The sequence below is a fragment of the Homo sapiens genome, chromosome 16, assembly GCF_000001405.40.
Source record: "Homo sapiens chromosome 16, GRCh38.p14 Primary Assembly".
Lineage (NCBI taxonomy): Eukaryota > Metazoa > Chordata > Mammalia > Primates > Hominidae > Homo > Homo sapiens.
In genome coordinates this window covers 83,826,816-83,891,138 of record NC_000016.10, presented here as the reverse complement: position 1 = coordinate 83,891,138, position 64,323 = coordinate 83,826,816, and the positions used below count along the sequence as shown (strand labels likewise).

The window sequence follows — 64,323 nt, the reverse complement described above, 5'->3', positions numbered from 1 at the left end:
AAGAGGGTGCCAGGAGGCAGAGGCTCCAACCTTGACCATAGGGAGTCAGGGTTGAGGTGGGGAGGCCTGAGTAAAGAGAAGCGGAATGGGGATCAGACTGACAAGGCTCCTAGTTACTGGTCTGTGGTTGGCAGAAAGATGTACCCCCAGATATGTCCACGTCCCCATCCCTGGAATCTATGAATATGTTACGTTGCATGGCAAAGGGAAATTAAGGCAGCAGATAGAATTAAGGTTGCTAATCAGCTGACGTGGAGATGGGGAGACTGTCTTGGATGATCTGGGTGTAACAAGGAGGTGGAAAAGTCAGATTCAGGGAAAAATGTGAGGATTATATGCTGCTAAGATGTGGGGGGTGGGTAGGTGCCGGAAGCCACTGCAGGTTGTCTCTAGAAGCTGGGAAAGGCAAGGAAACAGAGGCTCCCTCAGAGGCTCCGGAAGGAACGAAGCCCTGCTAACACCTAGATTTCAGCCCAGTGAGATCTGTGTTGGATTTCTGACATCCAGAACTGTAACAAAATAAATCTGTGTTGTTTGAAGCCGCTGAACTTGTGGTCATTTGTTACAGCAGCCACAGGAAACTCATACATCTTTCAAGGCTGGCTTTGTTTGCTCCAAAAGGAAATGCAAAGGGGAAAGTAATACTTTGTATCAAGCTCTGGACTCTATGAATAGTAATCATAACTAATGCTTGGTATTGCTCTTACTAAGTACTACGCGTCATCCTAAGTGCTTCACATAAACCCATTCATTGAACTTTCCCAACTCTGTAAGGTAGATACTATTTTTATCTGCATTTTTCACTGATAGGGTAACTGAGGCACAAAGAGGTTGTGTAACTTGTTCGAGGCTGCCCAGGCAGTCTGGCTGCAGCATCCCTGCAACACGCTGCCATGCTTGTGTTTGGTGACTCGAAAGATGGGTTTCTTTCAAGTAAGACATGCAGCCCTTCTAGATATGGTAGAGCAAAACTGTGGAGGCAAATCTGTTGGGAGAGCAAGCTCACAATTTCTGACTTAATAACTATAATAAATACAAGTCACTCTCTTCTTGGTAACTCAGTGTCCTCACCAAACCCAAACTGGCGTGAAATTATTGGAGATAAATCCATGTTGTATGGGATGCACTTTGTCATGCTCCTGGGGGCTCCCGCATTGACACAGAGGCTCACTTGTTACCGTGGAGCAAGTCAGCTTCTGCATCGGGCAGTGTGGGTTGAAATCCTGGCTTGTTGGTTTATTAGCTGTGAAACTCCAAGCAATCTACTTTACCTCTCTGAGCTTAAGTTTCCTCTTCAACAAAACAAAACAAAACAAAAAAACTCTTCCTTCAAGGGTTGGCACTTCAGTGACAGGAGGAAAAATATGAGTGTTACAGGAGGCAGAAAGAAATTATTTAGGTAGACAGGGTAAAGACAGTCCCCAGCAGAAAACTTTCCTTCTAACAAAAAGCAACTCAGAAATAGCTCCCTTTCAGGCCAGGTGCAGTGGCTCATGCCTGTAATCCCAGCACTTTGGGAAGCCGATGTGGGCGGATCACCTGAGGTCAGGAGTTCAAGACCAGCCTGGCCAACATGATGAAACCCTGTCTCTACAAAAAAACCCCATAAAAATTAGCTGGGCATGATGGCAGGTACCTGTAGTCCCAGCTACTTGGGAGGCTAAGGGAGGTGGATCACTTGAACCCAGGAGGTGGAGGTTGCAGTGAGCCAAAATCACACCATGGCCCTCCAGCCTGGGCGACAAAGCAAGACCCTGTCTCAGGAAAAAAAAAAAAAAAAAAGGGCTGGGCGCAGTGGCTCACGCCTGTAATCGCAGCACTCTGTGAGGCCGAGGCAGGTGGATCACTTGAGGTCAGGAGTTCGAGACCAGCCTGGCCAACATGGTGAAACCCTATCTCTACAAAAAATACAAAAATTAGCTGGCCGTGGTGTAGCTGTAATTCCAGCTACTCAGGAAGCTAAGGCACAAGAATTGCTTGAACCTAGCGGGGCGGAGGTTGCAGTGAACAGAGATCACGCCACTGTACTCCAGCCTGGGTGATAGAGTGAGACTCGGTCTCAAAAAAAAACAAAAAAAAAAAACAAAAAAAAAAACAAACGAAAAAAACAATTAGCTCTGTTTCTAACATCATGCAGTTCAAATAAATCACTTCTCTTCTAACAAGCAGGCTGAATGATCAAGCTGTAAAACACAGATAAGACAGCTCAAGCATAGAAGAGGGCAGAGTCTCCTGGGTAATCACCAAACTTCACACTCATACAATGGGCCTCAGTGAAACAGTGGGCCTTAATAAGCACATTCCTTTCCTTTAGGCACACTAAGTAAGATATGGAGCTAAAAGTGGATTGGGGTTGTGGGGGATGTCTACCGCCGCAAGATGCTGCCTGGGAACAGACACAGAAACTCTCCCTCGCAGATAAGCAACACAGACTAAGAGTTGGCCTAGGTGGTTAGGGAATGGGGTGAGAGCTGATAAAAAATCTCTGGTCTATACAGATAGCACACCTGGTCACAACTAAATCGTTGGGCTCTAGGAGTAGAAGACATCCCCTCCTCACTAGCCCGTTATAAAAACCCTGACATTTTTACTACCACCTGGCAACCCGCTCCGGACCCCTCTCCATGATACAGAGCTGTTCTTTCCTTTTGCCTGTTAAACTCCTGCTCCAAACTCACTGTATATGTGTGTGTGTGTGTGTGTGTGTGTGTGTGTGTGTGTGTGTGTCTGCAGCCTGGATCTCCTTGCCTGTGAGACCAAGAACATTGATACTTATCCCATACAACGAGGCTGCTTCTTAAGGAAACACTCACTAAATGTATTTCCACCTCTTGTCTGGTTCTGTAATTGAGGACAGTGGTTAAGTGGTCAGGGGAGAGACACTGAGTCTCCTTTCCTTCCTGTTCATTCTGTGTCCATTCCTAGATCCATCACTTGCTTGCTGTAACAGTAGGCAAGGTACTTAATCTCTCTAGTCTCAACTTCCTAATCTGTAAAATGGGCATGCTGGTGACAGCATCTCCCTCTAACTTCCTTAGAGCAGTTGTGGAAAATTAATTGGGATATTTTATGTAAACTTCTTGAAACAGTGCTGGGGACCCAGGGACCCAGTGGTGTTAGTCCTCCTGCTTATCAGAGATGAGAAGAAGGGAAGGGAGTCGAAGACCCTTCAGCTGAGGTGGGGAGAAGAGTATGTGATGCTGTGGTCAGGGATGACCAATAAGAGACCTTGTGGGAGACAATGGCTCATAGGACTGAGAGGGGAGAGCTGAGCTGGACAGGGACGGGCTTCCGGGTCAGAGATCCAAGCATGTCCAAGCATGGAGGGTGGGCGGCTGCAGCGTCAGCTAAGCCTGTAAGGACAGCCAGCAGCCCACACAATGGTGGTCATGCAAAGGACGAGAGAACAGCAGTGCAGTCTTTGTCTTCCTCCCTCCTTCTGAATTCCCCGCTGATGTCTGTGTCAGCTTTCACTCATCTGGTGGCCGTATGTTGCCACGTGAAAAATATTGAGTTACAAGACATTATACCATGATGCTATTTTAATTTTTTTAGAAAAGCACTCTGAAAGAAGGTTCACCAAAATGTGAACAGAAGTTATTTCTGGGCGATGGGTTTTTTAAAACTGTCTTTTAAACATATTTTTGAGTTGCCTGGGTTTTTTAAATTACAACGAGCATGCATAACTTTTAATAATAAGAACGAGTCATATTTTTTCCCATTTCCATTTTGGATAAGAAAAAGAACCTATATTTATCTAGCATCATAAGATGTTATGAATCGACGCATCTTCCAGCAAGCCAAGTTTTATCTTTATTAGATGCAATTCAATGCCATGAACATTTGGGGCGCAATGACTCCGTGCCAGCTGTTGGCCCTGGTGTTACAAGAACAAATAAAGCACAATTCCTGCTTTTAAAGAGCTCAGAGTGTCGAGCAATGACTTCTGTTCTGTGTTTATAAAAGCTCACAATTTCTGATTTAATATCTATAATAAATACAAGTCAATATCTTCTTGATAACTCAGTGTCCTCACCAAACCCGAGTTAGTGTGAAACTGTTTGTTGGGAATAAATCCGTATTGTACGGGATGCACTTCGTCATGCTCCTGGGGGCTCCTGCGTTGACACAGTGGGTCACTTATTGCTTAGACTAAGTGGTCTTGGACTGTTATGATTTTCTTGCTACTCAGTAAATAATAATGACGTACTTTCCCTCCTGAACACTGACTACATGTTAGGCACGGTGCTAAACTTTGACATGTATGATCACATTTTATTCTCAGAGTAACCCATGAAGGATGGGCTTTACTCTGTTGTCAGTCTTACAGATGAGAAAACTAAGGCTCAGATAGGTTAAGTAACTTGCCTAAGGTCACACAGCTAGTCAGTGGACATGCCAAGACTTGAACCAATTTCCGGCCGATTCCAAGGCCTAAGACGTTCATCTCCAACCTACGCACCGTTCTGTGCTCAAGCTATGTTTGCGTGTTATAGCACATTTTAGGTTCCAAAGAATTTGGAATTTTCCTAGAATCAATTCTTGTCCCACGTGTTCTTCTACAATCTCGCCAATTCCCCATCAGAGGGTGGAACCTAACTCTCTTCCCCTGAATCTGGGTGGGCTTGTTTGGTAGCTGAGGATTTCACCGCTCAGGTCTCCCTTCAAGAAAAGAGTTACTTTTCAGCTGTAAGTGTGGTCTGCACCTGTTAGCACCACCAGGGTGTGTCTTCGCCTTCAAGCCAAGGCCACTCTCTTTCTGGACAGTCTCAGCCAATGACTAAGCAGGGCAGGGGTCTAGGGCCTGGCTGTTTCTGTTCATCATGGGACTCTTTGTCCCAGAGCATGAAGTGGGTTGGCCAAGACCCTGTCTGATCTATGCTGCCACCTGAGACTCTCCTGCACCATCCCGTGTCCCCTCCTTTCCCTTTACAGCTGTTAGAGCCACACTGTGTCCTGAAGGCCTTTCCAGCCTCCTTCTGCTTCCTCCTCCCGTTCTCTGTCTCAGGTATGACTCCCAATCAACTTCTTGACTCCTAACTCCCATCTCGGTGTCTGCTTCCCAGGGGACGCATCTGACACAGCCTTTTGCTTGCTTGTGACAAACAGAACATTGCAGAAGTGATGCTGCGTGACCTCCAGGATAAAGCTATAAAAGGCAATGCAGCTTGCACATTGTTTGCTAGAACCCTCACTCTTGAAGCTTTCAGCTACCACTTAATAAGCAGTAAGCTCAGCTCCCCTGAGGATGCCACACTGTGAGGAAGCCGAAAGTAGCCCACATGAAGAGACCACGTGGAGAGGCCCTGAGAGAGAGAGAGAGAGAGAGAGACTGATCAGCCCTCATGAACTCCAATTCCTTGGGATTCTACTTCCAGCCATCATTGGACTAAGACCACACGAGAGACCCTAAGCCTAACTCATCCTGAATTCCTGATCCACTGAGACCCTGAGAGACAAAATATTGTTGTTTTAAGTCACTAAGTTTTGGGCTGATTGGTTACCGAGCAATAAATAGCTGGCACAAGTACCATGTGGGCTGTGGTATGTGAGCGTGGGGCCTGTCATTTTTCATAATCCTTCTGCAGCTTTACTATTCTGTGGGAGCTCAGCATAGTAGGTGTTCCATTCGCATTTGTTACCGTTTTGTATGCTCAGTGAGATTACAGATACGGGCCAGTTCCGAGCTGCCTGGAAATACATATGTAGCAATTTAAACATTTCCTTTCTAATTAAATTGTGATGAGAATCCATTCTAAGACGCCCTCCCAATATTTGTGGATAAGAAAAACAGAGGGTGCTTCTGAGGTTTAGGATTAATATTATGAGACTATGAAACTCAAAATTATGAGACCCCTCATGCTAAATAAGCAGAAATGACTGTGCATGAGATACTGGCTCCTGGCCAGTCTCAACATAGTTATAAAGACATATTCAATCAGTGCCAAGGAAAGAGAAGTCATCCTTGTATCTCCTTAGCCCATCCCAAATCTTTACACAGGCTATGACATTGATTCCGAGCTGGGCAGACTTGGGTTTGAATCCCATCTTTACCCATGTAAATGTAACTTGGTTTGTAAAACTGTTGGCAGAATCCACTAAAGCTGAACATATGCATTCCTATGTCCCAGCAGCTCCCTCCAAGGTATATACCAAACATGAATATATATGTATATTCACCAAAATACATGTTTTGCGGTGGGCAGGGCTGTGCAAACCTACCCCAAAGTGCAAGGAAGCCAAGAAGCCTAAGAAAAAGGCTGACAAATCCAGTGTCTTAGTAAGAAACATTTAATAGGGACTTAGGAACAGAAGACATGTCTGTGTCTTGGGTGGCAGTGGGACAAGATGGTGGATCCCTGTGCCACTGCTGCTGAGATCCAGGGCTTATACACCATAGGGGAGGGGTAGTTCTGAAGGGTTGTGTGGGACAATTGAAGTACTACAACATCAGCGTTGCCTGGCTAAGGGCAGGATTCATGGCAAGGACCTGGTCTCACACAAGGAACAATAGATACACTTGAAATCTTAAAGACCTTCCCAGAACAGGGGTTAATCACAAGCCAACGTGGTAGACTAGCATCCAAGATAGAGTCGGTTTGGCTTCCACAGACATGCACTAGAATGTTCATGGTAGCCCAGGGTTTAAAAGCCCAGATCTGGATACTATCCAAATGTCCGTTGTGTTAGTTTTATATTGCTACATAACAAATTGCCACAAAATTAACAGATTAAAACAACACATATTTTTGACCTCACGGTTTCTGTGAATCAGGAGTTAGGTCGTGGACTCTGCTTCCGAATCTCACAAAGCTGCAGTCCATGCAGGCTGCTGTACACAATACCACAGACTGGGTGGCTTATAAACAATAGAAATTTATTGCTCACAGTTATGGAGGCTGAGGAATCCAATATCGAGGCAGCTGCAGACTCGGTGTGTAATGAGGGTCCACTTTCTGGTTCATAGATGGCAACTACTAGCTGTGTCCCTACATGGTGGAAGGGATAAGGGGTCTCTTTCGGGCCTCTTTTATAAGGACGCTGATCCCATTCATGAAGGCTCCACCCTCATGACCTCATCACCTCCCAAAGACCCCATTTCCTAATACCATCACCTTGGGGGTTAGGATTTCATATGTTGGAATCCTATTGTAAACACAATTGCAAGGTGTCTGCTAGGCAGTAGTCTCATTTCCAGGTTCAGCAGGTGTAGGGTCCACTTCCAAGTTCACATGTGCTTGGCAGAATTCAGTTCCTTGTGGCTATAAAACTGACGGCCTCAGTTTCTTTCTGGATGTGAACTGGAGGCCGCCTTCACTTCCTTGCCACAGGGGCCTCCCCAACATGCCACTTGCTCTAACAAGGCCTGCAAGGGGGAAAGTGCTCTTGAAAGGTGGAGGTCACAGTCCTGTGTAATGTAACTGTGAGTGGATTCCATCATACCCACTGTATTCTATTGGTTAGAATCACATCACACACTCCGCCTACTCTCACATCCATCAATGGCAAAATGCATAAATAAAGCATGGCACGTTCACACGGTGGAGCAGTCCAAGGCAACGAGAATGAAGTCTCAACCTACACAGCCATAGGATGCATCTCCAAACAGATGATGGTGTGAAGGTGGCCAGACACAAGAGAGCCTATTCTGTGTGATATCATGATATAAAGTTCAAAAATTGTCAAAACCTCTGCTGTCAGGGGTCAGGACAGTAGTTACTTGGGATGCAGTTAGTGACTGGGACCATGCACACCTTGCCTATTGGATGAGAGGCAGCTCAAGGCCCTCTCGCTCTCCCAGCTCATGTGTGAGAGAAGAACCAGCAGGGGCTGAGAAGCAGCTCTGAACCTTGTTTCCGGCTTCAGAACCAAGTGTCTAGCTCTGATCCAATCGGCTGTGGCCAGAGGCAGTTCCTTCCAAAGGCAGTGGGAACTGATACACCATATAAATGGCTCTAATGGGCCATGCGTGGTGACTCACACCTGTAATCCCAGCATTTTGGGAGGCCAAGGCAGGCAGATCACCTGAGGTCAGGAGTTCAAGATCAGCCTGGCCAACATGGTGAAACCCCGTCTCTACTAAAAATACAAAAATTAGCCAGGTGTAGTGGCAGGCACCTGTAATCCCAGCTACTCAGGAGGCTGAGGCAGGAGAATCACTTGAACCCAAGAGGCGGAGTTTGCAGTGAGCTGACATCGTACCACTGTATTCCGGCCTGGGCGACACAGTGAGACTCCTTCTCAGGAAAAAAAAAAAAAAAAAAAGGCTCCAATGACAGCCCCCAAAACTTCCCATTTCACATTTGTTAGCCGCCAAGCCTACGCCAGCTTTGCCCACCCTTTCAGGGGCTTTGATGAAACCATCATTGCTCTGTCTTCTCTTCTTGGGAGACAGCGGCAGGTGGCTGATCCCTGGTCATCTGCACAGGGTGTGGACAGCAAGAACTCAGTGCCCTGTGCTCTCCCTGGTGCCCGGCTTTGGAGCTGGCAGGGAAGTGCTTGCACCATGGTACAGGGACATTAGTCTGCGGAATGGATATCATTTCTGACAGACGCAGGACAAGGAGAAACAGATTTGCCCCTAGAGCTGAAAGTTTAATTTCAGCTGTAGGCTTTCTCCAAATGGAATGAGAGATGGCAGGAGTGAAAAGCAAAACTAACAACAGTGGGCATTCTCTTTTCTCCATCACACCCTCTGTGTTTTCAATGGCCAAAGCACATGGCTGCCCCCCAGAAAGGGCATCAGTTCAGTCACAGAAATGGTGGTGTTCAGCTGCTGCCTGAATGCTTTTTGTGAAATCCGACACCACTGCATCACTCTCCTGCTCAAAGCTTTTCAACACTCTCTCTCGGCTGTCAGCAGTGGCTGGTGCCTCCAGCATTTTGGGTTTCAAGCAGTTATGAGTTTTATCCCAAATAACTGGGTACTGTTAAAAGTTAACACATGGCTGTTTGTAGGGGATTTAAACTTTTTTGTAATTGGAGTGAACTTCTGAAAGGCAAACGTTAGAATGTTTCTAGGTACTAGCACAAATGGTGAACAGCCAATGTCCATCAACAGGAGAATGATAAATTGCGGTATGTTCATTGAATGGACTACTACACAGCAATAAAAAAGAACAAGTGACCAGTACACACGACATGGACGGATCTCATAAACACGATGATAAGTAAAGGAAAACAGACAGACAGACTATGCACCGTGTGTTCCACTGACATGAAAGGAAAGATGAAGGAAAACTAATCTATGATGATCAACGTCGGAACAGTGACTGCATCTGTAGGAGGTGTGTGCATTTACAGGGAAGGGAGCCTTCTGAGGTGCTGGGAAAATTCTTTATTTTTATGTGAGTGGATTACACAGATCTGTATCTATGTAAAAACCATAGAACTGTATGCTTAAGATTTGGACACTGTAGCTCCATAAAGAATAGGTTTGAAGTTATCCACGTTAATAACCACATCATTCTTGGCCAGGTGTGGTGGCTCACACCTGTAATCCCAGCATTTTGAGAGGCCAAGACAGGTGGATCACTTGATGCCAGGAGTTCGAGACCAACCTGGCCAACATGGTGAAACCCCGTCTCTACTAAAAATACAAAAAAATTGCCAGGTATGGTGGCAGGCGCCTGTAGTCCCAGCTACTCAGGAGGCTGAGGCAGGAGAATGGCGTGAACCCAGGAGGCGGAGCTTGCAGTGAGCCAAGATCGCGCCACTGCACTCCAACCTGGGCAACAGAGCAAGACTCCATCTCAAAAACAAAACAAAACAAAACAAAACAAAACAAAACAACAAAAAAACCCCCACATCACTCTTGGCCAAGTGTAGTGGCTCACATCTGTAATCCCAGCACTTTGAGAGGCCAAGGCAGGTGGATCACTTGAGGCCAGGAGTTCGAGGCCAACCTGGCCAACATGGTGAAACCCCATCTCTACTAAAAATACAAAAATTAGCTGGGTGTGGTGCCTCACACCTGTAATCCCAGCTACTTGGGAGGCTGAGGCAGGAGAATCGCTTGAACCCGGGGACAGAGGTTGAAGTGAGCCGGGATTGCGCCACTACATTCCAGCCTGGGCAATAGAGCAAGACTCTATCTCAAATAAACAAAAACAAACCATGTCACTCTCATTTGCTTTTTTTTTTTTTTTTTTTTTTTTGAGACAGGGTCTGACTCTATCATCCAGGCTGGAGTGCAGTGGAATGATCATAGCTCACTGCAGCCTTGAGCTCCCGGGCTTAAGCAAACCTCCTGCCTCAGCCTCTCGAGCAGACGAGACTACAGGTGTGTGCCACCACATGTGGTAAATTTTTTGTATTTCTTTGTAGAGATGCGGTTTTGCCACATTGCCAGGAACTGTAGTCGGAAGGCTGGGGAGGGAGGGGCCCGGCATAATGAGCTTTGTGAGGAACAAGGCGTTTTCTCCAGGTCAATGGTTTCAGCGGTTTAAGAGAGGAATGGACAGTACTCCATACTCAGTACCACCCAGCAGGCACTCCAGTTGGACGCAGTTCCAAGTACACTAATTCTAGCTTTACTCCGTCTTCTTCTCATCCTCCAAAAGTTTTTCAAAACGCAAGTGAGAGCTGGGCACATTAGCTCACTCCTGTAATCCCAGCACTCTGGGAGGCTGAAGCGGGCAGATCACCTGAACTCAAGAGTTTGAGACCAGCCTGGCCAACATGGTGAAACCCCGTCTCTACTAAAAGTACAAAAATTAGGCAGGCGTGGTGGCAGGAGTCTGTAATTCCAGTTACTCAGGAGGCTGAGGGAGGAGAGTCGCTTGAACCTGGGAGGGTTCAAGCTTGCAGTGAGCTGAAATGGCACCACTGCTCTCCAGCCTGGGTGACGGGGCGAGACTTTGTCTCAAAAACAACAAAAAAGTAGATGTGAACTCCCCTTAGAAGACGGTTATGGGTACAAAAGTCTCCTTTTATATATATTTTTACAAACACCATTGTAGGGAAAAGAAAGAGCCATGAGACTGTTACTGTGTCTATGTAGAAAAGGAAGACGTTAGAAACTCCATTTTGACCTGTACCCCGAACAACTGCTTTGCCCTGAGATGCTGCTAATCTGTAACTTTGCCCCAACCTTGAGCTCACAGAAACATATGTTGTATGGAATCAAGGTTTAAGGGATCTAGGGCTGTGCAGGGTGTGCCTTGTTAATAAAATGTTTACAGGCAGTATGCTTGGTAAAAGTCATTGCCATCCTCCACTCTCGATAAACCAGGGGCATGATGCACTGTGGAAAGCCACAGGGACCTCTGCCCAGGAAAGCCTGGTATTGTCCAAGGTTTATCCCCACGTGATAGCCTGAGATATGGCCTCGTGGGATGGGAAAGACCTGACCATCCCCCAGCCCGACACCCGTGAAGGGTCTGTGCTGAGGAGGATTAGTAAAAGAGGAAAGCCTCTTGCAGTTGAGATAAGAGGAAGGCCTCTGTCTCCTGCCTGCCCCTGGGAAGTGAATGTCTTGGTATTAAACCCGATTGTACATTTGTTCAATTCTGAGATAGGAGAAAAACTGTCCTATGGTGGGAGGCGAGACATGTTGGCAGCAATGCTACTCTGTTATTCTTTACTCCACTGAGATGTTTGGCTGGAGAGAAGCATAAATCTGGCCTACGTGCACATCCAGGCGTAGTACCTTCCCTTGGACTTACTTGTGACACAGATTCCTTTGCTCAAAAGTTTTCTTGCTGACCTTCTCCCCACTATCACCCTGTTCTCCTGCCGCATTCCCCTTGCTGAGACAGTGAAAATAGTAATCAGTAAATGCTAAGGGAACTCAGAGACCGGTGTCGGTGCAGGTCCTCCGGATGCTGAGCGCCGGTCCCCTGGGCCCACTGTTCTTTCTCTATACTTTGTCTCTGTGTCTTAATTCTTTTCTCAGTATCTCGTCCCACCCGACGAGAAATACCCACAGGTGTGGAGGGGCTGGCCCCCTTCACAGCATCCTGGAAGATTCTTACACATAAGAGAGTTTAAGAACCACCAGTTTAGAGGCAACATGCATCCCATATTTAATTTTTACTAGTTCTTAATAAATATTTGGAGCAAAATCCACAAGTTCCAGCAGAGGGGGATGTTACTGCATGAGAGGAAAAATCTTTAGCAGGAAACGAATTTAATAAGCCCCACATTCCAACACTGGAAAATGAAGACGCTTCCTTTTGAGACGAAGATATCCACCTGTGAAAGGGTTTTCCCACCACCTATCCCTCTTAGAGACCTCAGATGAGGATCAAGGCAGTCTGTAGAACAAATGCTGGCTGATGACTGTGTTTATGTTCCAAGAATTTGGGAATTTGTCAAAGCACAATATTGTTAAATTAATACAATCTTTGTCTGTAAGGGGTCTGGGGGAAATTATTTTGACAACTATTGTGGGCCAAGTATGCCTCTTTTTTTTCTTCTCTCTTTTTTTTTTTTTTGAGTCGCAGTCTCGCTCTGTCGCCTAGACTGGAGTCTAGTAGGGCAATCTCGGCTCACTGCAAGCTCCGCCTCCCAGGTTCACGCCATTCTCCTGCCTCAGCCTCCCGAGTAGCTGGGACTACAGGTGCCCGCCGCCACGCCCAGCTAATTTTTTGTATTTTTAGTAGAGACGGGGTTTCACCATGTTAGCCAGGATGGTCTCGATCTCCTGACCTCGTGATCCGCCCGCCTCGGCCTCCCAAAGTGCTGGGATTACAGGCGTGAGCCACTGCGCCCGGCCCAAGTATGCTTCTTGTTCTACGTTGGTTCACTTTCATTGTTGGGCTTGGCACTCTTGAAGAAGCCATGAATGAAGCTGTACATTTCTCAATCCCCAGATGAAATGAAAAATTATTGCAAGGAGCCTTCACTCTTAGACTCAATTTACCCTCATGTTTCTGCATCTTTACAGACGAGGCTTGTTCCCTGGATGCAGACTTGAAGAGGTGGAAATTTTAACTAGAAGAGGGAAAGAAACGGACATTTATTCAGCAGCCTCCTTGTGTGAGCAACTTGTACATTATCTCCTCTAATCCTCAACCACACTGCAAAGCCTAGATTAATGTCTCTATTTTAGACAGAGGGTAACTTAGGATCAGAGGACGTAGGAAACTTGCCCAGATCATACAGGGTAGCAAGAGCCTGAATCAAGATCTGGACCTTGGTCCAGGTGACTCAGTAGAAAGAAAAAGAAAGAACCATCTTGATACCCTATCACCTACACAAGAGAAGGTCTACTGCTTTTAGCCAAAAGGATGGAAATGTGACCAAAGAAATACCATGTGCGTTAGCTGAAGATAAGGCCCAGTTGCCCCTCGAAGCACAGCCCGGAGAGTGAGCTTGTGGGGGCTGCCCTGCTGGGGAGCTGACACACCGAATCTGACCCTGAGGATCACAATGACTTTCTTCCTTGGCTCTGTTTTACTCTTTCTGCCAAAGGTCTTCGTAGCAGGCGGTACAATGCCCCTCCTAACGATGTCTACATCTGAATCCCTAGAATCTGTGAATATGACACCTGACATGGAAAAAGGGACTTTGCAGATGTGACTGACTTAAGGACCTGGGATGGGGAGATGACCCTGGATTCTCTGGGTGGGCCACCACAGCAGTCCTTGTACGGGGAAGGCAGGAGTTAGAGAAGGAGATGAGATGATGTAAGTAGAAATTAGAGTGATGCGGGGTCATGAGCCAAGGAATGCGGTGGCTTCTGCGGGTGGAAAGGCAAGGAAGTGATTCTCTCCTGGAGCCTCCAGGAGTATAACCCTGCTGACCCTTCGATTTCAGTCCACTGGGAGCCATGTTGGACTTCCTACCTCTAGAACTGTGAAATAATCACTATGTTGTTTTAAGATATAAAGGTCGGGGCTGGGCTCACGCCTGTAATCCCAGCACTTTGGGAGGCCGAGGCGGGCAGATCACGAGGTCAGGAGATTGAGACCATCTTGGCCAACTTGGTGAAACCCCATCTCTACTAAAAATACAAAAATTAGCTGGGTGTGGTGGCACATGCCTGTAATTCCAGTTACTCAGGAGGCTGAGACAGGAGAATTGCTTGAACTGGGGAGTCAGCGGTTGCAGTGAGCCGAGATCACGCCACAGCACTTGGGCAACAGAGTGAGACTCCCTCTCAAAAAAAAAAAAAAAAGATACAAAGGTCATAATAATTTGTTACAGCAGCAAGGGGAAACTGATACAGTCTCCAAACATTTTTGATTGTACCCCTCAGCAAAACATTTTCACTCATTAGCAAAAAATTTTCTATGGCACAAATTCATCATGTATATTATAGAGCAAACACAAACAGAAATTGAAAAGGATAAAGAGGATACAACAAATGTTTTGAAATGCATTTTTGTATGTATTAATGTACTAACAGTATAAAATCCTTGTGGTTATCACTAAAATTATTTGCAATAAATAGTGTTAATAAATATTTAATCAGAGTGAAGAATTGAACTTGTTTCATTATATTTTAAACTCTTTAACATTTTTTGAGACTATAATTTAAGGAACTGACTCTAAAGTTCCATAGTTTGTTTTTTGAGAAGGAGTCTTGCTCTGTTGCCCAAGCTGGAGTGCAGTGGCACCATCTTGGCTCATTGCAACCTCTGCCTCCTGGGTTTAAGCAACTCTCGAGCCTCAGTCTCCTGGGGTAGCTGGTATTACAGGCATGCACCACCACACCTGCCTAATGCTTTTATATTTTTAGTAGAGATGAGGTTTTGCCATGATGGCCAGGCTGGTCTCGAACTCCTGATCTCAAGTGATCTGTCATCCTTGCCCTCCCAAAGTGCTGGGATTACAGGCGTGAGCCACTGTGCCTAGCCAGGTTCCATAGAGTTGAATACATGCTTTGAAAGTCTATCATAACTGGAAAATATTCCACACAAATGCTTGAGGCTTGGTGCAGAAGCAGCTAATGATATTCATTTTTCAATCCCAACTGCCAATTATGCACAGATTTTTGTTGACATCTGGCTAGTAAATTTCCATGTTTCCTAATCTTGATGTTGTTCTTGCAAACTAATTGGAAGGTGCTCCCTTTTGATATTTTTAACAAGTGGGTTCAAAACCCACTAAAACTGTTTACTTGAAAGATATTGTAAATGGTTAGAATAGCTCATTTCCAAGATTTTAGGCATGCAGCTTTGAGCACTTTTATAAATGATACATTTAAATGTTTTTTGGGGGGTAAAAAGGTGATAAGATAATAAAAACCTTTTCAAAAATGTTCTCTCCATAGCAAGAGTTTCTTTAGAAAAGCAATTACTTTCTTGTTTGTATAAAAAATGGAATCTTTATGGTATGGATTGCTATGTTTATTCTTTTGAAATTATAGTATCTTCTGGGTTATATATTCCTCAGAGCTCCTTGTCATTACAGAACAGGTCAGCAATTGGAATGCTTGTCATTTGTCTTTAAAAAACTGTAACTTTTTTAAGTTCACAAACTCTTCCATAGTCTTTGCCAGAAGGTGGGTATTCAACGTGCCTGTGAGGTTTCTTCCCATCTCACGATGAGCTCTGGATTTCACAAGGTGATGGCATCAATGATATCCAGTAGCACTCATGAGTGGCGTACTTTTCACTTTACCAGCTTCCTTTCCTTCCTCTTCCTTTCCCCCTCTTATTCCTCCTCCTCCTCCTTCTTTGACCTTGTGTAGAGATGGTTGGGTTAAATATATTCCTCACTTCATTACACATCATCATCATTGGTCTACCCAAGGTCTGTCATTCAAAAAGAATGACTCCCTTTTATCCTCATAGGTCATTCTTATTTCTCTAGTGCAGCAGGTAACTCTTCTAATGTATGTAACGTGGGTTTTAAAAAATGTGTTCTTTTAAAATAAATATTGTTGTTTTGTGTGATGTATAGTTTATATACGTGAGGAGTATTATATCTCACTACATTTTTCACTGTGCTGCTGGTTTTTTTTTTTTTTTTTTTTTTTTTTTTTTTTTTTTGAGACGAAGTCTCTTTCTTGTCCCCTAGGCCCCTAGGCTGGAGTACGATGGCTTGATCTCAGCTCACTGCAAACTCCGCCTTCCGGGTTCAAGCGATTCTCCTACCTCAGCTTCCCGAGTAGCTGGGATTACAGGTGCCTGCCACCACGCCCGGCTAATTTTTGTATTTTCAGTAGAGACGGGGTTTCACCAAGTTGGCCAGGCTGGTCTCAAACCCCTGACCTCACGTGATCCGCCTGTCTTGGCCTCCCAAAGTGCTGGGATTACAGGCATGAGCCGCTGTGCCCAGCCCTGTTTTAAAATCTATCCATATTGCTGTGTGTTCATTTAGCCTGGTCCTTCTAACTCCCTGCCATGATGTACAACCCCATGTTTTACTTCTTTTTCTCCTAAGGATAGACCTACAGCTTGCTTCTGACAACTTGCCACCACACAAAAAATAGTACACTGGACATCCTTGTATCTGTCCTTTTGTACACCTGCACAGGTACACAGAATATCCAGAGTGAAAATCTATAAAGAAACAGCTGACTTGAGCAACACTATGGACCAAATGGGCCAACAGACATATACAGCATGTTCCACCCAATGATAGAAGAATACAGATTCTTTTCAGGTGCACACAGAATGTTTTCCAGGATGGATCACATGTTAGGTCACAAAATGAGTCTTAACAGACTGAGGAAGATTGAAATTATACCAATTATCTTTTCCAACTACAATGAAATGAATCTAGAAGTCAATAACAGTAGGAAAATGAGAATCACATATATATGGAAACTAGACAACACACTTTTGAACAGTCATTCGGTCAAAGAGGGATCCGAAGGAATTTCAAAAGTATTTTGAGACAAATGAAAATGAAAGCATAATATGCCAAAACTTATGAGATGCAGCAAAGGAAGTACTAAGAGAGACAATTACAGTGATAAATGCCTATATTAAAAAAGAAGAAACACCTCAAATAAACAACCTAACTTTATACTCTAAGGAAAAAGAACAAATTAAGCCCAAAGTTAACATAAACGAGGAAATAAATATTAGAGCAGCAATAAATCAAATACAGAATAGAAAAACAATAGGAAAAAATGAACAAGACTAAAAGTTGGTTTTTTAAAGGATAAAATTGACAAATCCTTAGCTAGACTAAAGAAAAAAGAGAAAATTTGAATAAATAAGATCATAAATAGAAGAGGAAACATCACAATGCACACCTCAGAAATTAAAAGAATCATAAAGGACGATTATGAACAATTATATGCCAACAAATTGGGTAACCTAGAAGAAATATATACATTCCTGGAAACATACAAAACATACCAAACTTATGAAAATTGAATTAAGAAGAAACAGAAAATCTGAACAGACCAATAGCAAGTAGCAAATAAATTCACTAACAAGAAACCTCTCAACAAAGAAAAGCCCAGGACCAGATGGCTTCATGGATAAATTCTACCAAACATTCAATGGAGAATTAATACCAATCCTTCTCAAACTCTTCCAAAAAAGTAGAAGGGGAACACTTCCAAAGTCATTTTATAAGGCCAGCATCAGCCTGTTACTAAAGCCAGACAAATACATCACAAGAGAAGAAAATTACAGGCCAATATCCCTAATGAATATAGATGTAAAAATCCTCAATAAAATACTAGCAAACTGAATTCAACAGCACATTAAAAGGATTATACACCATGACTGGGTACTGGGTAGAATTTATCTCTGGGATACAATGATGATTAAGCATACACAAATCAATCAATGTGACATACCACATCAACAGAATGAAAGATGAAACACACATAATCTTTGCAACAGATACGGAAAACATACTTGACAACATTCAGTATCCATTCATGACGAAAACTCTCAACAAAATAGGTATAGGAGAAACTTAACCTTTCCGCAATGAAGGCCATATACGAAAAGTCCACAGCTAACATCATAATCAACGGAGAAAAATTGAAAGCTTTTCCTCTAAGATCTGGTAGAAGGCAAGGATGCCCACTCTTGCCACTCTGTTCAATCAGGTACTCAAGTCCTATCTAGAGCAATTAGATAAGAAAAAGAAAAGTCACGCAAATTGGAAAGAAATAAGTAAAATTACCTCTATTTGAAGATGACATGATTATGTTACCTAACAAAAAACTGTCAAGACTAATGAACAACTCAATAAAGTTACAGCATACAAAATCAATGTATAACAATCAGTGATGTTTCTATACACAAACAACAAACTATCCAAAAGAACCAATTTAGAAAACAATCTCATTTATAATAGCAACAACAAAAAAATTAAGTATCTATGAATAAACTTAACCAAAGAGGTAAAAGTCTTGTACAATGAAAATTATATAACATTGATGAAGGAAATTTAAAGACACAGATAAGTGGAAAGACATCCTATGTCATGGAGTGGAAGACTTAATATTGTTAAAATGTCCATACTACCCAAAGAGATCTACAGATTCAGTGTAATCCCTGTCAAAATCCCAATGGCATTCTTCAGAAAAACAGAAAAATCCTAAAATTCAAATGGAACAACAAAAGATCATGAATAGCCAAAGCAATTTTGAGTAAGACAAGCAAAGCAGGAGGAATCCTACTTTTTCATTTTCAAAGCTACAGTAATCAAAACAGTATGGTATTAGCGTACAAACAGACAGATCAGTGGAACAGACTAGAGGGGACAAATAAATCCATGCATGTATGGTCAACTGATCTTAGACAAGAGTACCAAGAACATACAATGGGAAAAAGATAGTCTCTTCAACAAATGGTGCTGGGAAAACAGTATATCAACATGCAGAAGAATACAATTGGATCCTTATCTCACATCACATAAAAAATCAACTCAAAGCTGGGCGCAGTGGCTCATGCCTGTAATCCCAGCACTTTGGGAGGCTGAGGCAGGGGGATCACGAGGTCAGGAGATCGAGACCATCCTGGCTAACATGGTAAAAATACAAAAAGTTAGCCGGGCGTGGTGGCGGGAGCCTGTAGTCCCAGCTACTCCGGGAGGCTGAGGCAGGAGAATGGCATGAACTTGGGAGGCGGAGCAAGCAGTGAGCCGAGATCGTGCCACTGCACTCCAGCCTGGGTGACAGAGCGAGACTCCACCTCAAAAAGAAAAAAAAAAAATCAACTCAAAATGGATTAAAGACATAAATATAAGACTTGAAATTGTAAAACTATTAGAAGAAAACATAGGGAAACATCTCCTTGACATTGGTCTTGGCAGTGATTTTTTGGATATGACACTGAAAAATAGGCAGCAAAAGCAAAAACAAACGAGTAGGACTGCATCAAACTAAAAAGCTTCTGAACAGCAAAGGAAAGAATCAACAAAGTAAAAAGCCAATCTACAAAATGCGAGAAAATATTTTCCAGCCAGTATCTCATAAGGGGTTAGTACTGAAAATATATAAGGAACTAATACAACTAAATAGCAAAAAAGACAAATAGTCTGATTAGAAAATGGGCAAAGGACTAAAAAAGACATTTCTTAAAAGAAGACATATAAATGGCTATCAGGTAAATTAAAAAGTGCTCAACATCACTAATCATAAGGGAAAAGCAATCAAAATCACAATGAGGTATCACCTCACACACCTAATGGAAAGGCTATTATCAAAAAGACCAAAAAATTAAGTGTTAGCAAGGATGCAGAGGGAAGGGAACTCCTGAACATTGTTGGTGGGAATGTAAAATAGTACAACCATTACGGAAAAAAGTATGGAGGTTCTTTAAAAAATTAAAAATAGAACTACCATATGATTCCACAATCCCACTTCTGGGTATATATTCAAAGCACATAAAACCAGTATGTTAAAGAGAGGTCTGTTCTCCTAAGTCCATTGCAGTACTATTCACTATAGCCAGGATATGGAAATAACCTATGTTCACTAGTGGATGAATGGATAAAGAAATTGTGGTATATATAAAATGGAATATTATTCAGCCAGAAAAAGAAGGAAATCCTGGCATTCTCAACAACACAGATGAAGGAAGACATTGTGCTTAGTGAAATAAGCCAGACACAGAAATACAAGTACTGCATGATCTCACTTACATGTGGAATCTAAAACAGTTGAACTTATAGAAGCAGAGAGTACAACGGTGGTACGGTGGTTGCTAGGGGCTGGGTGGGGCAAATGGGGAGGTGTTGGTCGAAGGGTACAAAGTTTCAGTTGTGCAAGATGTGTAAGTTCTGGAGCTCTAACGTACAGCATGGTAATGATAGTTAACAATATTCTGTTGTATACTTAAAATTTGCTAAGAGGGTAGACCTTAAGTGTTCTCAACACACACACACACACACACACACACACACTACGTGAGGTGAAAGAAAAGTTAATTAGCTTTGTGTTGGTGATCATTTCACAATGTATATGTATATTAAAACATCAAGTTGTAAATCTTAAGTACATGTAATTTTTATTTCTCAACGATACCTCAATAAAGCTCAAACAAAAATCTGGGTACCTTTTTGAAATATAGACCCAAGAGCAGCATTGCAGGGACCTGGAGTATGTGTGGCTTCTTTTATTTGACTAAATGCTAGTCTTCTCCTCCCATGAAATATTATGTTTATGCCATTCTGTACCCACATACGCAATGCATGAGGACCCCCAAGCATCCACATCCCTGCCAACAGTTGGCCGATTTCTTATTTTTGTCAGTCTAATAGGTGTCAAGTGCTTATCTCATTGTTTCAATGTTAATTTTCATGATTACTAATGAGTTTGAGCATCTTTTCAGATGCTTGTGAGCCCTTTGGGTTTTCTCTTTTAATAAGTTGCCTGATTGAAGTCTTTGTCCGTTTTCCTGTTGGGATTGTCCTCTTTTACTTATTGACTTGCAGGAGTCTTGTAAATCATTCTACAACTGTGCTGTTCAGTATGGTGGCTACTAACCACATTTTAGAATATGGCTATTGGAAAATTTAAAATTACGTAAGCGGCTCACGTTTTACTTCTCATGAAAAGTGCTGGACTAGGTACTAAAGTCTTGTCCATTTTAGACTTTTTACAATGTCTTCTCCCAATTTCTGTCCCCTTTTTATTAACTTTATTCAGGGTGTCCTGTATTTTCACAAAAGCTTTAATTATTTTATTAGGCAGGTATTGCTTATTTTACTTTTTATTTTATTTTATTTATTTTATTTTTTTTTACTTTACTTAAGTTCCGGGATACGTGTGCAGAACGTGCAGGTTTCTTACATAGGTATACATGTGCCGTAGGGGTTTCCTGTACCTGTCAACCCATCATCTATGTTTTAAGCCCCATATGCATTAAGTCTGTGTCCTAATGCTCTCTCTCCCCCTCCCCTCAACCCCCCGACAGGCCCCAGTGTGCATTGTTCCCCTCCCTGTGTCCACGTGTTCTCATTGTTCAACTGCCATTTATGAGTGGGAACATGTAGTGTTTGGTTTTCTGTTCCTGTGTTACTTTGCTGAGGATGATGGCTTTCAGCTTCATCCATGTCCCTGAAAAGGACACAATCTCATTCTTTTTTATGGCTGCATAGTATTCCACGGTAGATATGTACCACATTTTCTTTACGCAGTCTATCACTGATGGGCATTTGGGCTGGTTCCATGTCTTTGCTATTGTAAATAGTGCTGCAATAAACATATGTGTGCATGTCTCTTTATATTAGAATGATTTATATTCCTTTGGGTATATACCTAGTAATGGGATTGCTGGGTCAAATGGTATTTCTGGTTCTAGATCCCTGAGGAATCGCCACACTGTCCTCCACAGTGGTTGAACCATCTACATTCTCACCAACAGTGCAAAAGCATTCCTATTTCTCCACAGCCTTGCCAGCATCTATTGTTTCTTGACTTTTTAATAATTGCCATTCTGACTGGCGTGGGATGGTATCTCACAGTGGTTTTGATTTGCATTTCTCTAATGATCAGTGATGATGCCCTTTTTTTTTCTTCATATGCTTGTTGGTTGCATAAATGCCTTCTTTTGGCTGAGCACAGCGGCTCACACCTGTAATCCCAACACTTTTTGGGACTGAGGCAGGCAGATCACCTGAGGCCAGGAGTTCAAGACCAGCCTGGCCAACCCACCTCTACTAAAAATACAAAAATTAGCTGGGTGTCGTGGCGGGCACCTGTAATCCCAGCTACTCAGGAGGCTGAGGCAGGAGAATTGCTTGAACCTGGGAGGCGGAGTTTGCAGTGAGCCTAGATCACGCCATTGCACTGCAGCCTGGGCGACAAGAACAAAACTTTATCTCAAGAAAAAATAAAATAAAATAAAATAATAAATAAATGCCTTCTTTTGAGAAGTGTCTGTTCATATCCTTTACCCACTTTTTGATGGGGTTGTTGTTTTCTTGTAAATTTGTTTAAGTTCCTTGTAGATTCTGGATATTAGACCTTTGTCAGATGGGTAGATTGCAAAAATTTTCTCCCATTCTGTATGTTGTCTGTTCACTCTGATGCTAGTTACTTTTGCTGTGCAGAAGCTCTTTAGTTTAATTAGATCTCATTTGCCAATTTTGGCTTTGTTCCAATTGCTTTTGGTGTTTTGTCATGAAGTCTTTGCCCATGCCTATTTCCTGAAAGGTATTGCCTAGGTTTTCTTCTAAGGTTTTTATGGTTTTGGGTTTTACATTTCAGTCTTTAATCCATCTTGAGTTAGTTTTTGTATAAGGTGTAAGGAAGGAGTCCAGTTTCAGTTTTTTGCATATGGCTAGCCAGTTTTCCCAGCAACATTTATTAAATACGGAATCTTTTCCCCATTGCTTGTTTTTGTCAGGTTTGTCGAAGATTAGATGGTTGTAGATGTGCGGTGTTATTTCTGAGGACTCTGTTCTGTTCCATTGGTCTATATATCTGTTTTGGTACCACTACCATGCTGCTTTGGTTACTGTAGCCTCGTAGCATAGTTTGAAGTCAGGTAGTGTGATGCCTCCAGCTTTGTTCTTTTTGCTTAGGACTGTTTTGGCTATACGGGCTCTTTTCTGGATGCATATGAAATTCAAAGTAGTTTTTTCTAATTCTGTGAAGAATGTCAATGGTAGTTTGATGGGAATAGTATTGAATCTATAAATTATTTTGGGCAGTATGGCCATTTTCACAATATTGAATCTTCCTATCCATCAGGATGGAATGTTTTTCCATTTGTTTGTGTCCCCTCTTATTTCCTTGAGCAGTGGTTTGTAGCTCTCCTTGACGAGGTCCTTCACATCCTTTGTAACCTGTATTCCTAGGTATTTTATTCTTTTTGTAGCAATTGTGAATGGGGGTCCATTCATGATTTGGCTCTCTGCTTGTCTATTGTTGGTGTATAGGAATGCTTCTGAGTTTTGCACATTGATTTTGTATCCTGAGACTCAGCAAAAACACACAAAAATATAAAGACTAATGACACTATGAAGAAATTGCATCATCTAGTATACAAAATAATTAGCTAGCATTATGATGACAGGATCAAATTCACACATAACAATATTAACCTTAAATGTAAATGGGCTAAGTGCTCCAATTAAAAGACACAGGCTGGCAAATTGGATAAAGAGATGAGACCCATTGGTGTGCTAGATCCAGGAGACCCATCTCATATGCAAAGACACACATGGGCTCAAAATAAAGGGATGGAGGAAAATTTACCAAGCAAATGGAAAGCAAAAATAGCAGGGGTTGCAATCCTAGTCTCTGATAAAAGACTTTAAACCAACAAAGATCAAAAAAGACAAAAAAGGGCATTACATAATGGTAAGGGGATCAATGCAACAAGAAGAGCTAACTACTCTAAATATATATGCTCCCAATATAGGAACAACCATATCCATAAAACAAGTTCTTAGAGACCTATGAAGAGACTTAGACTCCCACACAATAATAGTGCGAGACGTTAACACCCCACTGTCAATATTAGACAGATCAACGAGATGAAAAGTTAACAAGAATATTCGGGACCTGAACTCAGCTCTGGATCAAGTGGACCTAATAGATGTCTACAGAACTCTCTACCCCAAATCAACAGAATATACACCACATGGCATTTATTCTAAAATCAGCCACATAATTGGAAGTAAAACACTCCTCAGCAAATGCAAAAGAACTGAAATCATAACAGTCTATCAGACCACAGTGCAGTTAAATTAGAACTCAGGATAAAGAAACTCACTCAAAACCATATAACTACATGGAAATTGAACAACCTGCTCCTGAATGACTCCCGGGTAAATAACGAAATAAAGGCAGAAATCAAGAAGTTCCTTGAAACTAGTGAGAAAAAAGACAATGTACCAGAATCTCTGGGACACACAGCTAAAGCAGTGTTAAGAGGGAAATTTATAGCACTAAATGCCCACATCAGAAAGCTAGAAAGGCCTCAAACCGACACCCTAACATCAAAATTAAAGGAGCTAGAAAAGCAAGAGCAAACAAATCCAAAAGCTAGCAGAAAACAAGAAATAACTAAGATCAGAGCAGAACCGGAGGAGATAGAGACACAAAAAACCCTCCAAAAAATATGTATCCAAGAACTGGTTTTTTGAAAAAACTAACAAAATAGATAGACCGCTAGATAGACTAATAAAGAAGAAAAGAAAGAAGAATCAAATAGACACAATAAAACACGATAAAGGGGATATCACCACTGACTCCACAGAAATACAAACTACCATCAGAGAATACTATAAAAAACCTCTATGTAAATAAACTAGAAAATCTGGAAGAAATGAATAAATTCCTGGACACCTTCCCAAGACTAAACCAGGAAGAAGTCAAATCCCCGAATAGACCAATAACAAGTTCTGAAATTGAGGCAACAATAGCCTAGCAACCAAAAAAAAGCCCAGGACCAGACAGATTCACAGCCAAATTCTACCAGAGGTAAAAGAGGAGCTGGTATCATTCCTTCTGAAAATATTCCAAAGAATTGAAAAGGAGGGACTCCTCTATAAGTCATTTCATGAGGCCAGCATCACACCAAAACCTGGCAGAGACACAACAAAAAAAGAAAACTTCAGGCCAATATCCCTGATGAGTTATCGAGGTGAAAATCCTCAGTAAAATACTGGCAACCCGAATCCAGCAGCACATCAAAAAGCTTATCCTCCGCGATCAAGTCAGCTTCATCCCTGGGATGCAAGGCTGGTTCAACATACGCAAATCAATAAACATAATCCATCACATAAACAGAACCAACGACAAAAACCACATGATTATCTCAGATGCAGAACAGTCCTTCAATAAAATTCGACATCCCTTCTTGTTAAAAACTCTCAATAAACTAGGTACTGATGGAACATATCTCAAAATAGTAAGAGCTATTTATGAAAAACCTATAGCCAATATCATACTGAATGGGCAAAAGCTGGAAGCATTCCCTTTGAAAACTGGCACAAGACAAGGATGCCCTCTCTCACTACTCCTATTCAACATAGTATTAGAAGTTCTGGCCAGGGCAATCAGGCAAGAGAAAGAAATAATGGGTATTTAAATAGGAAGAGAGGAAGTAAAATTGTCACTGTTTGCAGATGACAGGATTCTATATTTAGAAAATCCCAACGTCTCAGCCCCAAAACACATTAAGCTGATAAGCCTTAATTTTGATGTAGTCAAATTCATTGATTGTTTTTGCCTTATGCTTTATGCTTCAAAATGTTTTTTGATAATTTCTTCCTCTGTTTTTGCTCAGAAAGACATTTTCCTAAGTTTCTTCTATTGGCTTTATAGTTCCATCTTTCGTGTTTAACTCTTAATTCACTGGAGGCCACTTTTCTGTAAAATGTTACACAGGAATCTTGCCTCAGTTTTCCTAATACCATCTATTGAGCAATCTACTGTTTATTGTGGTGCCATCTTTATTATACTTTAAATTTTCTTTTCTTTTCTTTTCTTTTTTTGAGACAGATTTTCACTCTTGTTGCCCAGGCTGGAGTGCTGTGGTGCGATCTTGGCTCACTGCAAACTCCACCTCCCGGGTTCAAGCGATTCTCCTGCCTCAGCCTCCTGAGTAGCTGGGATTACAGGCATATGCCACCATGCCTGGCTAATTTTGTATTTTTAGTAGAGATGGGGTTTCTCCATGTTGGTCAGGCTGGTCTCGAACTCCCGAACTCAGGTGATCTGCCTGTCTCAGCCTCCCAAAGTGCTGGGATTACAGGTGTGAGCCACTGCGCCCGGCCTATATTTTTACACACACACACACACACACACACACACACACACACACACACACACACAGCCTGAGCTCTATTTTATTCCATTACAACCTATACTTTATCGCTTTTCCATGAAACAGTGTTCCTATTTAAAAAGTAATATACTTTGGAGAATATGCATTCCCTGGTACATCTTTTATTTAATGGCTCACGAAAAAGTGGCCTTTTGTGTATTTCTTTATTGAAACAAAATCTTGCAAATACCATTAGCTGTGACATGTTTTTTTTGAAAGAAAAAAAATATGTATTCTCATCCAGTTGTATAAAAAACCTTCCACACAGCATAATTTATTTTAATCCTACTTTCTTCAAATGTTCCATGTTTTCTATGCCTTTTCTAATGACAATGCTGACAAAGAAATGCATTTTGGTATTTGCATTTCATTCTATATTATTTTACCCATTTTTTACTGCAGTGGAAAGAAGAAGTATTTCCCCAATGACATATGTCTCTTTTGTCTTTCACTAATCTCAAAAGAGACTTCTGTATATTTATAATCCTATTTAGTAAACTTTTATAAAGTACCGGACAGAGTATTGCCTGATTTTACATACTACTGAAAAAAATGGAGGCAGCTTTGTCTTCATGTCCTGAGTGTTTACCTTTCTAAGGTCTTGCTAATCACAACAGCTTTAACCCTCATTATCTAATATCTCCCGGCATAGGATCAGGTGGGCTGACAAAAGGATGTGGCAGACGTAGGAGGCTCTGCTGGCCCAGCTCACTCCTTCACCCCACTACCAGCACGTTGATTTGGTGTAATCATCCTCCCTTTTACTCTCAGCACATGGAATTCTCTTTTTCTTTTTTTTAGACAGGGTCTGGCTCTGTTGCCCAAGCTGGAGCGCAGTGACACAGTCATGGCTCACTGCAGTTTTGACCTCCTCGGCTTAAGCAATCCTCTGGTCTCAGCCTCCTGAGTAGCTGAGACTACAGGGTGCTACCACCATGCCCAGCTAATTAAAAAAACATTTTTTTTTTGGTAGAGAAGGGGTCTTGCTATGTTGCCCAGGCTGGTCTTGAACTCCTGGTCTCAGGGGATCCTCCTACTCTCAGCACGTGAAATTTTTGTGCCACTAGTACAAAAGGGGGTCACATGACACAGGCCCAGCCAATCAGCCTACTCCATCTTCCTGGCCCTGATTGGCTCAAGGATGGGCATGTGACCCAGGCCAGGCCAATGAGACCCAACTGGAATACTATTAGTTGGAATATTATTATAGAGATGCTCCCTTTGCACAGAGCTTGCCAAACCTGAGGATGCAAACTTGGATCACCAGAGGAAGTCTGCTTAGAAACACAGCCAACAGGAGGAAAGCAAGCTGGCAGGAACCCTGACGGTGTCGTCTGAGTTCCTCCTTCAGCCTTGCCTGTCCTCCATGATGGGAACCATGTCCCCTATTTTAATTTGTGGCTGTTAGGGTTGTTTTTGGTTATTTCCAAACTACCAGGAATCTGGGGGCCACTGCATCCTGATCTTTGTCCTGGACTCAAGGCTGGCTTCCTCTCTCTAAAGGTCTTCAGCAAAGGCACAGGTGGGGTGGTTGTACCACGAAGGCTTTCCTATGGATTATATATTACTGGTGTGCTTCCTCATGGCCCCTCCCATAGTCTAACAGGTTAGCTAAAGCTGACGGGCATTACATTAGTCTGTTCTCACGCTGCTAATAAAGACATACCCAAGACTGGGTAATTTATAAAGGAAAGAGATATAATGGACTCAGTTCTACATCGCTGGGGAGGCCTTACAATCATGGTGGAAGAGCAAGGAATGTCTTACATGGCGGCAGGCAACAGAGAGCTTGTGTAGGGAGATTCCCCTTTATAAAACCGAAAGATCTCATGAGACTTATTCACCATCAGGAGAAAAAACATGGGAAAGACCTGACCCCATGACTCAATTACCTCCCACAGGGTCCCTCCCACGGCATGTGGGAATTATGGGAGCTACAATTCAAGATGAGATTTTGGTGGGGACAAAGGCAAAGCATAGCAAGCATCAACCAGGAACTTAGCAGCTTCACGCTCACTTCCCAAACTGTGTGAACTAAATGTATTAATATAACATTGCAGTGAGTGCATTTGCCTCTTATTCCTCATCTTTGCAGAAGTTCTGGGAAAGGGGGGGGATTTGCTGACTCGGCACCTTCTGCATACCTAATTACCTGGGGAATTTTGCGTTAGAAAACACTTAACACCGGCATTACAAGAGAAGCACAGAACCCCGGACTTGAAAGGATCTCAGCCATTTTGATTTGTAGCCTCATCCTAAGATACATGTCATAACAGACATTCAATGCTCATGTGTCGCTGCACGGTAAACTCTTTGGAAAAAGGTCAGAAAGTTTTCTTTTGTAAACAAAACATTCACCTGCCCTACAATCAAACAATTCCATTCCTAAATATTTACCCAAGAGAAATGAAAACGTGTCTATACAGACATGGATACAAATGTTCTTCCTAGCTTTATTCATAATAGTTTCAAGTTGGAAACTAACCAAGTCTCCACCAACAGCAGAAGAAATTTAAGGTGGTATATTCAGACAACAGAATACACACAGCAATGAAAAGAAATGAACTGCTGATAAATGCAACGACATGGATGAATCTCAGAAACATTATGCCAAGTGATAGAGGCCAGATCCCAACAGTACATAGTGTATGATTTCATTGGAATGGAGTCTCAGACAAACAGAACAGATCTTGGGTGAAAAATGTCAAAATACGTACCTTTATGATACATGTACCAATATGATACATGTAGCAATACGTGTACCAATAGGATCCATGGTGGGCTGTTCAGTTGAAGCTGGGGCCCTGGAGGGAAGGCAGCCACCGTCAGAGATGGGCCCAGAAACACTGTGGCTTTTCTCTTCCTCCTGCCCTTCAATCATTGCTGACCTCTCCACTGACCAGACCAGCTTGCCCTGGGAGCCTGGGAGATGCAGGCCGCAGTCACATGGTCAGTGATCAAGCTGAGAGGCAAACCTAGGTCTCCCTTGCTCCTAAGCTAACGTTGCCAGATTGAACAAAAACACAGGATGTACAGTTATTTGAATTTCAGATAAACAACAAATGATTTTTTTAGGGTATATCTTTTGCAATATTTGGGACATAGTTTACCCTAAAAAAATTATTTCTTATCTGAATTTTATCTGGTAACCCTATTAAACTCTTTCAGCAAAAGACTTTGTTTTTATTTTTTAAATTATTATTTTTGAGACAGGGTCTCACTCTGTTGCCCAGGCTGGAGTATAGTGGCACAAGCACGGCTTACTGCAGCCTCCACCTCCTGGGCTCAAGTGATCCTCCCACCTCAGCCTTCTGAGTAACTAAGATCACAGGTGCACACCACCACACCTAGATAATTTTTTTTTTTTTTGGTAGAGAAGGGATCTCCCTATTTTGCCCAGGCTGGTCTCGAACTCCGGGGCCCAAGTGATCCTCCTGCCTTGGCCTCCCAAAGTGCTGGGATTACAGGCGTCAGCCACTGTGTCTGGCCTCTTTCAGTGAAAAACTCTACTGACACTGAGGCCACTGTCAGTTACAGCCTCATTGTATCTTCATAAATTGGCATTCTTGTTTGCCCTTCTGTAGCAGTCAGAATTCTCTTGGTTACAGGTGACAGAAATACATTGTAAACTACCTCAGGCAAAAAGGGCAGCTCATTAGCTGAGGTCAAACCTTAGAAAGAACAGGCATCAGGGCTGGAACGAGAAATCCTTCCTCTTCCCCTTGTCTTTCCTTCTCTGCACACTGTCTTCATTCTCTCTGTCAGCTTTGTCCATGAGCTGGATCCAGTTTCCAGATTCACATTTTTTCATGAGTAACGAAGAGGCATCTTTTATTCAGATTTGAGAGCAATCAATGGGAAAGCCCGATGTAGATCACATGGCCTTCTCTGAAGGTTAACACTGATTCCATAAGGATCAATTCCCCCAACACAATGATCCTCAAAGTGTGGTCCCAAGCCAGCAACATCAGCATCACCTGGGAACTTGATAGGGCATTTGGGGGTTACCACAGAGGCGCTGAATTAGCATCTGGTTAACTAGCCCTCCAGGTGATCCTGATGCACCATCGGGTGGGAGAACCATTGCGTTAGATGAAGGGGAGCTGCTCTATCGGAAGAGAAGGGTACTGGGCAGAAAACATCATTGCCTATGATTGCGCTAGCTTCTCTGACCCTAGTCAAGTGAGTCCTCACCAGGTTTTGATAAGCTCACATCTTGGAGCTTGCAGGAGCTCAGACCAAGCAGTACGGTGACTTCTCCAGCACAGGTGCCCTGGGCAGGCCTGGTGACCAGCCTTCACCACGTGCACTCCCAGTTAGGGGTGTTTCAACCCTTGACCTCTCCCCTCAATCCAGCGGTCCTCCACCTGCCTCCCTCCACAATTAGCAATTATCAGCCAATCATTTGTATTCAAGCAGGGAAATTAAGTGATAAAAATAAGGATGCTGGCTTCATTTGTCCCTTTTTAGAGACGTAACAGGAGCTTTTTACATTTCACAAAATTATTTAATCGTATTAATGTGCCTAACCCGACGATGGCTTCTTCAAATGCCTTTCTTTTTGCACGTAAGACATTAAGGTAGGCATTTAAAACTGTATCTTTGAGCATCTCCGACATTAACGAATTATTAGACACTAATTGTTCTGGGGTCTAGCCACCTCCCTCAACAGGCAAGGTTTTCCATTTGCAGAATTTAAAACATACCAGAGCAATTTGTGTTCCATAATAGCTACAAATTTGTTAGCTTGACTCAAAACTAGGAAAACCTGGGAAGCTATTATGTAAATATAGATAATGTCTCTCCAATGATGGTAATTAACACAGAGATCTCCAAAATGGCATTTTCTTTATGATTGGGTAATAGTGAGCATTTCAAAGCCTGTGGGGTGGCATCAAGAGGCCCTGGAACATTTTCCTCGTCCCTCAGTAGTTCTTTCTGTCTGAAGAAGCCCTTTAGTTTCCTTAGAGGGAATAAGAAACAGAGGACAAAGACCGGCTCCTCCTCCTCTGAAGCCCCAAAGCCAACCATGAGCAGAGTGGCCTTGACAGCTGGTTGTAACCCCTCCTCTCCACTCCTCTCTGCATCTTAAATAGTTCCATTGCAAAATAGAGGGCTGGGCTGGACATGGTGCCTCATGCTGATCACCCCAGCACTTTTGGAGGCCGAGGTGGGAGGATCGCTTGAGCTCGGGAGTTTGGTACCAGCCTGGGCAACACAGTGAGACCTCGTCTCTACAAAAAAATAAGAAATTAGCTGGGCGTATACGAAATTATATGAGCTTTTATAGTACCAGCTACTCAAGAAGCTGAGGCAAGAGGACTGCTTGAGCCCGGGAGATTGAGGCTGCAGTGAGCCGTGATTGTGCCACTGCACCCCAGTCTGGGTGACACGGCAAGACCTTGTCTCAAAACAAACAAACGGAACAACAAAAACAAAATACAGTGCTGTGTCTGAGGTCGAGTTACCTCATTTGTATTGAAATCAGTGTCATTCAGACCTGTGCTTACCCTTGATCACGTGTGGGTCACATGTCACATGTTTCAGGTAATGCTAGGGAATCAAGTTCTATTGATCACTGCAGGAAGGTCTTCCTGATCAGCTGATCTCCCGCTTGCAATTTATCAAAAGAAAGAAGCAGTAGGAGACCTGGGAGCCTTGATTGCTACCCCTCCCCCAGGATGGACTGGTCTTTAGAGTATCTCCTGCCTGCGCATCAATGACAACTAACATATTTTGAGTGTGTATTGGGTTCTGGTTACCGTGCAAGGTCCGGGAAGGATAGAGTGATGGCTAAGATATGGTCTTGGCTTTGAGAAGCTTTCAACCCAATGTGGGGATCAGACCTGAACATAAATCAGCAACAACAGAAGGCAGAATGAAAAAAATAATAATCTGTCTGAAATGTCTTGTCCCACTTGCTGTAGGGCCTTTACACATGCTGTTGCCTCTGCCTGACTCACTCTGCTTTCCCCTCCCCTCATGAATACCTACTCTGCGTTAAACCTTCCCTGCTCCAGCATCACTTCCTCAAGGAACCCTTCCCCTGTCCACTTGGAGGGCTCTGAGTTCCTCTTATCCGTTCCCATTGCATACTCCATTGTTTTTTTGTATCCAGAAGGAGGTTCCTTTGTAGGTCTCTGCTACATCTTTCCCGCTCACCTGTGCACTCGTTCACATTAAAGTATAAACTAGTGTATTCTATGTACATTAAAACTGTGTAAAAGATGCCCTGCAAACAGAACTGTCCTCTTTCATGGATGCCTGTTGAAATAACAGAGGGTCTTGCAGGACATGAGCGACTATGTCTTCTTTGTGACTGTTCAGTGCATTGCAGAATATCTAGCATCCCCCTGAAGGCCACTGTTCATGCCAGGCATTGTGACAAGCAGAAAACTCCCCACAAACTTCCAAAGTCCCCCCCGGGGTAGGTGACAACTTTCCCATTCAAGAATCACCACTAAAAACCCAATAGGAGTGGCTACATGCAAACATACCACCCTGATGGATGTACAGTGTGGGTGGAGAGTGAGGAGTGACACCACAGCATCATGTCTTCATCCCTTCATTCATTCGTCACCTATCTGTGTGCACACTTGTGTAGGCTGGGTGTTGGGGACCCAGGGGTGAGCAAAACCTGACACAACCCCTGCCTTCAGGGGGCTTGCAGTCAAGGATTATAACAGGCTAAAGAAAGTGCCTTGGATACTTAGACGGACAGGAGCTTTGCACCATTACTGGTTAGAACGCACTGGAAGAAGGAGTTAGAGAACTTTGGCAGGGATTTGCCCATCTTGGCTAAGTGCCGGCATGTTGCACAGAAGTCATTCTTGATGGTTTATTTTCATGTGCACACTCATCTGTCTGCCTGTCTTGGTTGAAACAAGCATATTTATCAGATCTGGAGATTACATAGAACAAAGAGAGGGCTCTTACTCTGGATGGCAGAATTAAGATTCAAAAAATCTTAGCAGGTGGAAAGGCAAGTTGGAGACCTGCTGGAGTAAATCAAAAGAGTGTGAATGCTAAGAAGTAGTCTCATAATACTTCCCAACCCCCACAAAAATAGGATGGGGGAGGCCTACCTTAACAGAAATTCCTACGGAATATCGGTGGGAGGTTTAGGCACTTTCAGACCAGCAATGGGATGTGGTGGCGATAAAGTAAATGTGACGAATGGTTGTATTAAGTAAGGTATTAGGTCCAGATGAAGGGAGGGAATAGTACTGTTGGAGGGGCAGTTGTTCTTGACGTGTTATACCTGACTTGCAAATCATACTTTTTTTTTTTTTTCTGAGATGGAGTCTTGCTCTGTCGCCCAGGCTAGAGTGCAATGGTGTGGTCTCAGCTCACTGCAACCTCTGTCTCCCAGGTTCAAGCAATTCTCCTGCCTCAGCCTCCTGAGTAGCTAGGATTACAGGCATGTGTCACCACACCCAGCTAATTTTTGTATTTTTATTAGAGACAGGGTTTCACCATGTTGGCCAGGCTGGTCTCGAACTCCTGACCTGCGATCCACCCGCCTCGGCCTCCCAAAGTGCTGGGATTACAGGCGTGAGCCACTGCGCCTGGCTGCAAATCATACTCTTATCGAGCCCCTTCCCCTTCTTCCTTATCTTGTTGCCCTGCCCAGTCTATGAGCATTTTATTGGCATAAAGAAAATATCAGGGCTTTTAGAAAATCTGGAATGAGGTTCAGTAGGAGGGGCGTGGCCTTTTAAATCAGACGTTCTTTCGAATCTCCATCCTACCACTCTTCAGCTGAGTTACACTGGTCAAGTTCACCTCTCTGAGCCTCATTTTCACCACCTTCAAGAGAGAAGCAATACATTGATTGTGAGGATTAAAGGAGACAATTTCTATATAGTGCAGGGCAGGCCTTCAATTGCCCCCAGGGCCCTTCCCTATATTTCTAGGATTGAGTGTGATTTTATTTCCTCCTTCCTTTTCATCTGGCTTTGATAAATGCCTAAAACATTCCACGGGGTGGAGGCTCGGGTATTGTTACCAATCCCAATTAGGTATTACAAAAGCCCCATAAATCTTGGTGAATATGGCACCAGGAATTGAAAGCTGGAATTGTGTGGCCATTGCTCTAAGGAACACAGCAATCATTCTCCTAAAGCCCTCGGGTTATTTTTTCAGTCTGTTTAACGGCATATGCCTATCAATAATTGGCTCATTATTGATTTCTTCACCCTCACTAACGCAGCTAATGGCTCCATTTTTCCAAGCCAGAACCAAATGAAGAGGCCAGGGTAGGTTGAGGGACGGCTACTTGGCTTGTTATCTGGGAGCGTGTTCATCTGAAGCACCCATGACCTATGCAAAATTTGGGTGTCTTTGGCTTTGAGAATGGAATTGAGTATTGATTTTTGTACCATTCTCTTGTTGTTTAATTAAACAAACCACAGTCACTCCCTGGGTGTGCTCTGGCCATCCAGCTTCATCCTCATTAACAAGCTAAACGTAAGACCTATGAGCTGTCGCGCACGCACACCTGTCACAGCTCTGTGAGTGTGGGGGCCAGTGGCTTCGTGGCAACATAGGGTGGATCTGCGGCTTGCATCCACTTCTTGTATAAGACGAACCCTTGTTCCATATTATCAGGCCAGAGGAGTATCTGCAAATATTGGGTGTTCAATAAATATTTGTTATGTGAAGCTAAATACTTGAAGGGAACATGCTCTCTGGTATTTTTACTCTGTTGCCACCGGAAGAGAAGATAGCTTGCTGCTTAAAACTGACATTGGCGTCTCTCTCCCAACAGTGTAAGAGATGGTCGGACTTCTCAAAGTGGGTTTATTTTTTGGAGGTCTTCACTGCTCAGGATGAATGGGGTTCTTCGCCGTCTGTGCTGTTTTCTGTTATTCAGCACTGGGCTATGGACCCTGCCTTGTCCACTGTGATCCTCGCAGTCAAAGCGATCATCCCTGGGGCAGCAGCCTGGCCTCTGTGATCATTCTCTGCAAACACAGGGGTGCTGTCTTTGCAGTTGCTCAGTCCTCTCAGTGTTCTGCCCCAACTTAGCCCCCTTCTAGTCTTCAGGCTGCCCCAAAAACGTATATATATTTTTTGAGATGGGGCCTTGCTCTGTCATCCTGGCTGGATTGCAGTGGCATGAACATGGCTTACTGCAGCCTCCACCTCCTGGACTCAAACAATCCTCCCACGTCAGTCTCCAGAGTAGCTGGGGCTACAGGCATGCACCACCACATCTTGCTAATTAAATTTTTTTTTTGTAGAGATGGGATCTCACTATGTTGCTCAGGCTGGTCTGAAGCTCTTCGGTTTGAGTGATTCTCCTACCTTGGCCTCCCCAAATGCTGGGATTACAGGTGTGAGCCACCATGCCTGGCAGTGCCCTCAGATCCATCAGCAACCTTGATGGAACCCGATCCAGACCTTCTGATGGTGGCCACAGAGCATAATTCCTGCATGGGACTTCATAGTTCTGCTACGTTCCCTTTCACGCTTCGGAGTCTTTGTGGGAGTCTTCCACGATGCTAGGTAGAATTAAGGGAAGATTGTGTGTGTCCTCCCCTGGTTTGGAGCTTGGGATGGGGAGCAGTGTCCTTCAACCCCTGTGTGGTGGGGAAAGTGAGTATTGGCCTCGGTTTCCCCAGGGGATGGTGGGTCTGTGGGGACAAGCATTTGAGGTCTGAGGCTCTGTGGATCCTCCAGGCTTGTAGATTTTCCTCTAGTGTCAGCCCGGGGTTGACACCGGGTTGGGTTGCTTTGGCCTCTGTATGTCAGGAGCGATAGAGAGGCCTTCAACTGGCTTGAGCCAAAGGGCAAGCATCAGCTTACATGGCTGCAAAGTGCCTGCGTGGCACCAGGAATTGAAAGCTGGAATTGTGTGGTCATTGCTCTAAGAAACACAGCAATCATTCTCCCAAAGCCCTCAGGTGATATTTTCAGTCGGCTTCACGGCGTATGCCTATCAATAATTGGCTCATTATCGACTTCCTCACCCTAAGTAATGCAGATAATTGATAAAGCAGTTAAAAAGAAATTATTTAGGCAGATAGTGAGGGTAAGGAAGTCCTCGGTAAGGTTTCCCTTTTAACAAAAAGCAGCCCCCAAATCATTTCTTTTCTAACAAAGAGCAGCCAGTAAAATGGAGCTACAAACATAAACAGGATGGAAAGTTGCATAGGTGAATACCGGCCACTGTGACAATAGGAAAAGGCTACCGGGGGACAGGCATGTTTGACATGGCGGCTCCATCTTCCCTTTTCTTTCTTGACCAAGTGTACAGTAAGGAACAGACAACATGGCGCCAGCCAGGCAGAGACCCCATCTGCATAATAAAAGATTAGGGTTGGGTGACCAGCTTCTCCTGGCGCTGTGCAAACATTACACCTGGTCTGACCAATCTCTTGCGCCCTATGTAAATCAGACACCGCAGCCTCGAGCTTGTCTATAAAACCCCATGCTTCTCACCACAAAACCGGAAGACCCACTCAGGCACCCCTCTATCTCTGCAGGAGAGAGAGCTATTCTCTTTTCCATTCTTTTGCCTATTAAACCTCCACTCTTAACCTCACTCCACGTGTGTCCCTGTCCTTGATTTCCTTGGCAGGAGGCAACAAACTTTGGGTATTACCCCAGAAGAATGACGCTGCCTCACTGATGGCTCCGTTTTTCCAAGGCAGAACCAAATGAAGAGGCCAGGGTGTGTTGAATGACGGCTCCTTGGCTCATTACCCGTGAGCATGTTCATCTGAAGCACGCATGGGCCTTGCTTTCCCAGGGCCTCATTTCAGGGTTCAAAAGACCCTTCAAGTTGGGCTCTGCCTCTTCTGATACCAGCTTTACCCTGGGGCTGCCCACTCCTGACGGCCACACAGCAACCTCCGTCCTGAGCCTGTGTTCTACTGCTAGACCCACAAGACTTGGGTTCAAGTCCATGGGGCGCACCTCCTGCTGAGAGCAGGGTCGGCCGCACCAAGCCACATGGCTGAGGATGGGGGAGGGTGGATTCCCCACAGGGCCCCGGAGGAGACGGGCAGGGAGGGCATGCGTGTTGGTTAAGCAGTCAACAAACACCCACAACAAACATTTTATTAAGAGCCCTTGCTGGTTTCCTCAATAGATTTTCCTTCATAGAATTAAAAGATTGGCTGGGCACCAGTCTTGGGCTCATGCCTGTAATCCCAGCTTTGGGAGGCTGACGCTGGCGGATCACCTGAGGTCGGGAGTTCGAGACCAGCCTGACGAATACAGACAATGAAGAAACCCCGTCTTTACTAATAATATAAAAATTAGCTGGGCTTGGTGGTGCATACCTGTAATCCCAGCTACATACTGAGGAACGAGAATCTCTTGAACTGGGGAGGCAGAGGTTGTGGTGATATGAGATTGCCCTATTGCACTCCAACTTGGGCAACAAGAGAGAAACTCTGTCTCAAAATAAATAAATAAATAAATAAATAAAAATAAAAGATTAAGCCTGGAAAAATAGAATTCTCATGACAAAAATATGTTATTTGGTTGCATCAGGGTCGTGAAATCCGAAATCTACCATTAAGGTCAACAAAGATATATAGGGATCCTAGCAGAATTCTCCTTGGAATCCCTTAAACTCATGTTCTTTAACTATTTCACCAACTTTTACTTAAGGAGAGACTGAACGCTGAGTGGAGAGGGCTGGGAGGAGTCACTGCGTTGGTACTGCTGAGCTTTCTTGTCCCCGGCAACTCAGCTCTGCCTGGGGGTCCAAACCTACCTGGGCGTGAGGGGCAAAGGCTTTGCAGTGAGCCACATCCTGCTTCTGGGAGGGCAGCTGCTAGCCTGGCTTGTGAGCTGAGCTTGCCCCATGGGGCCCTCTCTTCACTCCGGGGGCTCATCCTATGATCATTTCCAGTGGATGATTTTAGCCTCCTGGGGAGGTTTGTGAGTAGATTCTGTTTTCTTCATCTTGTTACCCTTCTGATGATGCGTTTGCTGCCCTTATTATCAGTGCACCCAGCACCTGTCTAGCTGTCACTCTCCAACCCAATCCAGCCCTGGAAACAACTGGCAGGAACCAAGGAGTGGGCGGTAGGTAACTGGGGAGGAGAGGTGAGAAGGAGTCTGCAAGTGTGCGTATTTGTGTGCGTGTGCATGCGTGCATGTGTGCACGTGTGTGTGCGTGTGTGCATCTGTGCGTCTGTGTGTGTGCGTGCATGAGTGTGTGTGCACGTTACTGGAAAGGGATCCCAATCCAGACCCCAAGGGAGGGTTCTTGGCTCTCCAGCAAGAAAGAATTCGAGGCAAATCCATAAAGCGAAGGCAAGTTTATTAGGTAAGTAAAGGAATAAAGAATGGCCACTCCACGGGCAGAGCAGCAGCATGGGCTGCTCAGCAGCTTATTGTTACTTCTTGATTATACGTTAAACAAAGGGTGGATTATCCATGAGTTTTCTGGGAAAGGGGTGGGCAATCCCTAGAACTGAGGGTTTCTCCCCTTTTGAGCCCATGTAGGGTAACTTCCTGATGTCGCCATTTGTAAATGTCATGGTGCTGGTGGGAGTGTCTTTTGGCATGCTAATGCATTACAATTAGTGTATAAAGAGCAATGAGGACGACCAGAGGTCACTGTCATCGCCATCTTGGTTTTGGTGAGTTTGGCCACCTTCTTTACCTCAGGCTGTTTTATCAGCAAGGTCTTTGTGACTTGTATCTCGTGCTGACCTCCTAGCTCATCCTGTGATTCAGAATGCCTTAACCTCCTGGGAATGCAGCTCAGTAGGTCCCAGTCTTATTTTAACCAACCCCAATTCAAGATGGAGTCGCTTTGGTTTGAATGCCTTTGATGTGTGTGTGTGTGTGTGTGTGTGTGTGTGTGTGTGTGTGTGTGTGTTTGGCGGGAGGAACAGAGGAAGGGAAGGTCTGTACCTGGGGTAGATGGCTTCATTTAGCACATACTTCTTCCTCCCCTCCTGCCCAAGGCACCACAGTGGTTGGAGTCTATTCCCCTCTTGCTGACTTCGGGCTTAGCCATGTGACTTTTGTTGGCCAATGAATATGACCAGATACCATATCCGCCACATTGGACAGAGGCTTTACTTGTGCTTTTGTGCTTTCATGGTTTGGCTTGGCCTTTCACCGGGAGAAGAGCATGTCCCAGGAAACCACTGACCCTTCAGGAATCAAACACCCACAGAGCAGACAAATCTAATCCACAACTGGCGCAGAGCTGAGCCTGATGCATGAGCGAACAATACATACTTGAAAACCCCCGGAATCTGGGATTGTTTATGACACAGCATTAGTGTGGCAAAACCCTGACCGACACAGTAGCTGTGTCAGGTGCTGGGGGACAAGGTGCAAGAAGCAGAGGAGGGAAGGACAACAGGGAGTTGAGTTGCAAAGTCCAAACTCTGAGCATGTGCTCTGAGATTCAGATGGTGGCTTCCTGCTGAATGCCACCAGTTCCCCTCCCCTTTATTTCCCTAACAGGTAAATACACCTTTGACATTGTCACAGGTGCTGAAGGAGCTGTGGCTGAGGAGGTGAATTGCAGCACTGCCTGTAAAAGGGGATACCATGTGCACATCCATCTATGGGGGAAAGGATACAATCTATGAGGGGATATTCAAATTCAGTGGAATATGAAACACAGGGTAAATTCCATGGGTTACAACCACATGTATATTCATTTGGACGCATTTCACAAACAACACAGAGCCAGAAAAGCAGGTCGTGGAATGATGTGCTCTGTATAATATTTATTGAGTTTTAAAACCTGGAAAAACCCACATATTGCTTGTGGATGCATACATATGTATTGGAAGCTTGACAACAAACAGTTGAAGGAGAAACACCCAGTGGATGAGAGACGAACCACAGGAGAGGAGGGATGACAGGGCTTAGAGGCAGCTATATGGGGGCCCCAGCAATTCCTATATGGGGGCCCCAGCAATTCCATGATGCTTTATTCCTTAAAAAAAAGAAAAACAACAGAGAGATTTGAGGAAATGCAACATTCAGCTAAGATGTGATAATGCTGTCTGGGGAACACGGGCATTTATTGCGTTGTTCTTTTTGTGTGTGTTTGAAATAGTGTGAATAACACTGTTTCCAAGAAAGACATGTCCTTCCTATGTGATGCGTGTGGGGAACAATAGGGGTGAGGTAGAGGACTTGAGGGGTGTGTGGGGGAGGTCACAGGGGCAGAGCTGGGGCTGCTGTGGCAGATTGGGCCCTTAGGCAGCTGCCTCTGAGATGGAGGACTCGGGAATCCTGACTTTGTTCTACTGACAACTGTTCATCTTTAACAAGCCTGGCTGTTACACCTAGATTTTTTTGTTTTCTTTTGTTTTGTTTTTGAGACAGGGTCTCACTCTGTCACCCAGGCTGGAGCACAGTGCTGCCATCACGGCTTACTGCAGCCTCAACCTCTCAGTCTCAGGTGATCCTCCCACCTCAGCCTCCTAAGTAGCTGGGACTACAGGCATGCGCCACCGTGCCTGGCTCTTATTATTATTTTTTTTTTGGAGAGATGGGGTCCCCCTGTGTTGCTCAGGCTGGTCTTGAACTCCTGGGCTCAAGTGGTCCTCCTGCCTCAGCCTCCCAAAGTGCTGGGATTATAGGTGTGAGACACCATGCCTGGTTTTAGTAGCATTTAAAAATGTTTAATTTGAAAACACGTCCAAACCTATGGAAAAGTCACAGGAACAGAACAGCGAACAGCCACACACAGACCCTTCTCCTAGGTCCCTTGCTTGTTAACATACGCGTTCACCAGAGTGTCTTCCAAGGTCCTTTCAGGAAGCCTCTCAACCATAGTAAGTTGCCGGCAGCGTGATATTTATCCTTAACTATTTCAGCACGTGTCCCCTATGAACCGAGGCATCTTCTTCTATAATCACAATAAGGTGATTGAGTTCAGGAAGCTCAATATTGATTCAACACTATTATCTAAATAATCTACACTTCACTGTTCAATACTAGGCCATCCAGCAACATTTTCTATAATTCAGGCTCCAATCTAGGATCCTTCACTGTATTTCAGAATCATATTAAATATCTTTTCTTTTTTGCTGAGATGGGGTCTTGCTATGTACGCCGTTTGGGCTGTTCTTGAACCCCTGGCCTCAAACCATTTTCCCAAAGTGCTGGGATTACAGGCTTGAGCCAGTGTGCCTGGCCTAAATATCTTTTTAAAGGAACAGTAGTTCGTGTTTTTTTGAGATTTCTTCATGTTTTCCAGATTTAACTCATGTGAACTCTCTGCTTGGAAACAAAAGCTTTTCCCAACCCAGCGTTAGCTTGGACCAATGCTGGGGGCGCCCAAGCCCAGAGTCCTCCCTTGTCTCTAGCCACCCTCTTCCATCTGCACCCCAGGGAGCCTCTGCCTCGCTCAGGACACTAACGGTGATTTGGGGGGAGGTGGCACGTGGCCTTCTGGTTCTCAGGCCCAGCTTTCTCCACATGCAGCTGCTCAAAGCGCAAACTCTCTGTTGCTAGGAGCTCTGGACTCACCAGGGAGTTGCAGCTAAGCTGGCTGTTGCACAAATACAAAAATATTACAATTAATGGAAAAATATTTGTACCATATATAGCAGTTTAATGGCCATATTCTTAAGACCCCCCAAAAAATTACAAAGCAGCAAAAACAAAATTAACCCCACTTTTAAAAAATGGGCAAAACACTTGAGCTAGCAGTTTACAAAGAACCATAAATGGCCCATAAATAGTCACTCGTTCCAGTAGGAACTAAAGAAATGCAAACGAAGTCAACAAAGAGATCAGTTTTTAGGTCTCATTTGAAAGGATGGCGTTGGTCCCCAATGTTGGTGAGACTGCAGGGAAACAAGCCTTATCCCAACCTGCTGGTGGGATTTCAAATGTGTATCTTCCTAGGGGGTCAGATTTGGCAGTCTCTATCAGGGCTTTCCAATCATTTAGTCTCTACAAATGTACCTTTAGGAAATAATTCTAGATGTGTTCAAAGAGCTTCACGAATGTTCACTGTCTGCTACTTATAATAGTGAACAATTGAGTTCAACCTAAAGGTCCAATAAAAGGGGATCACTTAAATAAATGGTGACCCTTCCACACAATGAAACACTTTGTACATTTACACAATGATAGAAAAATGTTTACTAATTAAGAGAGTGTTCACAATTTATATTGTTCAGTAAAAAGGGAGATTAAATACAAAACCGTATGTATAGTATAATTCATTTTGGTAAGAAACAAGAAATTTCTTACCAAAGAAGAAATACTTAAATAGAATGTCCATAAACCTTAACAGTGGTTATCTTTTCTTTGAAATAGGGTCTACATTACCCATTTTTGGCTGGTTTTGAACTCCTGGGCTCAAGTTAGCCTTCTGCCTCAGCCTCCCAAAATGCTGGGATTACTGGCGTGAGCCACTGGGCCTGGCCTTTAACAAACTTTTTTTTTTTTTTAAAGGGGTAATAAAGGTTGTTTTTCCACTTTCTTTGGAAACTTCCAGTCTTTTTCAAAATTAGGAAAGGATCTGGTTGTACAGTGGATAGTGTAAATTCTACCAGGGAGGTACACCAGATTACTAAGTGAGAGGCTGACACATAAGCCTAGAACGGTCTCCTTGCACATCTCACTGAGGGTTGTGGCCTATGTTCTAAGTCCAACAAAAAGGAAACTCATCTGCTCAGCAGAGTATTCATTGCATGATAAATTGAATGTAGCCACTGAAAATATTCATGCAAATATCTTCATTAGTAAAATCATGCAATTAACCTGAAATATGTGCTAAATGAAGCAGCCAAATTGTTGCATATTTTCCCAGCTCTTAATTATAATTTTGGTAATCAATTTTTCTCCTGATTACCAAAAAGAAAAAAAAAAAAGACCCTTCAACGTATGCATGATCCGAGGATGAGCTGGAACGTGAGATAAAACCCTGAATCGTTATAGCAAAGGAGGCCATTAACCTTTCCTGTGTTTTTGTTCATTGCAAGCATTTCCTGCTAATGCTCATTGCGGAAGAAGATTGGATTTTAACAAGAGCTTTTTGGATCAAGCATCAGCCCTTCCTGAACTCTACGTTTTGCAAGCGCCACCGTCATTAAAGGTTACCAGCACTTCCATTATCATCTTCCCAGCGTTTATTTCTTAAATGGCTTTTGACTACAGTGTAAAAATTTTCCTTAAGTGAAAACTGGCATCCAATCTCTCGCAAGCCCAGACATGCAGATGGCCAAAAATGCCACAGGGCCACATTAAAAAAAAAAAAAAAAAGCAGGGTGGAGGACAATGAGTCCTAATAGACAGATCCCCTGTGCTCTCTGAATTCTTGTTTTCCCATTTACTGAGCAGTTAGTGGATTTGGAGGTGGGAAGAGCCTCACCCTATAGCATTTCACAAGGTACATTAGGAGGAGCTGCTGAGCCATGGGGTAGCTCAATTTCTACATCTGTAAAACGAAATGAAGCACGTGAGGATTGAGATGAGTAAAGTCTCTAGCATATGTAAAAGACAAAATATATTTGCCAATATTTAAGTTGCGACATTTTAACTTCCCCTTTTTAACAGGTCCTCCATGAAGCAGTCTACCTCCTCAGGCTAAACCGGGAAGGTGTCACCCTTGGGACAGAGTGGGTACTTGATCTCTCTAGTAAGATGTTGTTTTTCACCACTTGACCTTAGAGATCCTCCCAAGATGCAGAAATGCTTAGTTCTCAGTCATGAGAGTAGAGCTGGGAGGAACACAAACATATTAGACAAAGAAAAGCCAGGAAGGCAGGGCCCGGGCATACAGGTTGCACACTGTGCAAGGATCTCATGTAAGGGGCACCTTTCATTCATGGCAGAGACACTGTAGATTTATAGATTTGTCCTGACAGTTTTCTAGATACAAAATAAATAGAGCAATTTTTCTTCCAGATAGAAGTAAAGTGTCCTGAGGAAGGAGGTGCCTGTTTCTAAATTGCACCAAGATGCTCATAGATTAACTGCAGCCTGGGGAAGCCCTCTGCTCATGGCTCCCAAAGTTTGTGGGGTGAACAGACCTGGAGGGAGCAGAGGGGAAGAGTGGATGTGTGGGTCTTGCTAGGTCTCTTGGAGAAGACCCCTGGTAGGGAGTTGGGAGGGAGCCTGAGGGGGAGGGCTTCTTTTCTGGTTCCTGTTTAGTTCTCTGCTATCCTGACTGCACTGATACGGAATTTAAGAAGAAATTATTGGCTGGGCACGGTGGCTCACACCCATAATCCCAGAATTTTGGGAGGCGGAGGTGGGCGGATCACTTGAGGTCAGGAGTTCGAGACCAGCCCGGTCAACGTAGTGAAACCCTGTCTCTACTAAAAATACAAAAATTAGCCGGGTGTGGTGGCGGGCACATGTAATCCCAGCTATTCGGGAGGCAGAGGCAGGAGAATTGCTTGAACTGGGGAGGTGGAAGTTGCAGTGAGTTGAGATCATGCCACTGCATTCCAGCCTGGGTGACAGAGTGAGATTCCACCAAAAAAAAAAAAAAAAAAAAAAATTATTTAGGCAGATACTAAGGAAGGGTAAGGATGTCCTTAGTAAGGTTTTTCTTTTAATTAAAAGCAGCAGCCCCCAAATCATTTCTTTTCTAACAAACAGCAGCTTATAAAATCGAGCTGCACACATAGAAAGGCAGGCTAGAACCTGGCATGGTGCATGCCGGTAGCTGTGCCAGTAGGAAAGGGGTTACCTGGGTCTACGCATGTCCAACATGGCGGCTCCGTCTTCCCTTCCCTTTGCCAGCCAAGTGTACAGTAAGGAGCAGACAATATGGCACCCACCAAGTGGAAAGCCAATTTGCTTAATAAGATTAGAGTGGGATGGGCAGCTTCCCCAAATGCTGTGTAAACATCACACCTGGTCCAACCAATCTGTGGGCCCTCTGTAAATCAGACACCCCCTCCTCAAGCCTGTCTATAAAATCTGCTGCATTCTGCTGCAGGCCAGAAGTCCCATTCTGGTGCCCTTCTCTTTTGCAAGGGAGAGAGCTGTTCTCCTTTCTCTTTCTTTTGCCTATTAAACCTCCACTCTTTGTTGTTGTTGTTGTTGTTGAGACAGAGTCTCGCTCTGTCGCCCAGGGTGGAGTGCAGCGGTGCCATCTCGGCTCACTGCAACCTCCGCCTCCTGGGTTCAAGTGATTCTTGTGCCTCAGCCTCCCGAGTAGCTGGGATTACAGGTGTGCACCACCACACCTGGCAAATTTTTGTATTTTTAGTAGAGTTGGGGTTTCACCATGTTGGCCAGGCTGGTCTCAAACTCCTGACCTCAAGTGATCCGCCTGCCTCGGCCTCCCAAAGTGCTGGGATTACAGCTGTGAGCTACCATGCCCGGCCTGAACCTCCTTGTGTGTGTCCATGTCCTTAATTTTCTTGGCATGAGGCAAGGATACTCAGGGATTACCCCAGACAAGGACACCGCTTCAGCATCAGGGAGAAGTCAGTAATGGAGTGAGACTAGGAGGGGAGGCCTCGCATATCCAGCAGGCCCCTGGCAGGAAACCGATGGCTCATACCAACTGGGAACTTGACCGTGCGTGGGCAGAGCAAGAGAAGGCTGCAGGGGGCCACAGGGCCTAGGGCCAGCAAAGGCAGGAGCCACTGCTGCTCCCAGGCCTGAGAGTGGCGGGTGGTGCTGGGCAGACAGGCTCCCGATAGGTGCTGGGCCCTGGGGAGAGGACCCAACAGTGGGGGAATCAGAAAATGAGGACAGAACCGAAGGCCCTGTTCTCCCTCCTTTTTGCCTTCAGCTGGTGCTGACCATTGGCCAAACTCAACTGGAAGCCACAGGCAGAAGTGTCTGGGCACCGGGCTCGGGGACAGGGGAGGACACTTCTCTGAAGGAGGCAGGGATTACTCGGCGTACCTGATCCTGGCTTCACTGGTCTCCTCTTGGTTCCCAGGTAGAAAGGGTCAAGGTGACCCTTAGGCAGAGGCTGGGTATAGGCTGGTCTGGGACAGGGAAGCAAATGGAGGACGTGGTGGAGACTCACAAGAGACTTCAGTTTGGAGAGGGCTGAGGTGAGACTGAGGCAGCCATGGGGTCTCTTGGGTCCCAAACAAACCCATCTCGGGAGCTTACCCCAGCCCCCAGTTCACACGATGGAGGCCCACGGGGCTCTCGGCACCGCATCATGGTCACCGCCTGGACCTGAGAAGTGCTTCCCTCTGCTGTCAGGGGTACCATGGGGGCCCCTGGTCTCCCAAACACCCAGACCGCATCTCAGGGAGGGGTGGGCAAGCAGAGACGGAACTGAGAGAGGCTGAGCACGGCCAGCGGCCAGCTGTGTGTGACCTGATTCAGCAGCTGGGACAAAAGGCAGTTTGTTCCATGATCCCTGAGACGGGGCCTTGGGAGAGACCAGATGAATTCTACAGAATATGAGGAAGTGGGTGGTCAGGTACAGAAATCTGAATCCCACTATATATCTATGTCTTAAATATATGTATTTTTTGATCCCATTTGTGTGTGTATGCGCGTGCACTCACACACGAGAGTGAAAGGGAGAGAGAGAGAGACAGACAATTAAGGCAATCCCTTCTCTAGTATTCAATCCCAGAAACTTAGATGATTATGGTACCCTATTAAAATGGAGTATCCTAGAACCATGAAAAATCCCATTTCTCAAAAATATTACAGACCAATAGCACTTGTAATGATAGATGCAGAAGTCCTTCATAAAATTTTACCAACCAGCATAAAACAACTCATTAAAGAAAAGTCACCAAGGCCAAATAAGCTTTGTTCTTAAGGTAATTTATCGTGGAATAAGAGAAAATATTTAAAGGCTTTAATAATTGAAACAGACAATTTTAAAACATGATTCAACACTCTGTTTTCATAAAATAGTGGAAAAATAGTAAAGGGAGTTTTCCCTTAACACGATGAGGTGTTGCATTTGAAATTCAAATCCAATAGTCATTTACAGAGGTGCAGGGTTCTGTGCTGGGCACTGCACCACGGCATGACCCTGCTTCCCCCTGACCCTGGAGTGATGTACAAAATCCCACTCTGTTTGGCCCAGCACTGTCTCTTCGGTCTCTCCTCCTCCCCTTTTCCCTCCTACTCATGCATCGCGGCATGGCAGGCCTTCCTGCTGCTACTGGTGCATACCAGCCTCACCTCTGTGGCTGCGTCTTTGCATGTGCGGTTCCTCTCTTTAGAACAGCTTCCCCTTGGCCAGATAGCTCCATGACTGGCCCCTCCCTCCTCCCTCCTTCCTCCTTTCCTTTCCTTCTTTTGGTGGAGTTTTGCCCTTGTCGCCCAGGCTGAAGTGCAGTGGCGCAATCTCGGCTCACTGCAACCTCCGCCTCCCAGGTTCAAGCGATTCTCCTGCCTCAGACTTCCAACTAGCTGGGATTACAGGCAGGCACCACCACGCCCAGCTAATTTTGTATTATTAGTAGAGATGGTATTTCTCCATGTTGGTCAGGCTGGTCTCAAATTCCCGACCTCAGGTGATCCGCCCACCTCGGCCTCCCAAAGTGCTGGGATTACAGGCGTGAGCCACCGCGCCCAGCCTGGTTCCCCCATTTCTTTGAGGACTCAGCTTAAATGTCACTGTCTTGCTCAGGACTTTCTTGAGCAACCTATGCTAAAAAAAAAGCATGCAAAGTCTACCCAGCTCCCTCCCAGTGCTCCTCACCTCCCCTCCCTACCAGTCCTCGATGTCACCTGTCATAACCTACAGACCATATAGGGACTCGTTTCTTTATTGTCTGTCTCCCGCTGCCAGAACACGAGGGCCACCAGGCTGGGGACTTTGCCTTTTTCACAGCCGTTTCCCGGGGCCCAGAACAATGCCAGGCACTGCAGTTGCTCAGGGAGTGTCAGTGACATGAGTGAATGAGCAGCTGCCCCCATGGGAGAAGAGGTAATACCTGCAACTTCTCCATTTCAAACCCTTTTGCTTAGGACTTCTGCATACTTGCACTTAAAACACCTTTATTTTTGAAAAGGCAAAACATGCCCATGGTATAAAATTCAAAAAGGCCCTAAGACTTAAGAGTACACAGTAAATATAAACACTAAGCGCCGCCTCATGCAGGCACTTAAAGCCTCTTCCCCTTGCCAGAGTCTGATAGATAGAAAAGGGAAGCTCTTGCATAATTTTCATTTTTTCCACAAGTGAGATTGAGCTTCTCATCTATTTAAGACTAGTGAGTGTTTGTTTTTGTTTTACTGGGGACTGTCTGTTGATAGCCTTGCTTATTTTTCTGCGCAGTTGTCAGTCTGTCTTATTGATTCTGCAGGGTAGGAAAAAGAATTTTCTCTCTGTCCTTCATAATTCTTAGCCGGGACTCCCTATAACAAAAGACAGATGCACAAGAGAAAACAAACAGAAATTTAAAAACATTTATCCCTCCTGTATACGTGGGAGATGACCCAAAGAAACGAGTCGATCTTAAAAAAAAAAGAGTATAAACTTCAGGCTTAAATATCATTGTTTGCTGAAACAAAGTAAGGAGGGTGGGGAAAGGCCCCTTTAAGGTGAGAAGGCCAGGACAAGCCCTGGAAAGCAGAAGCGAGCTTGCGCAGATTTAAGTTGAAGGCTTCTCCGCTGATTCAGAGTCTTAGAGGGAGACATCCTTTCAAATGGAGATTTCCTTTACAAATACCAATTTCTCTTACAAAGGATAATTTTTCAGATCTTTTATGTCTGCAGTTTCTCAAAATAACCAGGTCAAAATAATCCTTATGACAAAGAGGCATATTTGGGTGGCCTATGGCGGTCTCCTTGATTCATATTTTGGGGTGGTGTGTCCTGAGCCTTATCAATTCATACATGGGAGCACTCTTCATATTGAGGAAATCAGGCCTTTTTCACAGTTTGTCATGTTACTGTGTTTATGGTATACGTTTCTGGGCAGAACAGCTTCTTTTTTTTTTTTTTTTTTTTTTTGAGACAGAGTCTTGTTCTGTTGCCCAGGTGGTGCGATCTCAGCTGACTGCAACCTCTGCCCCCACCCGGGTTCAAGTGATTCTCCTGCCTCAGCCTACTGAGTAGCTGGGACTACAGGTGCATGCCACCACACTCGACTAATTTTTGTTTTTTTTTTTTTAGTAGAGACAGGGTTTCACCATATTGGTCAGGCTGGTCTCAAACTCCTGATCTCAAGTGATCCACCCGCCTGGGCCTCCCAAAGTGTTGGGATTACAGGTGTGAGCCACTGCGCCCAGCCAAACAGCTTATTTTTACATCAATCTTGTCTTTTATGGCCTCTGTCAAAAATAAAGTTGTAAGCCTTCCGATCAACTGGATAGACCCTTCCTGTACGCCAAGGGCATTCTAAAGTAAACCTGAAACACTGGTTCAGGTCATGATGGGAATGGGTTGTTAGACATGTGTCACTATACCTTCGTCTCCTTGGGATTCAGGTACAGCTGACCAGCATTAACATTAGAACAGAGACCTTAAGACGGACAGAACAGATGCTTTCAGTCTGACGAGAAACATTTACATGTGGAGCTGAGGCTCTTGCCTGTAATCCCAGCACTTTGGGAGGCTGAGGCGGGAGGATCACTTGAATCAAGGAGTTTAGGATCATCCTGGGCAACATAGTGAGATCTGGTCTCCACAAAAAAATAAAATAAAATAAAATAAAATTAGCCAGGATAGTGGTGCATGTCTGTGTTCTCAGCTACTCGGGAGGCTGAGGTGGGAGGATCACTTGCGCCCAGGAGGTCAAGGCTGCAGTGAGTTATGTTTGAGCCACTGCACTCGAGCCTGGACGACGGAGTGAGACTCTGAAACCTACTACCTGAGGGCTTCATCCACATAATAAGAACCTTGGTCTCCACAACCTTTTTTTTTTTCTTTTTTCACTCTTGTTGCCCAAGCTGGAGTACAATGGCGCGATCTTGGCTCACTGCAGCCTCCGTCTCTCCTAGGTTCAAGCGATTCTCCTGCCTCAGCCTCCCAAGTAGCTGGGATTACAGGCATGCGCCGCTATGCCCGGCTAATTTTGTATTTTTAGTAGAGACAGGGTTTCTCCATGTTGGCCAGGCAGGTCTCAAAGTCCTGACCTCAAGTGATCTGCCTGCCTTGGTCTCCCAAAGTGTTGGGATTACAGGCATGAACCACTGCGCCCAGCCCCCAAAATAAAATTCTAAGCCCTCTGACTGACTGAATGGATCCCTCCTCTCAGCCAAGGGGATTCCAAAGTAAACCTGAAAAACTAGTTCAGGCCATGATGGGAAGCAGGGGTTGGACATGCCTTTTTATGCCCTCCTTCCTTTGGAATTCAGGCACAATGGACCAGCATTAACATTAAAACAGAGATTGTAAGGCTGATCAAACAGACTCTTTGTAGCCAGAAGATACCAAATTCCAACCTGACTCTCGTATAGCATCACATGACAGATGGCAGGCCCTGAAAGAAACGGAAATATTTTACCTCAAAATATATTTTTTGAGATATTCTGAAATGGCCCTGTAAAGTGGTCTTTACATTCTCTAGAGAATTCCCCTCCCTTTCCAGGACTTTTCCTGATTCAGGAGAGATTAACTAAGAGGCTAGCACCTTCTTAGGTCTGATAAGAGCCATTTAACATCTATTCTCTCTGAAGCCTGCTACCTGGAGTCTTCATCTACATAATAAGAACCTTGGTCTCCACAACCCCTTATCTTAACCCAGTCACTCTTTTCTACTGATTTCAGGTCTTTAGCTAATAACTCTTTCAACCAATTGCCAATCAGAAAATCTTTGAATCCACCTATGACGTGGAACCCACTCTCCCACCCCCAGGTCTTTGAGCTGTCCCGCCTTTCTGGATGGAACCAATGTATACATGCATTGATTGATGTCTGCCTGTAATTCCTGTCCCCCTAAAATGTATAAAATCAAGTTGTCGCCCAACTACCTTGGGCACATGTTCTTACGACCTCTTGAGACTGTGTCTCAGGCCCTGGTCACTCATATTGGGCTCAGAATAAACCTCTTTAAATATTTTACAGAGTTTGGCTCTTTTTGTTGACAACTTTATAGTATTCATAAAACTATATATGGTATTTTTAAAAATTGAACAATGTATAAAAGTGCAAAGAATAATAATGCTAATGGAAAGACACTCGCAATCTGCTTCCCAGAAATAGCCATTATTATCAGTCTTTGGTCTCTGCTACATGGATAAAAAGACAAATAAAAAGACATTAGTTGAAAACGGGGAATTTTACTGTAGATGCTACTTTTAAAGAGAAAACATTTGATTTTACTTAGATTTGACAGTAGAAGAATCTGAAGTTAAACTAAAGAAATTGCTGACCTTTGGATAAACACAAACACAGACACCCACACAGAAACACACACACACACACACACAGACACACACACAAAGGACACAGGAGCACACACACACACTCAAGAGAAATGAGTCCTCTGTTCCTTTAAAGTTAAGAAAAATGTTTAGAAAAATCATAGAGGCTGAAGTCATTACCTTTTTCTTAAACTCCATGTTTTAACTTCGGATGGTATTTGTTGACTCTCTGGCATGAACAATGAAAAAAAAGTGCCCCATTTATTTTTTCTTCATATTCCTCTCCCTATCAGCCCCAGGAAATCATTTTTTAAAAAACTTGGTTTTATGGCAGTTGGTTAACAAATGTTATGCCATATAAATCCTCAAAACTTAACTATTGGCTGAATTTAAAATATTGAAAATCTGGGAGTAAAGCAAATTAGATAATTACAATTGTGACACTTGAATTAACTAATCTGTTTTGTCTTCTCAACTCTGTTTTAAAGCTGAAATCTAAGAAGACATGAACACAATCCATCGGCTTTGAAGATTCTGTGCCTTCTAGTTCTGCCTAAGAATAAGAAGAACTTAATACAAATGGAAAATTAAGATTTCTGTTATTTTATTTATTTATTTTTTTGAGATGGAGTTTTGCTTTTGTTGCTCAGGCGGGACTGCAATGACGTGATCTCGGCTCAACGCAACTCCTCCTCCCCGGTTCAAGTGATTTTCCTGCCTCAGCCTCCCGAGTAGCTGGGATTACATGTGCCACCACACCCAGCTAATTTTGTATTTTTAGTAGAGATGGGGTTTCTCCATGTTGGTCAGGCTGGTCTCGAACTCCCGACCTCAGGTGATCTGCCCGCCTCGGCCTCCCAAAGAGCTGGAATTACAGGCGTGAGCCACCATGCCTGGCCAAGATTTCGGTTATACATGATAAAGATAAACTAAAGAATTCCATAGAGTTCAAATTATTGTCAGTGTTCCCAAATGGCATTTTTCATCTGTGTTTGAGGGAAGGAGAAATATCAACCTTACTAATAACTAAGACAACCAATACAAGTGTAGTTTCCTGAAATGTATTAATGGACATTTTAGTTTTTAAAGCAGTCAGGGGACCTGGATCTGAAATCTGGACATTCTTTTACTCTCCATAGAAAAGACACCCCAAGTAGTTCCAATGCGATTAGACGATTATGGCTGATCACATTTCCCTTTCTAAGTACACAGTCTATGAAATCAGCAAAAAAAGAGATCACGGTTGTTGTAACTCGATCCTCCTACTCTGCGGCATTAATCTTTCCAACGGAATAAGACAGTTGCATCTCTTTCTTCCTCCTTCTCTCCTTTTTTTCCTTTCTTTCTCCCTCTCTCCCTTCCTTTCTTCTTTCTTACCTTCCTCCCTCCCTCCCCTTCCTCCCTCCTTCCTTCCTTTTTCCCTTTCTCTTTTCTTCCCCTCCTCTCTCTCTTCCCTCCCTCTCTCTCTTCCCTCCTTTTCTTTCCTTTTCCTTCCTTCTTTTCTTTCTCCCTCTCCCCCACTGCATCATGCACTTATTCATTTATTCAACAAATATTCATTGAGCATCTACTAGCACCAGCCCTGTATCCTCCATCCTAGAGGATACAATGGTAAATTTATTGGTTATTCTGTGCTGGCTAACAAGCCACCCCAATACTTAGTATTTAAACTTAGTGTGAAATGGCAATGATATTGCTTTACTCATGATTCTGTGGGTTGGCTGGATAATTCTTCTGCTGGCCTCATCTAGGCTTGCTCACCTGGATGTATCCGGCCAGAGGGTCAACTGGGCTGGAAGTTTTAATATAACTCACTAGTATATGAGTCTCTTGGTCCTGGGTATTGGTGGCGTGCCTCAGTTCTCCACCAGGTGGGAGTTAGCTTAGACTAGCTCCCTTAGATGGCAGGAACTAGGACTCCACCTTCGGATGGGAAAAGTGGCAAAATCACAATGCAGAGGGACGTGTATATAAGGATGAGAGGAATCTGGAGCAATGTGGCCATGTTTTGCATTTCACCGTAGCAAATGAGATGGATGGGGTTCCTACCCTCATGTAGCTTGCAGTCTAGTAACAACAGTCAGTAATGACAGTTCATACTTGCAGAGCACCCACAATACAATGTGCCAGGCACTGTTCTAAATCATTTATAAGCATTAAGATATTTCATCCTCACAACAACCTTATAACATCATAGTATGAGCCACAGGCGACCTGCCTTATTCCAGGATTGTTAGGGGCTCTTCTCCACGGAAACGATGTCCAGACTCTCCCTTGAGGGATAAAAAAGCTATCAAGGGAAAAGGGGAAGGGTGGGGAGAAGAAAAAGGGTGCCATGGGGAAAATCACGGAAATGTAAGATTTCGTTTGAGAATTGCCGCTGGCTACAGTCGAGTGAAATCAAGAGCAAGAAAAGAAAGCTGCCAAGTTGGACAACAAAAAAGGACATTCACCCCATCCTAAGACAATTACTCAGAGATTTTGAAAATAAAGTTTATTGCTTAAAACTCCATGAATGAAATTAGATAGGCAGATAACAAATGGGAAAAATTATTAACAACATATATTGGTTCAACCATGTATTCATTCAATTACTGAGCACCCAAGAGATTCTGCAGTTCCAGACCCTTTTCCAAGCACCTACCTAAATATACGCCCCAATAGATAATTACCTAGGAGAGTATTCTCTAACATGGGTTTGAGGTTGATTCACTTTTTACCACATTTTTCTCTCAACAGCATATCTTAATAATCATCAGATAGGTCTAGCTCTTTCTTTTTGAATGGATATATGCTACTGCTCATTTAAATCTCAATGGATTTTAGGTTGTTTATAATTTTATCCTATTGCAACCACTGCAACCAGGGGCACCTCAGTTATTGCTTCTTGGCACATGAAGTATTTCTATAATCTAGAGGCAAAATTATTGCAACAAATGATATGTGCATTCTAAACATTTTAGTAGCTATTGCTATGACACCTTCCAATAAGGCTGAACTAATTTGCATCTTATCAGCATATTATGAGAGTACCCATCCCTTTGCCCATCATTAAATTTTTAACAATCCAAAGGGCAAAAAAAAAAAAAAAAAAAATTCCCCACAAACCAACAACACAACAACAAAAACAACAACAAAAGACCCATTTTATCGCTATTGAGTTAGTCTGAATTTGAACTGTCCTAATTTCCAGAGCAGTCCTTACCAGTTTTCAAGTGGACACATTTATGAGACACCACGCATATTGCAGGAATATTTTGCTTCAGGAAATTGCCCAGTTTAAGTTTGTGGATATACTGAGGGTTAAATTGCCTCCAAATGAAGTTTAAGGTACATAGCAAAATGTATGGCTCCAAAGGATATCAAAGTAGCAGCTCAGAGCAATTTCAAAGAACGTACGAGGCTCCTATCAGAATAAGAGCATAGATGAACAGCGGATCCATGATTTGCCGAGGGCTTATTCATTACAGAGTTATTTTGGGGGTAATAATACAAATAGGCATGCCCCCTTTCCTTCTGGGTGGAATAAACATGATAATGTTCTCTACAAGAAAAGATGGCAATATCCATGTTGATAAATGTATGCTTTATCATTTCAGAAGTTGTTTATGGAAAGAATGACTCAGCAGGAAACGCAGATGAGAAACCACAGGAAATCTGAACTGGGCTTTTGACTGGAGCTGGTTAAATAAAAGCCATTATGTTTTACTTTATACCTAGACATTTGTATTTTAAATTTAATCACATTGAAGTCTTAAGTGGCATCATTTTATTACACCTAAAATTGATGAATACAATGTCTTTTTGTTTTTTTCCCATTAAAAATTACTCCAAATTGGGCCGAAATGTTTCTAAGTGCTCAGAACTGGAACATTGGGTGAAGTCATGGGAGGGGATAGAAAATATCCTCGGTAAATTATTAGGTCCTTCTTCTTATGGAATTTCATATTATGTTACTAACAGGGAATGCTGACACCCCTCTTTGAAGACTCACATTTATAGTAGAACGGTATTTCCTGTGGTGGTTTTGGGATGTGATTACTAAGAAATTGAATTTAGGAAAACAACCATGTAGTATAATCATATAAAAACTTGATTTCTTGCACCAAGCTAGCCAATCCATCAAAAAAAAACAAAAAGCAAAAAACAAAAAGCAAAAACAAAAACTAGAAAACGACAAACAAACAAACAAAAACTATTGATTCTACCTCTTGAATGCACATTAGTTAATCCGGTCCTCCCAAAGTCTACTGCCTGTCCAAGGCACCTCAGTGATGTCACGCCTGGAGCCCTGCAGAGGCTTCCCATGGGTCTTTGGGAATCCCCTCTACCTCTGGGGTGGACATGGTTTGGTGCCTGTCCGGCAACCAACACCCAAATCCTACTTGATAAGAACACCCAAAGACTCAAGGGAAAGTGACCACTTTTCCAACCCAGGGATAGATTTTGATTACTCTAAGCCAGTTAGGGCAGCCCCATTTTCCTTGCAGTGGCTGGTTTGGAACAAGCAAATGAATTACAGAGGGGTTATAAACCCACAAATCTTACTATGTTATGTCTCCGCTTAAAAACCTCTCAATGGCTTCTTGAGTCTTTTAAAAGAAGAATCTTAATAAGGTCTTTTGTCGTCTGTCAAAGTGCTCTAGCTTTTCCTTAAGGCCTCCTCCCCATGTCTGGCCTCCAGCACAGAGGTCTTCTCTGAGTTGCTGGAAGCTCTGAAAGTGGTTGTTCTAAGAGCCTGCACACAAAGTGATCACTTTGTTCCCTAGACTATAGCAAGTGTTAAAATAATGATAATAATAATAGCCACTTTGCTTCAGTCTTATTTCCACTTTCTTTGTTCAGACAACTTTTTCAGCTCCTTGGTAAAATCTTCCTATGCTCCCTTCTTCTGAGACATGGGAATCTTCCCTTTTATAGGTTTTCAAAACACCCTATATTTTCTCATACCCCTTATGTATTAGTCCATTTTCCCACTGCTATAAAGAAATGCCTGAGACTGGGTAATTTATAAAGGTAAGAGGTTTAACTGACAGTTCCTCATGGCTGGGGAGGCCTCAGGAAACTTACAACCATGGCCAAAGGGGAAACAAGTACCTTCTTCAAATGGCAGCAGGAGAGACAGAGAAAGCCCGGGGGAAACTGCCACCTTTAAACCATCAGATCTCCTGAGAACTCCCTCACTATAACGAGAACAGCACGGGGGAAACTGCCCCCATGATCCAATCACCTCCCACCAGGTTCCCCCCTTGACACGTGGGGATCACAGTTTGAGATGACATTTGGGTGGGGTCACAGACCCAAACAATACCACCTTACCACAGTTTCTCAGACTTTCCTTGTTTTTGATGACCTTGGTAGTTTTGAGGCATACTGGTTGGGTATTTTGTAGAATGTTCTTTGTTGGGCTTTGTTTGATGATTTTCCTCATAAGACTGGGGTTGTGAGTTTTGGGGTCAAAGACTTTACAGAGGTAAAATGTCCTTCTTATCACATTATATCAAGGGTGCCTCCAATGAATGGAATGTCATTGCTGATGTTGTCCTTGGTCACCTGGCCAGGGTCATGTTTGCCATGTTATTCCACTTTAAAGTTACCCTTTTAGGCCCCAAGCGGTGACTCACACCTGTAATCTCAGCACATTTGGAGGCTAAAGCAGGAGGACTGCTTGAGGCCAGTAGTTGGAGACTAGTCTGGGCAACATAGTGAGACCCTGACTCTACGAATATAAAAATTATGCACACCAGGCTTGGTGGTGTGCATCTGCAGTCCTAGCTACTCAGGAGGGTGAGGCAGGAGGATCACTTGGGCCTGGGAGGTGAGGCTACAGAGAGGCATGATCATGCCATTGCACTCCAGTCTGGGTGATGGGGCAAGACCCTGTCTCAAAAATAAATAAAGTGACTTTTTGTCCCCTCTTTGGAAGGAAGTCACTGCATGCAGCCCACATCTAAGCAGAAGGGAATTATGCTCCTTTCACAGTGTGGTTTTCAGGAAGCTCGGGCAGAGCTGTCAGGGAGTCTATGAGTCAGGGTCCCCCAGCAGAGGAGTCCTGCATCCCCCAGGAAGGGGCCTGGCTCAATGTTTCTGTCATGCCCAGTCCCTGGCTGGGAGCAGCTTATGGCAAGCATGGCCTTGCTGCAAATGTGGCAATGGATTTCAGGATTCAGCAGCTGGGGCTGTGGGGCTGTCACCCTGCCTGTAGTCAGAGGCCTGCAAGACATTTTCTCATGATGGCCTGGGCAGTAGGCAGCAGCTGCGTGTAGCAATCCCATTGATAGTCCCAGCTGAGGTCCCAGCCAACCTCTAGCATCACCTACCAGCCAAGTGAGAGGCAGGGCCTGCAGCCTTCCAGCCCTGGAGCAGGGACACGCACTTTGTCCCTTGGAGTGGGGGCATGCACTTCCTGCTTTGCCCTACACAAATCTCCTGATGCAGGGCAGGCAGTCCCAAACTGGGGCTTAGCCTGGGAGGGTTCCTTGGCTCCACTCAGGAAAGAATTTAAGAGCGAGCTCGTGGTGGAAGAAAACAGCTTTATTGAGGCAGCAGTATTACAGCTCTGTGGCTGGTCCTCCAGAACAGGGCTACCCTATAGGCAGTATGCTAAGAGTAGCAGCTCAGGGACTCAGTCTGAGGTCTGCAGTCATATTGATACCCAGTGATATGGTTTGGCTGTGTCCCCACCCAAATCTCATCTTGAATTCCCATATGTTGTGGGAGGGACTCACTGGGAGGTAATTGAAACATGGGGGAAGGTTTTTCCCACGTTGTTCTCATGACAGTAAGACTCACTAGATCTTATGGTTATTTTAAGTGGGAGTTTCCCTGCACAAGCTCTCTTTGCCTGCTGCCATCCACGTAAGATGTGACTTGCTCCTCCTTGCCTTCCACCATGATCGTGAGGCTTCCCCAGCCACAGGGAACTATAAGTGCAATTAAACCTCTTTCTCTTATAAATTGCCCATTCTCAGGTATGTCTTTATCAGCAGCATGAAAATGGACTAAAACACCCACTTTTAATTACATGCAAATTAAAGGGAGGATTATGCAGAAATCTTAAAGTAAAGGGTAGTAACTTCCAGGTCATCAGGTTGTTGCCACGGAAAGGGGCAGTAACTTCGGGGTGTTGCCACGGCTATGGTCAACTGACATGGAACACTGGTAGGTGTGTCTTATAAAAAGGTGCTTCCACCCAGTCCCTGTCTAGCTGGTCTGGTATCCCAGCCTTACCTCAAGAGTTGAGTCCTCACTCCCATTGGAGGGATAAAGGGTCGTTTATGCTGCCTAGTTTTGGGTGGTGTGTTACAAAGCATAGGCAACTGGGACACTGCTTTGCTTCCATGAGACCTGCCTGTCCCTTCATGGAAATGCCCCTGTTTTACTTAGACTGGGTGTGGTGGCTTCTGTGATGCCCACTCAAGCCTCCTGAAGACCCTCCTTGGCCTGTGGATTAGGCAAACACTGGAGCCACTGGTGAGAAATGCTGAAAAGAACCTTCTGCATAGATGGCAGCAAAAACTAAGCAATCACCGGGGGCTCTTCCAATCCCAGGGCTCAGTCCTTCTGGATCCAGGCCATGGGTATTTCTTCTCATTGGTAAAGGCAATTTATAATTCATTCTCATCTTCAAAAATGCTTTTCTGGGAAGGAATTGGGGCAATGCAGCAGAAAGAAGAGGCACAGCACCCCTGAACAAGCCTTGTTTCACCTGGTTCTGTTATAGAGGCATCCACTCACTTAGCCAGGGATTTTTAGTACCTTCTGAGCTACTCAAATAGGAATAGTGAGACCAATACTCTGACACAAAGAAGCTTCTGGCAAGGATGTTAGAGCTAGTATTTTCTGCTTATATAAAGAAATTGAAGCATGATTTTAAGCAAACAAGATTTCCTGATCTCTAATGTATTCCAGAGTGTTTATTCACCACCTTTCAGAAAATTCGAATTTCTGTTTAAACAAAAGATTTTCTTCTCATAATCTATTTATGGCTGACATTGCAAAAGTCATTTTATTATGCAAATGGAAGTCTGAGAAGTGGAAAGCGAAGGTCAAGGGCAGACCGGATGATGAGGGTCGCAGGTGGGAGAGGAGCAGTTATTGGATTTTAAGTTTCCCAGTTTATGCAAGCACCTCCCCAGGGAGGTGGCAAAGGGAGAGGAGTAAGAGCACAAGGGGAGGAGGGAGGAGTGGAGAGAGGAGGGGCAGCACTGGGACCTGCTCAGCATCCGTTCCTGTTCTTCCTAAAGGAATTCCAGTTTCACTCTGGAATCTTCCCTGTGCTCAAAGCAGTCCACCCCTCAGGAGAAGCTGCTCCATCCCCTGGCTCCCGGATGCATCTGCCTCCTCCAATGGCATCGAGAGACAGGAGTGTGGTGTGTACCGCTGTCAACTCTGGAGTCAGACAGCTTGGGTTAAAATCCCAGCCTTTGTATTTACATGCTGTGCAATCTTGAGCAAGTAACCTCACCTCTCTGGGCCACAGTTTCCTCGGCTGTAAAGTGTGCGGATAATAATTACAGACATTTCATAGGGCTGTAAGAGGACAGAGTTCATACTGTAAAGTGCTTAGGATGATACCGGGCACAGAGCGTTTTGTTAAATAAAATCTCAGTCTCATTGTCTGTACCAGCATTTGGTTCAGAAATGAGTGAGTGGCTATCTCCAGCTAAATACACGTGAGTGATCTCTCCCCTTCAGACTTCTGGCTTTGTGAGAAAAACACCTCCCTATTGGTTTGACCCAGCATCAAGGGGGTCTGTGCTACCCGCTACTGAAGCCTTCCTCCCCGAGGCATTCCACAGCAAGTCACTCCCTCTACTGCTGGCTATGATTTCTCAGCAGTTATCCCGCATACTTGGGAATTTTTGTGGCACCTACAACTTACTCACCAACACAACATTCTATGAATGCTAAATATACCTGTTAATGAGGTTGGTATAATGGTATCTTTTGTAGATATTGATTCAAACGTGTTGGACCTCGGAATTTCACTTTGGTATCAATACCATCCCCTTCCCCACAAAAGTCTCTCATAAATGTACAGGTCCTGAGAAGTCCGTAGGCCCCAGCGCTGGGCCGTTTACACCTAATGAGTAAAGTGGCTTCGTCTCGGATGTCCCACCACAGACTCCGCCCCGCAACAGGGAGCCCAGGCTGCCGCCTCCTACAGCTGTGATTTCGAAAAAGAAACGCACCTTGGTACCGACGCTGGGAAAAGCACTCTGCTTGGCCTGCCTCACCACGTGGCCACCTTCAGATCAGGGTTGGGGGGCCTGTCATGTGACCTGAATAACTCATATGACTTTTTGCCAGAGTCACATGGAAGACAGCCCTACTTCAGCTTCTGCATTAGCCACGGTGATTTCTCAGCGGTATGGAGTCAGGCTTTTGCTGCAATGATGCGGCGTCCCTAAACTGACCAGACATGAAACGGAGGCGCCCCCCCATACGCAGCACTGGCCAGGCACAGCCCCTCCGCTCCAGCATGCGCACGTGGCTGGGACGCTCAGCTCCAGCATCTCAGGCAGGGACCTAGGATGGGGCGGGCTCTGTCATCCCCGCTCTTATCCCATTGGATCAACCAAGTCACATGGCCACGCCCAGGGCAAGAGTTTGTGGCCGACACTCCGCTCACCGCGCGCTCCTGTCTACACAACAGGGGAGCCAGGACCTGCCACACGAATGCAACCAGCCCGTTGCCTGCGGTTGAGCCTGGTGACCGTGAACTGGGATTGCCCTCCTGGCTCTGCGGTGCCACCCCCTTGGCCGGACTGCCATAGGGCAGAATGCAATTGACAGACTCACCTTTAGAATACGAATCTGTCATTCTGGGACCCTCGGGAAGTGGTGCGGGGACCTTGTGAGCGTCCCTCTCTCAGGACCCCTGCAGCTCCATCACCATGGGGAAATGGCGGGAAATGTAGGACACGGCTGTCCTGCCTGTTGGGGAATTAAGAAAACAGAAGACAAAATTGATTATACAGGTTATGCGTGAACGTATGTGCCTGTTAAAAAATGCAAACAGTAAAGCAATGTACAAAATAAAATGAAATCACCCTTTTCCCCGCCTCCCTGTAGGTAGACGCTGTGATGTCATCTTTCAGTGCTGATTTACTTGCACGCCTTCGTTCTACTTGAAAAATGGGACTGCAAGCAAAAGATTAAGGGGCATGGAGGGAGGAGGCAGGAGCGGGCCAGGGAGCAGGTCACTCAGGCCTGGCCGGTGCCTCAGCCTCCCTGTGCACTTGTGCACATTCCTCTAGGATACAGGCCCAGCCACCCCAGTGAGTCCCAAAGCCTCTGTCTGTGGGCTGGTTAGGAGGAGGAGGCTTTTCACCTTCCCAGGCTGCTGTTGGCCTCCTGGAGCTTCTGGAATCACACAGAGATGAAGGTTTCTAAAAATCTACCGAGGGCCAGGAGCGGTGGCTCAGGCCTGTAATCCCATCACTTAGGGAGGATGAGGAGGGCAGATCACTTGCGGTCATGGGTTTGAGAGCAGCCTGGCCAACATGGTGAAACCCCATCTCTACTAAAAATACAAAATCAGTCGGGCGTGGTGGCGCACGCCTGTAATCCTAGCTACTCAGGAGGCTGAGGCAAGAGAATTGCTTGAACCTGGGAGGTGGAGGTTACAGTGAGATCACATTATCGCACTCCAGTCTGGGCGACAAGAGTAAAACCCTGTTTCAGATAAATAGATAGATAAAAAAAAAAAAAAAATCTACCAGGATTCCTTATGCTGACGTGCAATTTGATGCCACATGTCAGAGGGGATGGTTGTGCTTGCTACGTGGGGCCTCAATGTAGTGAGGACTGAGCCCCTATTCATTCTTGCTGGTGTCAAGGGACCCAGTGCTTGTCCAGGGGCTGGTGCATCTCTATCATCTCGTAATAGTCAGGTGCAGAGTGCCTTCTTTCCTAGGCTTGTGCCCTCACCCAGTCACATGGGCTGAGGAGTGGGGAGGATGGTGGTCTAGGTAGGATAGCTCAGGTCCCAGAGGCCTTCACTCCAGTCCCAGGGGACAGGCTGTTCAAAGAGGTCAGCTGATCCTCTGACCTCTCCCTTATCTTCAAGACGGAGGTCTCAGCCCCCTTCTCTAGTCTTAGCCAGGACAGAGTATTCTGAGGGTCTCTCCATCAATGAGACTGGGCCATGAAAATGATGAGCCCTTGACCTGTTCTGACTCACTCACCCTCTGCCCTGCCAGAGGCGGGCACTGCCATTGGCTTCTCTGCTCTCCCATCTTCCAAGGAGGATCTGGCTTGGACTGACCATTTTAAGGGGTGCTTTCATGAAGTAGAATCTGGAGGTGAGTCGGAGGATGAAAAGGGCTGCAGGTTCCTGGGACAAGATGGTGAGGTGTTCCTGGGCACAGACACACCTGGGGGAGTGAGGGGTCCAGGGAGGCTCACGGAGAGACTGGAACCCTATTGTTGGGCCCGCGTGGCCTCTTCACAGCAGCGGAAAACTGAAATAAAGACTTGTGCAGTTTCTCAGACAGCAACGCCATCCCGAGTCTGCCTCACATGGGTCCCAGCCTGCACACCCTCTGTGAATAGTGTGGATGGGATAGGAGTGCCCTGGGAGATGAGAAGGGATGCACTGCAAAGCTGGGGGTGGGGTAATCGCTGATTGAAGAAGAGGAGAGAAACTCACTCCATAGCCTCGAGGAGCAGATATGACAGCGCAGAAATCTGGGCTCCACCAACTACAAATTGCGGGACCCTGTACTAAGAGTTTTCCAAGCTGCAAGCACTGTGTCGTACTCCCAGTCACTAGCACAAAGCTCCCCATTGACCATCGTGGCACTGTAGGGGCCCGTATTCATTTCCCAGGGCCACTGCAACAAAATGCCCCAAACTGAGGGGCTTACAACCCCAAACTGAGGAGCTTACAACCTCAAACTGAGGGGCTTACAACAGAAGACACTTACCCTTTCATAGTTCTGGAGGGCAGAAGTCCAAAATCAAGGTGTCTACAAATCCATGCTCCCGGGAAGATCCTTCCCGCCCCTCCAGCTCCTGATGGTTCCTGGAGACACTTGGTGATCGTTGATGTTCCCTGGCTCCCAGCTGCGTCACTCCAGTCTCTGCCTCCATCATCACGTGGCCTTCTCCCTGGGTGTTTCCTATCTGTGAAAATTACCTTCTTAGAAGGACTCTAGTCATTGGATTTAGGGCCCACCCTAATTCAGCATGACCTAATCTCAACTTGATTACATATGCAAAGAACCTGTTTCCAAATAAGATCACATTCACAGGCAGCGGGAGTTAGGACTTCCACACGTTTCTGGGGGGACACAATCTATATAGTGACCTTCCCATGTCCCCTGCCTTTGTCACTTCTGTAAACTCTGGCCTGACATCTGACCACCAGCAGCTGTGCTTCTTTGCTTGAGAGCTTTCTGTTGCCGCTGGATTTCACGCTACCATCCGTTCCAGGGAATTGGCACCACTGCGTGCCCACCTCTCCACCCCAGCAGCCCCCAACCATGACTGACAGGTGTTGGTATATAAGTCCCGCAGGCCCCCTTGGGTGGGAAGACTAAAAAAAACACCAATTTTCAACATTTGCTCATATATGGCAATAAGATAAAGTGGGATGTGGACTGATTAGCGGGTCAGAGGATCTGGGTCGAATGCCAGTTCGCCTCTTACCAGCTGTGCTACCTTGGGCAAGTTCATTCATTCATTCATTCAACAAATAAATATTGGTAGGGTGTGCCAGCCAATGTCCAGGATACTAGGGAGTCAATGAAGGCAAAAACAGTTCTTGCCTTCTTGGTGCTTACAGGCTAGTGAGGGAGAAAGACAATCAAAGAGTCACACAGATACACATACCACCATGATAGAAGCTCTGAAAAGAACAAGCTGGTATGAAAGCAGAAACCACAGCACCAGGCCAGGTGTGCAAGATTTGAGCAAAGCTCCCTGAGGACGTGATGTCTGACTTGAGATG

At 44.6% G+C, this 64,323-nt stretch overlaps 7 annotated features.

Annotated features, from left to right (window-relative positions):
• Nucleotides 12,375–12,533: a silencer, noted in NCBI's record as "fragment chr16:83912211-83912369 (GRCh37/hg19 assembly coordinates)". NCBI's record gives its function as "represses an EF-1alpha promoter that drives an FKBP-Casp9 reporter gene in an ReSE screen in K562 erythroleukemia cells {active_cell/tissue: K562}" and the evidence as "EXISTENCE:reporter gene assay evidence [ECO:0000049][PMID:32094911]".
• Nucleotides 36,449–36,649: a silencer, noted in NCBI's record as "peak2652 fragment used in MPRA reporter construct". NCBI's record gives its function as "represses an SCP1 promoter by STARR-seq MPRAs in K562 erythroleukemia cells {active_cell/tissue: K562}" and the evidence as "EXISTENCE:reporter gene assay evidence [ECO:0000049][PMID:32103011]".
• Nucleotides 43,846–44,345: an enhancer, noted in NCBI's record as "H3K4me1 hESC enhancer chr16:83880399-83880898 (GRCh37/hg19 assembly coordinates)". NCBI's record gives its function as "activates a minimal SCP1, AML or CMV promoter by ChIP-STARR-seq in naive H9 embryonic stem cells {active_cell/tissue: H9 hESC(naive)}" and the evidence as "EXISTENCE:reporter gene assay evidence [ECO:0000049][PMID:30033119]".
• Nucleotides 44,346–44,847: an enhancer, noted in NCBI's record as "H3K4me1 hESC enhancer chr16:83879897-83880398 (GRCh37/hg19 assembly coordinates)". NCBI's record gives its function as "activates a minimal SCP1, AML or CMV promoter by ChIP-STARR-seq in naive H9 embryonic stem cells {active_cell/tissue: H9 hESC(naive)}" and the evidence as "EXISTENCE:reporter gene assay evidence [ECO:0000049][PMID:30033119]".
• Nucleotides 48,825–49,471: an enhancer, noted in NCBI's record as "H3K27ac hESC enhancer chr16:83875273-83875919 (GRCh37/hg19 assembly coordinates)". NCBI's record gives its function as "activates a minimal SCP1, AML or CMV promoter by ChIP-STARR-seq in primed H9 embryonic stem cells {active_cell/tissue: H9 hESC(primed)}" and the evidence as "EXISTENCE:reporter gene assay evidence [ECO:0000049][PMID:30033119]".
• Nucleotides 49,472–50,119: an enhancer, noted in NCBI's record as "NANOG-H3K27ac-H3K4me1 hESC enhancer chr16:83874625-83875272 (GRCh37/hg19 assembly coordinates)". NCBI's record gives its function as "activates a minimal SCP1, AML or CMV promoter by ChIP-STARR-seq in naive H9 embryonic stem cells {active_cell/tissue: H9 hESC(naive)}" and the evidence as "EXISTENCE:reporter gene assay evidence [ECO:0000049][PMID:30033119]".
• Nucleotides 50,120–50,767: an enhancer, noted in NCBI's record as "OCT4-NANOG-H3K27ac-H3K4me1 hESC enhancer chr16:83873977-83874624 (GRCh37/hg19 assembly coordinates)". NCBI's record gives its function as "activates a minimal SCP1, AML or CMV promoter by ChIP-STARR-seq in naive and primed H9 embryonic stem cells {active_cell/tissue: H9 hESC(naive and primed)}" and the evidence as "EXISTENCE:reporter gene assay evidence [ECO:0000049][PMID:30033119]".